General features: G+C 35.5%; 3 protein-coding genes across 6 annotated transcripts; 2 read left to right on the top strand and 1 right to left on the bottom strand.

Annotated features, from left to right (window-relative positions):
- The first annotated feature begins 28,954 nt into the window (after window positions 1–28,954).
- Window positions 28,955–32,684, top strand: LOC132611026 (uncharacterized). 4 transcript variants are annotated; one of them, XR_009571434.1, is made up of 2 exons: window positions 28,955–29,679; window positions 31,072–32,684. XR_009571434.1 is itself a non-coding variant. In XM_060325440.1 (2 exons), exons 1-2 carry the CDS (start codon window positions 30,424–30,426, stop codon window positions 31,262–31,264), a joined length of 615 nt encoding a protein of 204 aa, XP_060181423.1. In that variant the 5' UTR covers window positions 29,955–30,423; the 3' UTR covers window positions 31,265–32,684. The 4 variants fall into 4 exon arrangements, 1 of the variants encoding a protein (XP_060181423.1); XR_009571436.1 differs by having other exon boundaries at window positions 31,622–32,684; XR_009571435.1 differs by having other exon boundaries at window positions 28,955–29,558.
- Window positions 32,685–52,349: 19,665 nt separating this feature from the next.
- On the bottom strand, window positions 52,350–54,101 carry LOC132610662 (cytochrome P450 94A2-like). The gene has a single exon (XM_060324982.1). It carries the CDS (start codon window positions 54,039–54,041, stop codon window positions 52,527–52,529), a length of 1,515 nt encoding a protein of 504 aa, XP_060180965.1. The 5' UTR covers window positions 54,042–54,101; the 3' UTR covers window positions 52,350–52,526.
- A 5,312-nt stretch (window positions 54,102–59,413) lies between these two features.
- Window positions 59,414–62,006, top strand: LOC132611795 (uncharacterized). The gene is made up of 3 exons (XM_060326167.1): window positions 59,414–59,759; window positions 61,085–61,395; window positions 61,884–62,006. Exons 1-3 carry the CDS (start codon window positions 59,414–59,416, stop codon window positions 62,004–62,006), a joined length of 780 nt encoding a protein of 259 aa, XP_060182150.1.
- The last annotated feature ends 10,083 nt before the right edge of the window (window positions 62,007–72,089 follow it).

Consider the following 72,089-nt stretch of genomic DNA (forward strand, 5'->3'; position numbering starts at 1 on the left):
AGATGGAAAATAAACAGACATCTATTGTTACCATCCTTTTACAATCCTGTTCACACTCCTACTCCTGATCCTGGCACTGGAGGCAGAGGGTTCAGTGCCAGGACCGTCGAGCAAAAGAACTTTGCCGGTAGGGTAAAGAGGGTTGTTCTTCATCCTCCTTCCTATGGCAGAGCCTTCAGCCAAAAAGCCTCCAGTGTTTCTCTTTCTGTTGTCATGGCTACCTAAATATAAGCGCATTAAATTGTGAGCTTATATCTTGACCGGTTTAGTACTCTTAACTCACTAGACTTGAGTCTTGTACAGCAGAACAATCTTCTTTTATCTCTTTTATATCCTGATGATATCTAATTGATCGACCATGACATCAACAACAACGTACACAATGTGATCCCACGCAGACCTTACCCTACCTTTCTGAGATAGAGAGGTTGTTTTCGATAGACACTTTGACTCAAGAATAATATAGAAAGAGACACTCTTATAAGATAAATCAAAAAAAAAAAAAATAAGGCATTTAAATTGGGACGAAAGGAGAGTAAAAGATATCCCGATGTAGTCTCTCTCCGGGGACAGGTATTTATGTTATTGGGCTTGCGAGTTGGGATCATGTATTGAGGATTATCTGTGCATGTTACAATTAAGTCGAGAAAAGTCTCAAAATAGTCTTTTGTTTTTGGACTTAAGACTCAAAATCATTCTTGTTCTTTTACACGGATTATCAATAGTACTTACTGTTTATCAAATTGGTGCACTTTTGGTCCGCTGTCAAAGGTCAACGGCACTTATATCCCTATTGTGTGCTGGTCTTAAATCTATGCTCCTCATAACAAATAACGTTTTGCGAGGCTTAAGTTTATATCAAAGCCGGCTAGAGAAGGAAGCCGCTAAAGCAATAGCTTTAGGACCCCAACCCCCCCCCCCCCCCTCGCACCTACACACCCACCCAAATTGAAGGCCCCACTATTATTATGTATTATTTGTACATTATAAAATTATGAGTAAAAGGGGTTAGAATTTATATTATTTTTTAAAATGTGATAGGTGTTATTAAAATAAATAATTCAAAGTTTATACTCTTTTCGTTCATATTTGTGTGATATTCTTCCTTTTTTGTCAGTTTAAAAAAGAATGATGTTTTTTCATATTTAATAAAAATCTAATTTTAAACTTTTCATATTATCTTAATGAGATGATTTATAGCCACAAAAGTTTTCATTGCTTGGTTTAGACTACAAGTTTTAAAACCTTTCCTTTTCTTTTAAACTCCTTGCCCAGTTAAATACCCTCACATAAATTAGAAATAACATACATTATGAAATTAGTATATAAAAATGAACAAATTGATGAAGACTTTGATAATTTCAAAAAGACAAAATCTCTTGTATAGTTGATTATTTCTTATAAATAGTGGATTAAACCATTTTTCAACTTCAAGATAGACTTTAATTATTCTAAACGTATGAAGTTATTTTTGACATCTATTTTTGACCTTATAAAATTAAGGTTGTTAGATTATGACAATTTATAAAAATATTATCTTAATCGTCAATATATGTTTTATACAATATTTATTAAAATTTTAATGAATATAGTTATTAAATATCTCTAAAGGTAGAAACTAACATGTGATTAAGTGAATAATCAAGATGCATGCAATATGGTATGTATGCCATACAAAAAGATGAAGAATGAATTTGAATAAACGTGTATAAAAATTTCATTAGCAAAATTTAAGGCCTCTCGTAAAGGTTTGGCTTTAGACCACCGATTCTGTTGAGCCGCCCATGATTTAAATTTTTGCATCATATATTTCACAAGTTATGTCCCGCATGACTTTTGCCCTTAAAGAACTTATGTCTTATTAGACATATGTTCGATCTCTAAAAAACAAAAAATGAAAGACAAGCCCATTAGAAGGCAAAAATTAAAGAACAGTCCATTTGAAGGACAATTCGTGCATCCGCAATTGCTGCCGATAGCGGCACTAGGTTGACTAAGGGGTCATTTAGTAGATGGTTAGGGAGTGAATTATTCATGTATTAAATTTTGATAGTATTTTAGTTGCTATGTATAAAATTCAACACACCAAGTATAGTGTTTGGTTATCAATTTACAATCCCGCATAACTAATATATATATATATATATATATATATATATATATATATATATATATATATATATATATATATATATATAAGTTATGGGGAAATCTATACACATTATTTATGTAGAGTAGAAGATGGAATAGCTAATATATGAATAATTAACTCTCCATAACTATTTCCCTTCATTATTAATACCTTATACCATTGTTTTAAAAGGCTGTGTCAGGACTCGCCCCGGGGCTCGCCTCGGGGCAGGGCAGTGGCAAAACGCCCTGGGGCTAACGTGCGGGACTTAGTTCCTATGAGGCTTACGCCCTAAGCGCCCAACCGTTCTCCTTAAACACGCCCAACGCCCAGGGCTCGCCTAACAGTTCTTACACAAATTATATTTTAAATTCCTTAATTAAAATCATTCACCCTCATAATTGTTTAAGAAAATAATGATACTTAATAGTTTTTCATCTATAGAAATAGAAGATTGGGTGTAACTCATATAACAAGTCGTAGTATTGGATATTTACTATTTCAGAACGTCGTGAGGGTGAATATCACTTATTTTTTTAAAAAGAAAATACATAGAGGAATTGTATATTTTCACTTGTCATTGGTCATAAGTCCTATGTATCAGAATTATCATATAAAGTTATTTTTTGTTCATGAAGAAGTTATGTTTTAATTGGAATATTGATAAATTTTATTGATTATTTGCTTATAGGGAGATAAAATGAATAGTATGATAGTAATAGTGTTTTAAGAAACTGTGTTTTTTTCCATGTTTGAAAGTTAAAATGTTAGAATTGTTTTGCATTTCATAATAGCTTTTATTTCATTGTATTGTTTATACTTGTAAAATTATGTTATATATAATTATAAGTTATAAGCGGTGTATAATGGGCTTTGATCATTTTTTTTGTGAGGATCAAGCGCGCGTGCGCGCTCACACACACACACACACACACACACACATATATATATATATATATATATATATATATATATATATATATATATATATATATATATATATATTTCATTTATTTGCAGTTTTCTTTTATTTTTTTATGTAATTTTACCTATTTAAAAATATTTATTGTAATTATATTATTTTAAGAAATACTAAAAATTAAATACCCATGGGGCTTACGCCCCGTGCCTCGAGGCTTACACCTCGTCAAGACGTATGTAAAACGCCCCGCCTTACGCCCCCGCCTTTTAAAACACTACCTTATACCTGTATAACTAATACCCGCATAATTAGACTTATGGCATTCATTAGCCACCCACTGGAAGATGTACATACTATCACCAACTTTGACATACTTCCTAGAAAAGCCAAGGTTTACTAAATGTTGATCGATGGAAATTACCGACATTCCCAGTCAAGAAGAGAAGTCCAATTAACATAGTGTATAATCCACCATGACTGCTCAACCTTATTACCATTCCATAGATGCTTACTTTTTTGGCAGGGCACATACAGCAGCTTGTTGTTGTATGTGCCAGCTCTCTTTTAGTTCATCTACATAAGAAGGTTAGGATATACCCTCCTCCTTCAATGTACTTTTGCAAACCCAAATGGTAATAAGATCATTACTTGGAATTTAAAAAAAAAAAAGGGGTCCTTAAATGAATAGGAAACGTAGTACAAGTTTGTAGTAAACTTCAAAGCCTTTGTGTTAATGGCATGCCATGGGATATGGCACGTATAAATTGTTGTTAGACTTCCATTGCCTGCGGTCTTCCTCTTCCAGTCATGGTCTTCAATTCAATTCTTGGCTGCTGTATTGAATTCAGATCCTGCCTTCTTTTGAAAAAAAAAATTCAAATCCTGCCATTTTTCTTAATTGTCTAGTCTTGTCGTGTAAATACTAAATTGTTGTTTTGTTCAACTTACAAATGCTTCAAAAATTCCAATGGTCCAATTAATACTAGTCAGCAATTTCAATTACATCAAGGTCGTGAGAGCCGAAAGATCTCTTAATGTCTGGCAATTACTTGTATATAAATATAGCAATGTAGGTTTTTTTCCTAAGAACCAAAGTTGAGGTGCTTGCTCCCTTTGGACTCAGTTTTACTCATTTAGCTCTATAATTAGGTTAGCTCGAAATTTTTGGTGGATCAGATTTTAAAATTCGAGTTATGTAACGCAATACGGTAATTTGACTATTGAAGTAAAATTTCAAATTATAAGTGTGTGGTGTCAAATTGGCCCGCCTATCTTACCTCAAGCAAATTTTAAATCCGACTGTACTTATTCTAACTGTGTTAGATTTAACCCAAGCCACTCATTTTACATCCCTAGATAAGAGAGAGAATTTCAACTATTGAACGTAGCAGCAGTAAAAATATTCATGATGAGAAAAAATAATACTAAAAGATAAAAGTTCATTGCTCTGAGGAACAAGATTCGCGATTCATAACAACTTCTATACTCGAAAATACATTATATTAGTACAGTCAGACCTCTCTATAATGACACCCGCATATAACAATACCTCTCTATAACAATCAACTTTTTTTGAAACCGATTTTTTATGTTATATTTTACTTCTGCATAACAGCATTTCATTTATAACAACAACACCAACTTTATAACAGTACGCTCTTTGTAAAATTATCCCCCATATAACAGCTATCTTGTTTTTATGGTAATATAATAATTAACCATCTTTATAAAAATGGAATATCTATCATTACCACTAATAAGTGTAGAGATTTGACTAAATATTTGATCATTTAATAAACTATTACAATAAAAAATATTATATGAATATATATATTTTCATTGTTAAACAGTTTTCCTTCGTCATACAAAGTGTGATTAAGTTTAGAATTTGTCAATTAAAAATGAAAATTAAATTTTATGCGTCTTTTTTGCCTATAATAGTGAAATATTATTTAATTGTCAATGCTATTATAGGTGTATAACAGCCATCCTCTATAACAGTTGAAAATTTTCGGACTCAACGATGCTGTTATAGAGAAGTTTGAATGTATATTGCATGCGTTTTAACTCAGTGGTATCCAGATATTCTAACATTCGATATTGATTACGTAGTTTGCACGTCATACGTGTTCCATGAAGTCTCTAATTTCTCGCCTCGATAGGCCATGACCTATTCAATTTCCAACTTATTTTTATTAAGCCCTTCTAGTCAACAGTCAATAAAAATAAAATAAAGGGTCCTTCCAAGGACTTGAAAACTGGTCCATAAACAATTCAATCGGTGTTTCATGCATAGTGTTATAAATAGACCCCAATTTTGGGCACTCGATCATAAATCATAGTAGTAATTTCAATATAAACATGAGGTCTCAAGGCAGCGATATTATTCTAGCAACCATATGTATGGTTCTTGTCCTAAGCAGCATACCTCATGAAGCCACAGCTAGGATTCTAAAAGAAGAAGTAATTAGAAACAAACACCTTTTGTTACCATCTTTTTACAATCCTGTTCGAACACCTACTCCTAACCCTGGAACTGAAGGCAGAAAAAAGACTATCGAGCAGAAGAACTTTGCCGGTCAGCGAAAGAGAGTTGTTGTTCATCCTCCTCCAATTCCTCCTTCCCATGGCTACCTAACTATATAATATAAGCCCATTAAAATGAGCTTATATCTTAACGTCTGGACTCTTGTACAACAGAAGTACATCATTCTTTCATTGTTTCACTTTTTCTTGAATTTTGCCGCTTTATCAGATGCACTCTAATTTATTACAGCATTGTTTTGTATTTTGTATTTTATTTATCCTTCTTTTATTCTTTCGTTGTACTAAATTATTTTCCAAACGAATCCTGATGTAGTCCCTTTCCAGGATGTATAATTATGTTATTGAGCTATATATGGATCGTGTTTTGAGGATTATTTGTGCATGTGATCTAAGCATAGGTGGACTTAAATTTTGAAGTTTATGAGTTTCTATAAAGAATACTTTAAGCTAATATAAAATAATAATTGAGCTCACAGTCAAATATTTATAAATATCTTACCGATTTTTAATATAAATATAAAATCTGAACAAAAATTATTGAATTTAGATGAACACATGTGATGAAGGCTAGAGCTGTCTCCGGTTATAAGTCTATAGGTGTTGGTTGTGCTATTCGATGCGTTTTACTCGTCTGCTATGAATGATTGCTACCTATTGTGAAATATGGATTTATCCCACTAAGAGTATAGAAAGATTAATAATGAAAGAGATTAATTCCGTGATTATTCTCATTGATTGAGTTGGTAAATATACCATAGTTACAATGTCCTATTAGGATACAAACTATACTAACCTAAAATAGAAGATTTACAAAATATTCTTTTACTACATATTTACACTATTTATCACACCCCCGCAGTCAAAACAAGAGGTTTACGAACGCTGAGACTGTCCCAAAAATCTTCAAATAAGACCTGTGGCAGTCTTTTAGTGAAAATATCGGCGAGTTGATATCGGGACGGAACATGAAGGACACGGACGTGGCCGCGCGCCACCTTTTCACGAACAAAATGTATATCCATCTCAATGTGCTTGGTGCGCTGATGTTGGACTGGATTTCCTGACAGGTAAATGGCACTGACATTATCACAATAAACTAAAGTAGCCTTAGGGATCGGACAATGTAGTTCCAAGAGGAGGTTACGTATCCAGCATGATTCAGAGACAACATTAGCAACCCCCCTATATTCTGCTTCCGCACTAGAGTGGGAAAGAGTAGGTTGGCGCTTAGATGACCAGGATATCAAATTATCTCCCAAAAACACGCAATAACCCGACGTCGAGCGTCTGGTGTCTGGACATCCCCCCCAATCAGCATCAGTGTATGAAACCAAATCAGTAACTGAAGATGAGTAGAGATGCAAACCATGATCAAGAGTACCCTGAATATACCGAATAATCCGGTTAAGAGCAAGCATATGCGTATCTCGTGGAGCATGCATATGAAGACAAATCTGCTGTACGGCATAAGAAATATCCGGTCTGGTGAAGGTAAGATACTGAAGAGCACCTGCAAGGCTCCGGAAATGAGTGGGATCGTCACACAGATCGCCAGAAGAGGCACTAACCTTCGGTTTAGTGTCAACCGGAGTGGAAGAAGGCTTACACGAGGACATTCCTGCACGTTCAATAATGTCCGTAGCATAACTTCGTTGTGATAGAAACATACCACCCTTGTGACGGGTCACCGCAATGCCAAGAAAATAGTTCAAAGGACCTAAGTCCTTCATAGCAAATTCTGAGCCAAGAAGGCCCATAATAGAACAGCGGAGAGCATCTGAAGAAGCAGTAAGAATAATATCATCCACATATAGTAAAATGTAAGCCAAGTGGTGCCCTTTGCGATAGATGAACAAGGAGTGGTCAGACCTGCTATTAGCAAAACCAATGGAAGAAACAAAGTCAGCAAATCTTTTATACCAAGCTCTCGGTGCCTGTTTAAGCCCATATAAGGACTTGCGCAACAAATACACATAATCGGGACGAGATGGGTCTCTAAAACCCATAGGCTAATGCATATAAACCGTCTCCTTGAGCTCGCCATGAAGAAATGCATTTTTGACATCCAACTGATGAATGGGCCAATGTTTAGATAGAGCTAGACTGAAGACAGTGCGGATCGTTGCTGGCTTCACGACCGGACTGAAAGTCTCACCACAATCAATGCCAACCTACTGTGTTTTGCCATCACCTACAAGACGGGCTTTATGCCTCTCAAAATCACCATTAGACTTTTCTTTATGAGTAAAAATCCACATAGACCGAATAACATTCACATTAGGTGGACGGGGTACCAAATCCCACGTCTTATTTTTAATAAGAGCATCATATTCATCATCCATGGCCAATTTCCAATTCGGGTCACGTAGCGCATCCAACGGTTTACGAGATATAAGGGACTTGGTAACCGCCGCATGTAGATTAAATGGGTGCTTGGGTTTGAAAATCCCGCGCTGACTACGAGTGACCATGCGTGTGTGGGTATTGGGCTGGACAGGTGGAGAAATGTTCGAGTTTTGCGGGGTGGTGGGAAGCTGGTGGGGGAGAGGGGCGGACTGGTCCTGCGTAGAGGACGATGGAGGCTGCTGCCCAGGTGGGGAGGGTCGGCGTGGTCCTGAGTCACAGGCAGCGACGGAGGGGGACAGGGCAGCGGTGGAGGGCTGGCGGCTATATGATGGATCAAGTAAGGAGAAAGGCCATCATCAAGGAAGTCATAAGAGGTGGGAGCCGGAGTATGGATTTTGGAAAACGGAAATTGAGTCTCATCAAATAAAACGTGACGACAAATAATGATTTTATTTGAGGATAAATCAAAACATTTGTAGCCACGATGGTTTGGTGGATATCCCAAAAAGACACATGGAGTTGACCGAGGGTGCAACTTGTGAATAGTAGTAGACGAAAAAAGGGGATAACATAAACACCCAAAGACTCGGAGATGAGAATAAGATGGTTTCCGTTGGTAAAGGACCTCTAAAGGTGATTTGTGACCCAATAGCTTACTTGGTAAAATATTAATGAGATACGTCGCCATTTGCAATGCATGATGCTAAAAAGACGGAGGAATGAAGGCATGAGCAAGAAGAGTCCGGATGACATTATTTAGTGAACGAATTTTTCTTTCTGCTTTCCCATTTTGAAAGGATGAATGAGGACACGAAAGACGGAAAGACATCCCATTGGATGCACAAAATTTTCCGAATTGACTATTAGTATATTTCCTCCCATTATCACATTGGACATTCTTGATAGGACGTTCAAATTGAGTAAGAATATGGGTCTTAAAATCCATGAATTTTGAGTAAACATCAGATTTTCTAGCCAAAGGGAAAGTCCACAAATAGTTGGTAAAATCATCCAAAAACAGAACATAATAACGATGGCCCATAGAACTCAAAATTGGAGAAGTCCACAAATCACTATGAATAATGTCAAATGGAAACAAAGTTTCGAAAATAGAACTAGCAAATGGCAACTTAACATGTTTACCAAGAACGCAAGAATGATAAATACTAGATGAACTAGAACTATTACATTCAATGCTTTTATTACGCCTAAGAAAATCCAAAATAGAAGCTCCCGGGTGGCCCAAACGATCATGCCAACGGGTAGAAGACAAGGCAGCAAAAGTCGACGGTGAATTGGTGGAAAATTTGAAGGTGGACAATGGATAGAGAGCACCCCTACTATTACATCTCATGAGAGCCATCCCCGTCAGGAAATCCTTCACAGAAAACCCATAAGGATCAAATTCAACACTCACATAGTTATCAGTAGTAAATTTACGAACCGATATCAAATTCTTTATGAGTTTTGGCGCATGAAGGACATTGTTTAACAATAAAGGAGGGTTCGGGGGAGGCAATTTAGCATGACCACAACCTCGAATTGGAATTGAATTACCATTACCAACAACAATGCCAGTATTACGATTGCTCAAATTAAAATAAGACGAGAGAGTACCTTTTGTGGATGTCATATGGGACGTGGCGCCGGTATCCATATACCAATTCGAATCGGGTTGGTTCAACGTCATCGTGTGCATAGCCGATTCAATATCCGTCGGAGTCTATTGCGTCGGGGGGCCCGCGACTGCATATGCCTGCTGCTGTGGTCGCGAGCCCAAAATGCCAGGCTGGGCCAGCGACCTCGGGCCAGACGAAGAAGATGGCGGCTGCCACTGCTGTTGTGGCCGAGCCCACTGCGTGGTAGGATACGGGCAAGGGGGAGCCCACTGAGGCATCCAACCCCACTGCCACGGTGAGGAGGGTTGTTGCCACTGCTGCTGGTCACCTGAGGGGCGTCCTCCACGGCGTCGGCTGCCACTGCCGCCGCCCGAACCACGACCACCGCCGTTATTATTCCCGCCGCTAGAGCCGCGGTTTTTGTTGTTATTTTTGCCCCGATGATGGTGAGAACGACCAGAATTTTCCAGATGAGAAGAGTCATCAAAATCATGTTTGGAATTAGCCACCATAGCCGCGGGCGAGTCATCGTGCATTTCAGCCAACGCCTTTTCCTCAAGGCACAAACTTGACCGAGCTTCGGAGAATGGTGGAAGAGGCTTACTTTGGCGGATGTAGGTACCCAAATTCTTGTATGCCTCTGGGAGTCCAGCCACCAGTTGGAGAACGAGGCGGTTGTCGGTCACCGGAGCCCCCACACTCTTAAGTTGATCGGCCAAGGTCTTGAGACGTTGGCAATACGCCGAAGCGTTTGGAAAATCCCGCATCTTGACATGAGAGAAATCATGTTCCAAAGCAACGGCACGGGAGTTTTTGTTGTCTTGAAAAAGATTACGGAGGCGATCCCAGGCCTCCTTTGCCGATAGGTCTTCTTCGATGATTGTATGCAATGAGTCCGTGGAGATGGTTGCATATACCCATTGAAGTACCGTGGCATCCAAAGTGGACCACAACTCCTTTTCGTCGTTGGTGGTAGGAGCCTTCTTCTTTCCGGTTGGCAGAATGTGGGAAAGGACACGGTGAGACCGGGCATGAAGTTTGAATAATTCGGCCCAAGCCGAATAATGATCCGTTTCCATCTCAAGAATGATTGGGATGTGATTCTTGATGTTGGAGACAACCAAAGCAGGATGGAACTTGGTGTCTGCCATTGATGGAAGGCAAGAAAAATGGACGGAAATCGAAGAAGAAGAAGAAGAAGAAGAAGACGTCGGAAAAGTGGGTAGAGGACGTCGGAGAATTAGGGCAGCGGAAGAGAAGGAAAAAAAACCCTAGTATCTGATACCATGAAATAGATTAATTCCGTGATTATTCTCATTGATTGAGTTGGTAAATATACCATAGGTACAATGTCCTATTAGGATACAAACTATACTAACCTAAAATAGAAGATTTACAAAATATTCTTTTACTACATATTTACACTATTTATCAAATAATGTAGGGATTAATTATGCATAAATTATAATGCAATAACTATTTTGTAAATCAGACGTTTGGTTCATTATATTGAAAATTGGATACATAGTGTAATTTAAAATCTATGTTGTCAATTGTACCCTTGACTTCTTGCTAGCGTGGCGCCGTCTCTTCATATCAAATTATGTATAAGAAATACGGAGTACTACTTTACTTTGTTTATACTGGATAAAGTCTAACAAATGCAGTTCTTACAGGTATGACGTTAATATCCCAATCCTATCCTACATCTAAGTATTCCTATATAGCATCCTAAGTCACTGTACTTGCTAGATTTATGTCCATATATGTTCCCAAATTAAAATTGAAAATAGCAATCGACCTGATCTTTAGTTACACTACAACAAATGTGATATATAGCTACGAAATTACTAGCTACGACATGGAATTCGTCACCAATTATTCATTTTCCGTGATGAAAATTATATTTCGTCTTTAAATACATGAGGCACATACTTTTAATGACGAAACACAAAAAGTCGTAGCAAAGTTTTGTCCACTAAAATTTACCACCAAAAAATAAGTTGGCGCCATTTATTGAGTACTATTAGTCACGAATTTAAAATTATCAGTGACACACTATTTTGTCATAAATGATGTACCCAATTTGTGACGAACCATTTTTTGTCCTAAATTAGTTAAATTTTAGACAAGAAAACCTTTCGTCACAAAAAATACATTCATACAATAATGATGAATTAGTATTTGTAGTTAATCATTGTACATTGTAGCCAAAAATTTTGTATTTAATTGTAACCTTTATTTTTGTCACTAATAGTTGAAACAATTATTACGATCGTATTATTGTCTCTATTTAACCTAAAATTTAGTGACGACGAAATTTTGTCACAGAAAATACATATTTCAAACGGTTACGACATAAATTCATAAATTTCATAGTTGAGTAGTGAAATTATTGGCTACGAAAAACATTCGTAATTATAAATTGAAAGATCATCAATGATAGACATATCTTTAATCTGATAAAATAAAATTTAGAGTTTTATCCATCAATAAACATGCAACACACAAGCAGATTGTTGCATTGAATAGGGTCTAGACTGCCAAACGTTGGACAATTAGGCCAAATTTTGAACCTTGCATTTGTAATCAAATTCTATTTAACTCGTAGCCAAAATTATTTCAAGCATAGCAATTAATTGCCAGACTAGTCATTTTGTTTTAAAGTAAAATCAATTTCTTGCATAATTAAACCAAATTCAAATATAATATTAAAAATTGACCAAATTAGAGTGAAATTGAGATTGAATTATGTATTAAATTAATTAATTAAACTTTTAGGACTAAACAAAGATAAAACAAATACCGTACATAGCTTACATATATAGTAATAAGCCGTAAATAGTTATAAATTAGTAATTTTCTGATTGAATATGTATGTAATCAGACAATTATTATTTTTAACTGATTTGTAATTTCTAAATAACAAATACATTTTGTATAATATGTAATTTATTTGATATATATTATGTATGTATATTAGGGTATTTTGTCAAATGAAATGACAAAATAGCACAAAAATAATATGAAAATTATTTTGGACTTTTATAATAGGAGTAATAATAAGTAGATATTTCTAATCAGTTTAAATTCATGAAACTTAATAAATTAAATTAAAACGTGGAGATCCAAAATTGAATGTCAACACATATATGCATAATTAATTTTACATTCAATAAAATGTTTCAATTTTGTTACTGGATATAGATATTTTATATGGTCTAATTCTTACTTCATAACTCAAAAAATCATACTAAATATATATACAGTCAGACATTTCTATAACAACACCTCTCTATAACAGTTAAATTTTTCGGAATAGATATTTTATGTTACACTTTACTTCTCTATGACAGCATTTTACATATAACAGCAACAACTAACTTTATAACAGTACGCTCTTTGTAAACCCTCTTATAACAACTATATTCTTCTTTTGGTAATATAATAATTGACCATATTTAAAAAAAAAAAATAGAATATCTATGATTACTATAACAAGTGTAGAGATTTTAAATTAAACATATTTAATTTAATATATTATATTTGTGACAAAATATTACATATGAATATATATATTTGTAATCTAAAAATATCATTGTCTTCTATTTTTATTTATAAATATTTCAAGAAAGAAAACAAAGTGAATAAGGAGTATGAATCCTATTATTTAGAGCAAGCAAAGAAACAAATCTCTAATTACTTCTAATCTTTTTTAAACAAGCTATAATTATAAATTTCTTCCATCAATCTTCAAAGAATTTAATTTTCAAGTAGATTTAAAATGTGGGCCATAGAACTTAAAAACTTTATACATTCAATCATGAATTTATAGAAATTGTATTAACTTTTTCCAATGTTTAATTAGTGAAGTATCCATATCTTTGAGGTTAAATATTTAAATAATTTTATTATTTTTTATGACATTAAAAGATAAAAATTCGATTTTATGCATCTTTTTTGCTGTAACGACCAACTATTATTTAAATGTCAAATGTTGTTATGACTGTATAACAATTAAAAATAAATTCGAACAATATTATAGAGAGACTTGACTGTGCGAATGTGTGTGCGTGTGTGTCTATATATATATATATATATATATATATATATATATATATATATATATATATATATATATATATATATATATATTCAATACAATTTTTGTAATGACTAGCACACTGAACATCTCTAATGACCAGTTATATTAAAATCGCGATAGTAAATCTATCACTAATCCATTACAATACATAATATATTTATTATATGAGCAATTCTTTTTCTTTTGGTCGTAGTTCTATCACAAAATTTTGCATTATTATTATTTTTCAAATTATTTGGCCATCATTCTGTCACTGTATTGGTAAGACTTACTGTGAGAAACTGTTTATCTCAATCATTTTCAATTTCATTTATTTGAACCTTGCAATTGTAGCCAAATTCTATTTAATTCATAGGCAAAATTATTTCAATCATAGCCATTAAGTTGCCAGTAGTCAAATTAAAATATAATTTTAAATTGACCAAATTGGAGTAAAATTGAAATTGAGTTATGTATCAAATTAATTAATTAAACTTTTTGGACTAAACAAAGATAAAACTATAAATACTGTAAATAGACTAAATAAATAGTAATTGGCCGTAAATAGTTATAACTTAATAATTCTAAATGTGTATGTAACTAGGCAAGTTTTTATTTTGAAACGATTTGTAATTTTTAAACATCAAATACATTTTGTACTTTAGGAAATAATATGTAACTAATATACATACACAAAATTAATACTTCAAAACATCAAATACATTTTGTACTTTAGGAAATAATATGTAACTAATATACATAAACAAAATTAATATAAATTATATAAAATATATACATAATATAGATTAAGGTATTTGGCCAAATGAAATGGTAAATAGCACCAAAATAATATGAAAAATATTTTTGACTTTTATAATAGTAATCAATAGATATTTCTACTATGTTTAGAGGTCACGGAGCTTAATAAATTAACGTAAAATGTGGAGAGTTATAATATGATGTCTACACATATATGCATAATTAATTTTATGTTCAATAAAATAGTTTGAAAAATGTTTTACGTCATAGATTTTTATATTTCAAATTTCTACTTCATAACTCAAAAATCATTCTAATATATATATATATATATATATATATATATATATATATATATATATATATATATATTATAATTTTTGCAATGATTAGCACACTACAGTATAATTTTTGCAATGATTAGCACACTACAGTATAATTTTTGTAATGATTAGCACACTACACATCTCTAATGATCAATTGTATTAAAGTCGTGATAGTAAATCTATCGCTAATCCATTATAATAGATAATATATTTATTATAAGAAAGGTTTTTACGATACTCTATCACATAAATTTGCATTATTATTATTGTTGTTTTTCAAATAATTTGCCATGATTTTGTCACTGTATTGGTAAGAATTACTATGAGAAATAATTTATCTCAATAATTTTTTATTTCATTTATCTGAATCTTGCAATTGTAACCAAATTCATTTTAACTCGTAACCAAAATTATTTCAATCATAGCCATTAGTTTCCAGAATAGTCAATTTGTTTTAAATTAATATCAATTTCTTGCACAATTAAACCAAATTCAAATATAATTTTAAAAATTGACCAAATTTGAGTAAAAATGAGATTTAATTATGTATCAAATAAATTAAACAAACTTCTTGGACTAAACAAGGTAACATTAAATACCGTAAATAGACTAAATGAATAGTAATAAGCCGTAAATAGTTATAAGTTAGTAATTTTAACTACGTATGTAATTAGACAATTCTTTATTTTGAAATGATTTGTAATTTTCTAAAAATTAAATACATTTTGTACTTTAAGAAATAATATGTATTTAATTTACATAAATAAAATTAATACTCAAATTATATAAAGTATACATGTAATATATATTAAGGTATTTTGGCAAATGAAATGACAAAATAGCACCAAAATAATATGAAAAGTATTTTTAAATTTTATAATAATAATACATAGATATGTATGCTCTTTTTAAAATTCACAAAGCTTAGTGCCTGTTTGGTCATGAGAATTATTCACTTTTTTTCGGATTTTTTTTTCATTTTATTTGAAAATCACCGTTTGACCATGAAAATTTCAAATACAACTTGAAGTTGTATTTGGAAAAAGCCTAAAACCTTGTTTTCACTTTTTTTCACTTTTAGTACATTCAAATAATCAAATATTCGTTACAAAACTATAACCAAACACAACTCCATCTTCAACTTCAACTTCAGAAATTTCAAATAAAGTAAAAAAAATTTGGTTTCTATGGCCATATGCCCACTTAATAAGTTAACTTAAAATTTGGAGAGTCAAAATTGAAAAATGCATAATAAATTTTATGTTCAACAAAGTATTTTGAAAAATGTTTTACGTCGAATATGTTTTATATGTTCTAATTTCTACTTCATAACTCAAAAAACCATTCCAAAATATATATTCAATACAATTTTTGTAATGATTAGCGCACTGTGTATCTCTAATGATCAGATAAATTAAAATCGTGATAGTAAATCTATCACTAATCCATTACAATAGATAATATATTTATTATATGAAAAGTTTTTAAGATAATTTTTTTATCGTAGCTCTATCACATAATTTTGCATTATTATTATTTCTTAAATAAATTGGCCATGATTCTGTCGCTGTATTGGTAATAGTTACTTCGAGAAACAATTTATCTCAATCATTATTTATTTCATTTATTTGAGACTCTTCAGTATTAATGTCACCCCCAGATTAAAAGAGACGCGACCAGCACCCGATGCCTTAAACTTATCCCATACTCATGGTACCATATTCTACTTATTTTTGACGTTGTATGGGTCACACAAGCCCGGAATTACTTTAATTGTATTGTCATTAAACTTGTAATTAATCTATTTTAAATATACAAATTTGTGCTACCTTACCAATAATATGTACAAGTATCCTAACATTAAGCCTACTCATGTGCATATATGATATCGATCATATACAAAAGGCTTAAGTGACTAAAATGCCCCTGAACTTGGCATGTTTTGCAGCTTCAATCCCCAAACTATTGATGGACTTCAAGACACCCCTAAACTCGGCTAAATGGGTTTTATTACACCCCTGAGCTCATGACCTGGAGTGAGTGTAGTCACTCGCGGGTCCAGCGGTAAAATAAGGCTTATGTGGTCTTCACGTGTAAAATATTAATGCCACATGGCATTTTCATCCTATGTGTCCTCCACATAAATAAATTGTTTTGAAAAAAAATGTAAAACTGATTTTTTTTTATATAAAAAATCTGGAACAATGAAATATTTATTTTAAATCTGGAAAATTTGATTAAAAAAAAAACTGAAAAACTACAGTTTTAATTAAAATATCTGTGAAAAATGGATTTTTTTTTAAATGAAAACTTGATATTTTTTTAAAAGTGTCCTAAAAAATCTAGATTTTCATGATTCTTTTAAGACACTTCTTTAAAAAAAAAAAAAAAAAAAAAAAAAAAAAAAAAAAAAAAAAAACTGGAAAAACTGATTTTTTTTAAAATGTAGAAAACCCATTTTTTAAAAAAAAAAAATCCCGGAAAATTAGATTAGTTTTTAAATCTAGAAAACAATTATCAGTTTTCCACTTTATTCTTAAAAAAATCAGTATCCCAAATTTTAAAAAAGTCGAGGTTTTTAATCAAAAATTCAATTTTTCAAATTCTTTTTTAGAAAAATGGGTTTATTTAGTTTTCCAGGTTTTTTAATTAAAAAAAATAAAATTTCCAGATTTAAAAAAAAAAATAACAGGTTTCTCAGTTTTCAAGATTTAAAAAGTTCTAGATTTTTTAATAAAAAATTCAGTCCAGATTTATTTTTAAAAAATGGGTTTTCCACATTTAAAAAAAATAGTTTTTTCTGATTTTTAAAATTTATACTTTTTTATGAATTTCCAAAATTGATTTTTATTTTCTTTAAAAAAAAAAACTGACGTGGCACCCTCACGCGCCTGTTGGCGTGTGACTACACTTGCTGTGCCACGTGGCAGCTCGGGGATGAATTAAAACCCATTTTGCCAAGTTTAGGAGTTTCTTGAAGTGGAGCAATAGTTTGGGGACTAAAGTTTCAATTCGTGCCAAGTTTGGGGGTGTTTTAATCACTTAAGCTTATACAAAATTGTTTTCAAAGTGACTTTGTGAGGTAAAAAGTGTTGAAACCATTCATAATACAAAAATCAAAGATAGGAATATAATTTTAATATTTAATGGTAAGTCGTTTAAGCTCTTTTTTATTTTTTTAAGTATGGGAATTTGACATGAAATATTGGAGGGAAAGTAAAATAACAAAAGTTGACTTTCAATTATTTTGACTTCCCTCTAATATTTTGGTGTAAAATTCCCTATGTCACCCATTCCCCATATTCCCTCCCTGTAACCCACGACCAACCCCACTCAGATAAACTTGAAGTATCCAATTCAAATGCTACTACATACACTCCAAAGAAAAAAGAATTCCCTGCGTGTATTTCTGTTTTTTTCTCTCTCAATGTCTTGCTATTTCCCCACCTGATGGTCATCCAACAGTCGTTGTAAATTAACCCCTCTCTTGTGTAGTTTTTACTCATCAATATCTCTACCTAATAAAAGTTCCTATTATAATTTTTATTTGAATATTTATTTCAGTTAGCACAAGGAACAGTTATTCTATAGAGTTTTCAACTCCAGCACATAATTTGTCTTAATGGAGGAATTCTTAACATCCTTTTAATAAGGAGGTAGGTTTTTATTGACCCTTATAATCGAATAGTTAACTATTTTATATAGAAGTTACTATTTCTTTCTCATTCTTTTGTTTTCTTCACTAATTAATATTAGTTTTATGATTAAAGATTGAAGATGTACTTTGCTTAAATCATGATATCAAAAAAGTATATACTAAATTATGATTTTTTTTCTTTTCACACAGGCACATGAAGGTGCAAAAAGTGTCTCAAGAGTGAAGTTTTTAGTTTAAAGATGTTGCATTAGCACATGAGGAAGCAACATACTTTTTCTTTTTCAAGTTATCATTATTCATGTATTTCAATTAGATTTTTTATGATTAGTGATTTCACTCTATTTACTCAATTTTGGACCAATATGTTATCGCATAATTATAGATGTAATTAGCAGTTGGTTTTGTATGACTTTTGTGATGTCTTTTATTTAAAGATTTAAATACTCCCTAGTACGCTTTTGATCACAAAGTATCTATTTACGGAAAGTAGATTGTATTGCACATTTTCATCCTGCATCAAATTTTAAATTCAGTGAAAAAAGTAATTTATTCCATAATGGCCTTTATATTAATAACATAATTATATTTTTAATAAAAAAATTAACTTTATTTGATGACAATTGAAATTTTCACAAATTAACGTAATGTATAGTGACGAATTAGTCTTGACAAAAAAAAAAAAAAAAAAAAAAGATTCAACGATGAAATTGGTGCCTTTCCTAGAAAGACAAATTTGTCACTAATTTGATTATTTAGAGATGAAAATTTCCTTTCGTACACAAAGCATATAGCGTTTAGTGACGTAATCACATTCTTTTAACTACAAATTATGCATAGCTTTAAAGACAATCTGTATCATCACTAATTAAAATTATAGTTAGTGACAAATTAGATTTCTCGGTAATAACCACATTTTTAGTGACGTACAATATTTTTAGCTACAAAACTTTTACGCTATGCATGACAAATAGGTTTGTCATAAATACTACTCATTTGGGACGAAATTTTATTTTGTAGTTAATATAACTTTATTCAGCGACGAAACACTAAGTTGTCTCCATATACTTTTAGCGACCCACTTTTACAGACGAAAGATTGACGAACTTTTTTTTGTCACGAAAGATCTTTTGTGATGAAATATGACTTTTAAGTGACAAAATAATTCATCACAAATAATGAAATTTGTTGTAGTGTTAGGTAAAGCTACTCAAGTCATGTTCCTCCATCCTCTTTTTTTAGGTAATCATCTCACTATACACTGGCACACATGACAAGGTATAGAGATACAACTAAACATGACAATCATAAAGTGAACTTAGAAATACCATTGCAGTTTGCAACATGAGGGACAATAAATTTCCACAACATGAGAAAGAAGGAACTCAATTTTCAGTGGCATTAGGGGTGTACATGGACCGGGTTGGTTTGAATTTTTTAAACATCAAATCAAACCAATTGCGTCGGGTTTTAAAATTTATACACCAAACCAAACCAATAAAATTCGGGCTTTTCAACCTCGGGTTTTCTCGGGTTGTTCGGTTTTCTCGAATTTTTCGGGTTTTGTTTTTCGGAATAGTCTTGATACAAAACATATAACTTTTACTTTAAATATTTCTTTAGTCCTAGTAAGATACAATTATATAATTAAGGCATTTCTTAAGAAAATAACACCAAATGTGAGAAGAGTGATGACATTGTATTCAAATATTCAACAAAAGCTAATATAATCGGTTAAAATAAATATTGCTAATTAACAAGTCATAAAATAAAATGACCATAATCTAAAAATACTAAGTCATGCTAAAATAAGTATTTATTATATGACAAAGAAAAAAACTTAAGTTATGTATTTTTACTCTCTAAATCAATTATGCAAAACTAAAGAATAGATATCCAACATTATTGTCATTTCTAGTGGTAAATTGAATTTCTTTTGTTAGGATTAGTGTTGAGTTGGTTTTGGTTTGGACTTTATTTGAGTTACTAACATCCATAGGATATAAAACTTATTGACATTCAAAATTCTAAGTTCAAGCTTGAATAATATGATAATAGATAAAAAATTTAAGAAATATTTATAAATTACTTTACAAATAAATATTTTTATGTATAAAATATTGTAAAAATTGAATACATGTAATGTCGGGTTGGTTTGGTTCGGTTTGACTTTTTTTAGTTAAAACCAACACCAAACCAAGTCAAACCAAACCACTGTCTCCTCTCTCCTCTCTCCTCCATGACTTTTGAAAAACCCTAGAGCAGCCATGGCTGCAACGCCCTCTCCCCGGCCTTTGGCTGTGGGAGAGACAAATCCAACCTCTAATACATCCATTTTTTATGCAAATCTCCTAAATCCTAAACAATTTGCCCAAGTTACCACAAAAACCATACTAAAACCCATCAAAACAGTTCATGGAGAACCTACTATCACGTTTTCAATAGAGGAAAGACAAGATTTTGCCATCGAAGAAGGATTGCATCAAGCAGTGGTGGTTAAATTATCTCATGGAGCGCCAGATTTAAAGGACTTAAGGTCACTTCTGCCAAAACATCTTGGTACCAAGGCCAATTGCTTAATTGGCTTACTTGCTCCAAGGCAAATCTTGTTGAGGTTTGACCAATATGAAGATTTTGTACTAGCTCTATCTCGCTCAGTTAACTATCTGCTCTACAATGGACAAGAACATCAATATAGGGTATTTCCATGGTCCATTGGATTTAATCCTAAGGAGGAAACGACTAAGGCTGTGGTATGGATTTCTTTACCTGATTTATCTCCTGATTTGTTTGCAAAGAAGTCTTTATTGTCTATAGCGTCTGCTGTTGGGAAACCAATAGCTATAGATAAAGCAACTCAAATTAAATCAAGACCTAGCACAGCTAGGGTAAAGGTCATACTCGATCTATTAGATAAGCTTCCAAATCGTATAAGGCCGCAGTTCGTGGATGGAAAATCTGGTAAAGTTGTCGAGATTTTCCAGGAGATTGTCTATGATAATTTGCCTTTGTATTGCAACAATTGTAAGCACCAAGGTCATGATGAAGGTAGTTGTCGTCTGTTATTGAAAAGACATAAAAATAACAATCAAGCTAATGGGGAAGATGATGGAAGTGTTGAAAAATTTCAAGGCGATTTGCGTACAATTTTAGATGTGAAAAAATTTAAAAAAGGGACTAATCAGGCAGTAAAAGGAGTAGATCTTTCGAGTCCCACTGTTAGTAATGCATTATTTGAAATTCAAAATAATGATGCGAATTTGAATGGTGTGTCGATTAGCAAAGCAGGGCAGCAACAACTTGGAAACGGAGGAACTAGTGCACTGGTTGCTTCCACTTATGAGCAAAATCGTGCATCAGGTGAAAATTATGGAAATAGAGGTGTCTCGGAGGTGCTTTCGCAAAATTCTGGGCAGCAGTTGACGACAGTTAGGGAAGCGGCGAAAGCGCAATCTGAAGTCGCAAACGTCGATCGAATTGAGGTAGTGGGTGCTGCCAATTCTGAGCAAAATCGTGCAGTCACAATGGAGGTTGATACAAGTAATATTGTTCATGAAATAGCTTCTGGAAAAGGAGGTGTATCAGAGAGTCCATTGCAAAATCGTGCAGCCACAATGGAGGCGGACTTGGATACTGGTTTAGTGTCAAAACCAGTTGGTGCTACAGTAGATAAATCGCCATTAATGGCTCTTAATATTGGTGCTACTGATATGGAAGAATTTGGTCAGCAATTAAATAGCAATGCAATTGAAAAAGCAGGGGCAACACCAAGAGTTGTGGTCGATGCGTCACGACTTGATTCGGGGCAAAAACTGATTGATACAGGTGATGTTAAAATTGCTGAAAAATCTGGGCAGCATGTTTTGCAAGTTGAAAACGAGAATGGAATTAAAAATTGGACATTGGTTGCACACAAAAATTCAGGCGGAAGTCGTATTGGCTCCTCAGCTAGTTCTCCAAGTCGGGGAAAGGGTGCGACAGGAAATGTTCAGTCGTGCATCGATCCTAATTTAATTCTACCAACTCAAAATGTTTTTGAACCATTGTCCAGTACTGAAAAATTTCAACTGGAGCAGTGTGTGGAGAAAAATAATACTTTTATGCAAGCTACAAACAATTTAATTGTTTCGGAGGAAAAAACAGGGGAAACGAGCCCTCATAGGTGGGCAGATTCAGTTGAGGAAGAGGAGCATATTACTTCTCCTCCTAGGAGTAAGTTAAGTCCTCAAGCACCCGTATTTGTGCCTTCAAGTAAGGCAAATCCATCTATGACAATTAGAGATACATTAAAGGTAATTGATAACTCTACCAAGAGCTTGTCCATTACCAACAAGGATATGGGAGTATTGGCAAAGAGCCCTGAGCTAAGAACTGTAGTTTCAGGAGTTAATTCAACTACAACTTATGATATTGACTTGGGCTATGACATGTTCGATGGGGATGATGAGGAGGATATGCTGGATATATGTTTTAATAAGGTGGCTAAGGATGGGGATCTCTCACCTAGGCAACAAAGAAGTGAAAGCAACAAAAGCAAAAAGAAGCCACATGGAAGACAACATAGTTGGGATGGTAAGGTGAACGAGGAATTTGTTCCAAGGCACCTACCAATGCGACTGGCAAAGAAGAATCATATGATAGTGTCAACAACTTTAACAAGATCCAATAAATCTCAGAAGAAGTGATGAACTATCAAGTGTTGTTAGACAGATTTGAAGAAGAAAACAAAAAGAAAATACTTCAAGTTACTTTAGACGGGCAAGCTATCTTTTTTAGGTCATACATATATAACATAAAGTTTGAGGTTGGTAACTCAACTTTATTCTTAATTTTTTTGTTTTTGCATTTCTTAAGCATCCTCATTCGCAATATCATTATAGAGTTCATTATAAACTCTGTGATGATCAGAGAATACCTAGTTGTCTCTAGCTCTTATTTTCTTCATGCTTGTTAATTAATAGAGTTTCATTACCTCATTAGGATTAGTAAGGTAAGGCCTAGCCCCCCTTGCTTGTACTTTTGTTTTTGAGGTTTTGCTTTTAGTGATTAATAAAAATTACCCCTAGGCACTGCCTAGTGGATTGAAAAAAAAAAAAAAAAACCAAACCACTAGTCGGGTTTTTTTCTCGGTTTGACTCGATTTATCGGTTTGGTGTGGTTTGTCGGTTTACTTTGTACACCCCTAAGTGGCATAAAACCTGCAGAGAGAGTTCTAAAAAGGGTGCGTCAATAAAATTTTAACTTTAAGGGTAAACTTTGTCTTCTTGAATGTTTTAACGTTTATCCACCAATTTCCTAAAATCAGTAGCATCAACAAACTTACGAGTGATGTTTAGTCAATTTTGATTTCTCTTAATACGGCTCAGTTTAAACTTCTTCAAACTATCACAATGCATTGTTCTGTGTGTATCATTTAATAATGACTAGTCTTTAGCGAGCTACCTTTTTAATTGGTTTGTACTTGGTCTTGTACACCCATTTGACTCTGATTAGACCTTTTGTAGGTGGCAATGTAATCAGCTTATTCGTTGACGAAAAATTTGCCATGCTCTTCAAAACATGGTCTCAAGCAATGACCTGAAATCAAATTGCATTTTCAATATCCATGATCATGTATATGCTCAATGGCTCTAGAGACTTGATTGTTTCTATCTCAGTTTTGGGTTGATCATTGAAACAATCTCTTGATGACGATTAACCGGCCTCTTGTTTCTTTCACTACTAAGTTCATGTTGAGTTGTTGACCTTCAATTAATTGTTTTTTTTTTTTTTTTTGTTGTGAAATGCCAACTTTTCCCGAAGATTACGCCGATATCAACCAAATCATCCCTTTAATCCATTTCAGGAATTAGTTGAAAATCATGATTAGATTAAGGATCAAGCCATCAAGCCCTTGGGCCAATGGTTAAAAAGAAGTATCAGAGAATTATAGAGATTGAACATTCAATATATATATATATATATATATATAATACCACACTTGTTACAATATTTGTGTAGCCTTGATTATGTTCTTGATGCAAAATTAATTGTTGTAGATCGTACATTTTTTAGAGGTTCTGAAAGAGGACTCCTCGAACGAAAAGTTGAGGGGAACATTATATTCTGAAATTAGAAATTAAAACAACAATATCAATATTTACTTGCACTGGGTGTTACACCAAATCAATTTTACATTAATTAATCATGATTAAGTGATAAAAATATATACGCCAACACATGTCTTGCATTTATTTGTTTGATATAAACAGTCGATATGAGTAAATTTTTACTTTCTGTTCTGTAAGTGCCAAGTAAGTCTTTTTTTTTTTTCCCCTCAAAAGTTAAACATAAGGTGCGATTGAGTTGTTGCATGTGGTGTTATCACATAATAATTTTCACCTTTTCCCTTCCCGTCATATCTTTTGTTTTCTGGTCCTTTTTATTTATTGCAATATCTTCGTCTTCCTATGACTCATTCAATTCAAAAATTCTTAGTGAACCCAAACAGTCAACAGTCAAAATTCTTGCATAAACTTAAAAAGAAAAGTATCAGGTCTTACTAACACGTTATTGCATGAGTTTAAATAGCCCTTACATATTCTCTTCGTAACCATATTAACCAAATTCTCATCATCCCTCTGAAACAAAACATATCTTTCATAGTACTCTTGTTCCGCCAAAATCAAACATGAAATCTCAAAGTAATAGAATGATATTAATGCTACTGCTTATACTTCTAAGTAGCATCACATCAAATGTGGCTTCTCGAATTCTTAGCGATAACAATGTAAAAGAAGTAGTAGATTTTTTGACGGGAAACAAATATCTTTTGTTACAATCTCTACAATGGCGTCCTGTTCGTCCACCAACTCCAAACCCAGGCACCAATGCTCGTACTAAAATGACAAGCCAAGTTGCTCAAAGGAACTTTGCAGGTCGCAAAGAGTTTGCTCATGCTCCTCCTCCTCCTAATGAATACCCGCAGACTAAAATTGCATTTGGCGTGGCTACGGATTGAGTATATATATAATAAGTCTTTGCAGAGCCATTATATTAACAATCTGACGATACGTCCTTAAATTAAACAATGAAATTAAGAAACTTTTAAATGTATCAATAGCAATCTAGGATATATGTACTCAGGAAAATAGAGGAGATATTTGTTCATCCTTTTAGGGAAAGTTTAATTAGTTTGACATAAAAATTATTTGGTTTCCATTGTAATCTCGTGTTTTTGCTCATATCTGGCATTACATGCCGGAAGAGTTGGGATGGGGTGACTTGGAGTGATAGAAATATTTTAAATATACTCTTTCTGTAATTATGTATTGATCAAGGTTGAAATTTATGTTAAATTTTGATTATTCTTGATTATTTATATGAATGTCAAGGGAAGCGTTTGCAAATGTATTTGACATGAATATGTCAAAGCACAATCTTTTCATACCTTGACGTCTAGTATATATATAATGTGCCATCCATAAGTAGGTGTTAATTAGCTAGTATTTGAAAATGTTTTTTAAAAAAAAAAAATCAAAACAAAAAAACAATCTAATTGGGAATCGTGAAAAACTTGGTATAACAGCCAGATTAAGTGTGTTCTAGAAAATTATGGGTCGTGTTTATTTTTTTATTTTTTTTAAAATCAATTTCCCAGTTGCTGGGTTTTCATATCAATTTGGTTTATTGCTACTGTATCCTTCCACCGAGTTTAAGCCGTGAACGATATTCTTTTTTATTTCGTCTGAATGGCACACTTATATTTTTATTTTCTTTTGTTCTCTTTTATATTTTCTATTTAATTTAATTTCTTCATTTAATCATGTAAAAGAATTTTTTTTTGACTAAGCAATAAACCAAACTGAAATCACACAACCATTAAAGAATAAAAGGAAAAGGGTCAAAAGTTAAATGTGCCATCGAAATTAAGTAATTTTGCCCCCTGTTATACTTTGAACATAACTAATTTTACTCTGGTATTAGAGAGAAGTTTTGTATTTTTCCTCGACGCCAAATAGAGTTTGCCATAGTTAAAATTAGAGGGATAAATTTGGACATTTTTTCTCCAAGTATTTTGCAAAGTGGAATCACCATATCAAGTTGTAGCTCCGTCAATTAATAATACAAGATGATTTGCTAACTGCAAAATATAAACGGAACCAAAATATAACATATGGTAAAATTGAGCAACTTCAAATAGCATAAGGGCAAATTAGACCTTTTCAAGAAAAATCCAAATTTATTGTTCTTTTTTTGTATGTTATGTGTGGATCATGCTAATCTTCTTTGTATCGTTCCAATTTCATATGAATGTTCCCGAATGGTCTTCGATTTGGTTTGGCTTTTTAATTTGAAAAAATTAAATTAAATTGAAATAGTAAAAAATCAAATCATATTGATCAATGCCTATGCCTACTTATGATGTCCGTGCATAAATCTTAAATTCATAATAAATCATAAGGCTATCAGTTGAGGAAATAAGATCTCTTACCCTCTTGCAATTTAAATAGAATAAAATGACCCAATCAGACCTAGCTTAGCTAGTTTAGTGAAAAAAAACCGTCTTCGTTTAATTTCTTTCTTCCGCGGGAAATATAGACAAAATGATTACAGGACTGGGACAAACCTGGAAAAAGCTTCAAACTCACCATATTATAGTACGTAGTAATAATAAATTCAAAGGGACCAGTTCAAAGCAAGCAATATTAGAATCCAAAGTAAACGCATTCCTATTAGCCCCAATACTTACCACGATGTGACTCGAGGTCACTACTTAATTAGTGTTTATCCCCTTCTTTTATAAGTCTTACATCAAGTTTTAAAATTTGTTTATTTTGAAAAGTGATTTTATCAAAATGCTTCTTTTAATTTATTTTTGGAGAGCTAATCAATTTGAAAAATATTTTTGTCAATATTAAATTAGTACTTTTACTTGGCAAAGGTTTCAAAGGTAAACGTTTCAAAAGTGCTTCTGGGAAAAAATCTCTTCTTTTTTTTTTTTAAATTTATGACCGAAGTAAGTCATTATTTAAACCAATTCACCAAAATAATACGTTTTTCTTAAAATTTACAAAACTAGAATAACGTATTCCTCAGTAACGTGTTAGGCAATATTTTATTCAAAAAATGTAACGGGCAAAAATGTTAGCGGTTGACGGTGTTAAAGGATAATGCGTACTTGTGAGTAACATTTTATCCTTAATACGTAACTGAGAGTAACGACTCTAATAATTCATGCACGAACAACTTTTGTACGAAATCTGACAATGATTGATTTAAAAGTTGTAACCCAAAGTTACGAATTCAGGCTAAAACGTAACTGACAGTAACGTTTCTACAATGATCCAGTGAGCTGAGTTTAATATTTTGATTTCAAAAGAATGAGATAGATTATGCTATCGAGTGAACTTATGGCCGTGCAGGCTAAAAGTTATAAAAAAGATAAATACGTCATATTTCATTTTATTTGTATTCATTTAATTAGATGCGAAATTTTAAGAAAATATATTTTTTTTAATTTTGTGGTTTTAATAAATATATTATAATATATCTTATATAACTTTAAACCTATTATATGTTATATGTCGGAATAAAAAAATAGTATTAAATATAAAAAGTGAATTTAAAGAAAATACATAAATTGAATCGGAGTGAATCTTAAAAGACCTACATTATAATGTTCATAAGTATTGATTAGCTGTGTTTCAAGGCTTAAACATGACATATCAATTGTCATCATAATTATAACATGAATTACAATTCAACAATAAAATATGTACTGTTAATGTACATGTAGTTTTCTGTGACGTATATAAGCGAGATATCATACGTATAAAACCAATAAAAATTCTTATGCAAACACTTGAGTTTTTTGTCTACATCTATAATTGATTGGACAAATTTTCTTAAATATCTATAACTAAGACCAAATTCACTGTAAATTTTTTCTAAAGTGTATAAACTTTCCAAATAAAGGAACACTCTCAAACACCATATACATAATATGTTCTAAATATAGGCGGAGCTATGATTTAAAATTTTGGCGTTATGAACTCATCATCAAATGGTCAGCTCGTTTTACTAATTGGTTTGCAATTAAAATAGCTATAATAAAAGTGATTTATCTCATTCTTTCGAAACCAAATGATTAAACTCGCTCACTGGATCATTGTAGAAACGTTACTGTCAGTTACGTTTTAGCCTGAAATCGTTACTCTGGGATACGACTTTAAAATCAATCAATGTCAGATTTCGTACAAAAGTTGTTCGTGCTTGGATTCTTAGAGTCGTTACTCTCAGTTACATATGAAGTATATAACGTTACTCACAAGTACGTATTATCCTTTAACACCGTCAACCACTAACTTTTTTTCCCATTAAATTTTTGAAATAAAATAATGTCTAATACATTACTGCAGAATACGTTTATTCTAGTTCTGTAATTTTTTTTTAAAAAAAATATTATTTTGGTAAATTGGTTTAAATAATGGATTACTTCGGTCAAAAATTCCTTTTTTTTCTTTTAGTTTATAAAAAACAACTTGTTGAAGATAAGGGGCAGCAAAGGGCAGATGCATATCAGATTATTGAGTTCCGTATTGAAGAATCCAATGCACTTGATGTGGCTTTGTTTCAAAATGAAAAGGATAAGAAGGCTAGTGATACCAAATGGATAGCTGAAAGGAAAAAGAGGGTCAGACCAAAACATCAGATCTCTACCACTGAGGTTGAAAGTTTAACTAAAAACAGGTTTGAGAATCTTGAAGATAAGGGTGAAACTCAATCTCAACAAGAGACGAATTCCACTGCTTTTAAAGGGGATGGGAACAAAGAGTTTTCTCAGAATAAAAATCCTCATGAAGATGAGTGGGCTGATAACTCCTCTATTGAATATGAAGAATCTGAAGTCTCTTCTAATGAAGAAGCAGAAATGCTTATTAAAGCCAGTGGAGGCAAAGGAAGAGATGTAGATGAGAAGCAGAAAGCGTTGGATGAGATGTGTCAGAAAGAAGGTCTATTTCCAAGAAGCCAACAAGACTAATGAAAAGGCGGGAAAAACCAAAAACAAATTATCTACAAGTTCACAAAAGGGCATCCCACAAAAAACCTCTAATATCCCTTTTATTGATTAAGATCCTTAATTGGAATATTAGCGGGATGAACTCCCAAGCAGCAAGTGAAAGATTGGTATGCCTAGTCAAAATTCATAAAGTATCCTTTATTGCTTTACAAGAACCTTTTTTGCAGGATACTTCTATTGAGCATTACAAAAATATGTTAGGAATGGATGAATGTTTCTCTAACATCGGTAATAAGATCTGGATCTTTTGGAGTTCTGTTGTGAACTGTAATGTATATGCTAACCATGCCCAAATGATTACTTGTTTAGTCCATTCTAATGTCTCTAATACTAATTTATTTGTCTCATCTGTTTATGCAAAGTCTAAACTAGCAGATAGGGAAGAATTATGGGATTATATGAGGGCCTTTTCCTCTACATTCTCGGACCCATGGATTATATGTGGTGATTATAATAGCATCCTAAATGCAGAAGAAAAGATATTGGGGGGGGGGGGGGGGGAGGGGTAATCCTCATAGATTGAGGAAAAGCCTGCCTTTTATAGACTGCACAAATGATTGTGGTTTATCTGATATGGGTTACTTAGGTCATGATTTTACTTGGTGCAATGAAAGGAAGAACAAAGATATCATTGGGACGAGGTTGGATAGGGTCTTGGCTAATGAAGAATGGTCTAACTTTTTGCCTAACACTACTATCCACCATCTCACTAGGATTAGTTCTGATCATTGCCCTTTTACTTATATCTGCTACTAATGAAGATTCTAGCTATATTAAGTATTTCAGGTTTTTAAACTTTTGGGAGGAATAACCTGAATTCTATGTTACTGTTAAGATGAGTTGGAATACTGAAGTTAATGGCCACATCTTCTGGATAGTACATCAAAAATTAAAAAGGCTAAGTAAGGATCTCACTGTTTAGTCAAAAGCTCAAATTAGAGACATTTCACCAAAACAAAACAATTAGATTTGATGGTGAATGATTGTGAAGAAAGGTGGATGTTGTCTCTAGACCAGAATGATAGAATGGCTCTAAACAACACCAAAGCAGAGGTTATTACACATCACAAAGTGGTGGACAAGTACTGGAGACAAAAAGCCAATTTAGATTGGTATTTGGAAGGCGATGAGAATACTAAATACTTCCATAGCATTGTGAAGGGGAGAAGAAAGAGGTTGAACATTCTCAGAGCACAAGTAAAGGATCAATCGGTGGAAGGTGATAAGGAAGTAGATATGGAAATGATCAACCTAGTACCTACAATGATCACAGAGGATGATAATTCTATGCTCACAGATGAACCATCTCAAGAGGAGATTAAAAGTGCAGTTTTTGATATTGATCCCAATAGCTCAGCGGGACCTGATAGGTTCAAGACGGATTTCGAATTAGAGTAAGGGCACGCTAAGACATTCCTTTTCGTGCTTTCGATCTGCTTACTTTGAATAAAGAGAAAAAAAAAAGAATGGTTTTTTCTTTCAGAAAGCTTGGGATATTATTAAAGAGGATATAGTTTAAATGGTTAAGGCTGTCTTAAGGGGCCAACAATTTCCTAATTTTTTTACTAATACTTGCCTTGTTCCTAAAACTGATAATCCTCAATCTTTTTTCGATTTCAGGCCAATCAGTTTGAGCAATGTAACTCAGAAGATAGTTTCTAAGGTCCTCAATGAGAGACTTTCAAGAGTCATCCCTAGAATCATTTCTCAAAACCAGAGTGGCTTTGTCAAAGATAGATCAATTGGGGAAAATGTCTGCTTGCCCAAGAAATTATTCACAATATTAAAAAGCCTACCAAGGGTGGGAATGTGATTATCAAGCTGGACATGAACAAAGCCTATGATAGGCTTTCATGGAACTTTCTGTGTACTGTCATGAGAAGAATGGGATTTGTTGATAAATAGATCCAAATCATATGGAATCTTCTCTCCAATATGTGGTATTCGGTTATCATTAATGGAAGAAGACATGGATTTTTTCAATCCCATAGGGAAGTGAAACAGGGAGAACCTATTTCTCCTTATCCTTTCATTATTGCAGCTGGAGTTTTGACTAGGCTTCTGAATAGTTTATTTCATAATCCTAGATTTATTGGCTTTAATATGCATCCAAATGGTCCTAAAATTAACCATCTATCTTATGCTGATGACATAATTATTTTTTGTGTAGGGAAGACTTATACCATATAGTTGATTATGGATGTGCTGAACAAATATTTACAGAACTCTGGACAACTCATTAACAAGTCCAAAAGCTGTTTTCTGATGGCTAATGATACTCCAAGGAAGAGAAGAAATATTGTGGCTAAACTCTTGAATTTCCAGGAGAAGGAATTCCCTATAACCTATCTAGGGTGCCCTCTGTTTGCTGGATAGGGTGCCCTCTGTTTGTTGGAAGGAAAATGGTTCATTTCTTCACTGACATGGTTACTAGAATTGTCCAGAGAATTGAAAGCTGACAGAACAGGCTGCTATCTACTGGGGGAAGGATCATTCTGATTAAACATGTGCTAAATGCAATGCCTATGCATCTTATTTCAATTCGCCAACCCCAAAGTCTACTTTACAACAAATAGAAAAAGCTTTTGCTAATTTCTTGTGGGGGTCTTCTGAGGGCAAAAATAAATATCATTGGTCTTCATGGGAGAAAATGTGCTACCCCACTTCTGAGTGTGGTATTGGAGTAAGAGCTTTGCAAGATGTTTCTGATGCTTTTGCTGCTAAATTGTGGTGGATTTTCAGAACCAATTCTGCCCTTTGGATAGAATTTATGAAGGCCAAAGACTCTCAGAGAGTTCATCCTATGGCCAGGAAATGGAACTATTCTCAATCTCATTCTTAGAGAAGAATGATCCATATCAGGCACATAGTTGATCACTTAATTGCTTGGAAAATTCATTCCGGTTCCTCAAGTTTTTGGTGGGATAACTGATTGGGTGATGGAAAGCTTGTTGACTTTGGAAATGCTTCTACCTATATTAAAATTCATGTGTTTGATTACATTGTGAATGGAAGTTGTAACTCTGCTAAACTTCTTGATATTCTTCCCCTTGAGAAGGTACAACAAATCCTGAGAGTTATAATTAGCTCGCCACATCTTGAAGATCAACCAATTTGGGCTGCTTCTTCAGATGGGAGATTTAGTTGTAACTCCTCTTGGAATAACATTAGACAATTCCATAATTCTTGTTTTGTCAATACTATGATATGGCATAAGAAATGTCCTTTTAAAATCTCTTTCTTCTTATGGAGACTTTTAAAACACAAAGTGGCTGTGGATGATAATTTGAAAAGATTTGGTTGTCATAGTCCCTCTAAATGTGATTGTTGTGTGTTGCCTGCTATTGAAGATGAAGAACACCTATTTTGCAAAGGAAAAATCAGTAGAACAGTGTGGAAGCATTTCAACCAGATGATGGGTATAAGATCTGGACAAGAGGAACGTAGACAGTTGATTCTGATGTAGTGGATGACAAAGGCATTTAATTCTATCCAAAAATTAGTCCTTGAAGTTGCTCCTGGCATTATTATTTGGAAAATATGGAAAGCAAGGTGCAAGAGTATATTTGAGAATACTAGGATGTCTTCCAATGGCATTATCTTACAAATCAATCAACAACTAACCCTTCTGGCTCACAAACAGTTCCCCAGAATACCTCCATTCGTGAGATGGTTCCATTTTTATGATTTATTGGACAAAGCGAGGCCTGACTTTGAAGTCATCGCAGTAAAGTGGCAACCTCCTATATAGAACTGATTGGATTAAGTTGAATACGGATGGTTTCTCTAAAGGGAATCCAGGTCTCAGTGGTGGTGGAGGTGTGACCAGAAATTGTCAAGGAAAATTTGTTGGTGCTTTCTCCATTAATTTGGGATTTATCTCTAGTAATCTTTCTGAAGCTCATGCTCTAAACACTGGCCTCAAATAGTGTAGGGATAATAGTTTCAACAGAATTGAGATTGAGACTGACTATTGTCTGACTCTCTAATGCTTAGTAAATGGATCCAAAACATTACCTCTGTTCCTTGGAGATTACAACCAGTGATTGTGGATATTAGATCAAATATGGAATTTCTTGAAGATTTTAAGATACAACACTGTTTTCGTGAGGCAAATAGAGTTGCTGATTCTTTGGCTAATTATGGTCTGAGTTGCACTTCTCCTACTTGGTTCTCAAAATTCTCACAGTTGCCTAGGAGGTTAAAGGTGATTTCAACATGGATAAACTTGGCCTTCCATCATTTCGTACCAAACAAAAAAAGGAACTCTTTTAGCATAGATAGACAATTGCAAAGAACTTATCTTTTTGATGTCCCCAAAATATTGTATAGCTGCACCTGAGGAGTGTATATGCTAACACCTTCTCCTCTACGATTTATTTTTGTGAGCTTGATTACTAACCTACTCTCATGGAAATGTTGGAGCCTGTTCCAACTTCTGTAGGCTTTGGAATATAGGAGTTCCTATATTCCCTCTTTTGTAATGCATTCTTATATATATATATATATGCAAGTCCATACTCAATGAGCAACGATGGACAAGATTTAAATTTAAAAAAAAACTTGTGCTACTATTACTACTCCAAAACACTTTTTCCTAAAAACTTAGTCAAACACCTCAACTTTCTAATATAAGCACTTTTTAAATAAATTAAAAAAAAAAATCCCAAAAGCTCGATCAAACAGGTTAGAAGTCCAGTAATTAGTGGACTGAAATAAACTGCTGAAATAACGTTCAATTAGACTGGAAGTGGTGAAATGTCTCTTTTTCGCTTTTCAATTCGATGCTTTCAAGAATATAGCACTTTCCCTTTCTTTGTTCCTTTTCCATTAAGAGAGACAAGAGTTCTGTATGACAAGTTAAACTAAGAGTTCTGTATGGCAAGATGAAATATCCGAAAATATTGTTGTGGGTATTTCTTTCCGGAAAAAGATTGGAAAATTTTGTTGTACTCTTAGTTTAACTATTGGATTAGATTGTTTTAAAATTAAAATTTATATATTCAAAAACTATACTTAACTTAGTAAAAAATAAAATAAGTCTTGTTTAACCATGATTTATGAGGTAATTTAGTTAAGCATATTTTGACCCTTAGATTTAATTATGTACAGGTGTAAGTAGATTAGGACAGCACTGAACAAACTGGACACAAAGCCTACTGGAGGGGAGCCTCTTCCAAATAAGAGGGGGGTACATTATACATTTAATTAGCTCATCATTCCTGGCCAAGTAGGCAAGGCAAAACATGTAAACATGAGTTCACAAATTAAAAGAGGAGACATTTCAGAAAAGATGTACACAAGGGTTTGATGAATATTGAATTTACTCTCTCTTCCAATCTTTTGTTAATTATCTCGACACTAGCTTTCTTCTGGTTTTGGTAGATAACAACATTTTAAAAGTTCAAACACGTGTGGAATATTTGGTAAACCCCCAAAACATGTATAATCCAAGTAGTTATAAGCCCAAATTAAAAATGACATTGTTAGCTTCTTTTATTATGGGGTTTAAATGATGAGTTTCTTGGATGGGAAATATATATTGAATTACCTGCTTCTTTAATTTTGAGTTACAAGACAAACTACAGATATATAGCAGTAAATTTTGAGTACCCTGGATGTGAGATACAAAGAAGCATTAGAAAACGACCTTGATAGGTTCTATTATTTTCTTTCCTTCTGTTTTACCTGCTTCTTTAATAAGATTCTTCTGATATTCTTTGAGCCTATATGGAAAGTGCTATACAGCTTATGTGACAACATTAAGGAGAAGGAAAGAACATATAAGAAAAGGAATGTTATTTATTAAGTTGTGGTTTGAACAAGAAATGGTAATAAATTGATTCCAAACACATCTTCGATGAGAACATCGAGCTTGTATGGCTTCTTGATTCGAAAAAGAAGCGTTTTTTATTGTTATTATAGTCGTATAGTGGAGGTGTTATAAAATAATAAAAGAGAAGAAGAATATTATAGGAAAAGAGAGAAGAGAGGAGATTTTCTTTATTTCTCTTGAGGGATGAATTTATATTGAAGGAGAACTCTTATAATTATAGGGGAAGACTAACTTGAGTCCAAAGTTATTAATCCTAACTTTTCTCCTAAAGATAGACATCCACAATACTAATAAGTAAATTATCAAATTTTTATTTACTTATTGAAAAGTAGTTCAGTTGCCTTTTAAATACTTATTAGATAGAGGCTTATTTTTAAACCTTGGCTTGGTTGAGATGTGGCTATCTCCCACTTCATCTTTAAATTCTAGGCTTCTTGGCTTGGGCTAAAATGATTGCTTTAAATGATGAAAGTGCTTTACCATATCAATAATTAATATATTTCAATATCTTTTAGGGAAAACAAATTTGGAAAATGAGAAAATACATAAAATTCCCTCTAAACTTATCCTCAAAACTCACTGTAGTAATTTAACTTTACGGGTGCTTATGTACCCCTTTTACTTATTTGGAATGAAAACTCACTTTAGCAATTTAACTTTACGGGTGCTTATGTACCCCTTTTACTTATTTGAAATGAAATAAATACCACCCCAAATGCTAATGTGGCAAAAAAGGAAATAAAAGCGCATAAATTAAAAAAAGGTGGGCTCAATGTGATATGTGTGTTATCCAATAAATTGTTTGGTTTTCATTTTTCTCTCATCTTTTTCCTCAAAGCCGATGGGCTTCCCCCCCCCCCCCCCCCCCCCCCCCACCCCTCTCTTCGTTCTTTTCTGCTCCGGTGAGCTCCCTCTCTTGCTCCCCTTCCTTGTTGCCACTCTGTGCTCTTCCTCTCTCCACGGACCAAAAGAAAAGGGCAAATGTTGTCTCCCTCTCTCAGATCATTCACGCTGGAAAATAGGGTCGGAAATTCTAGACTTCGGATTACCGCCACTACAACACATGGCATCTATTGCTACAGAATACGTTGTAGCTAAAGATAAAATTTTCTGTGGCTAAACACTTTAGCCACGTTTTTTTTTTCCGTAGCATTCGTAGCAAAATTAAGCGTAGCTAAAAGTTAGGTACTAACTTTACATGGTCCGTGGCTAAGCATTTGTACTAATTGCTACGATTTTTTTTTGTGTTGTAGCTGCAAAGATAGAAAATTCCTGCCACGGAAAATAGACTCATAGCAAGTGACTTTAATCTTTTGCCACGACAAACAAATTTTGCAGTTGTCTTCATATTGTAGCCACAAGGTATTTTATTGTAGCAAAAGATTTAATTTGTTTGCCACGCAAACTCAAATTTTATGGCTACTTCTATAGCTTAGTTTCGTGGCAATAACAGTCATATTTAGTTACGAACTAAACAATTCATAGCTATGAGTTAAAGTATTTGCCACAAATATTTTCATATTGTAGCTATGAAGCCGTACCTTTAGCTATGAAATAAATAGCATTATAGCTAAAAAGAACCTTCATTTGCTACGAAAATTGTAAATTTGTAGCGATGTTTTGATACGTGGCAATTATAGAAGTATATGTCTAGCTACGAACTCAAAAGTTCATAGCTAAAAGTGTATACTTTTTGTCACGAGAGACAAAATTGTAGCAAAAGAATTTTTTTTCATTTGCTACGGAAATAAAAATGTGTATCCATATTCTCATTTGCGTGGCAATTATATGTACGTTTAGCTACAAATACAAAAATTTCATAGCTACTAATTGAAATATTTGCCACCGACATTGTTAGCCATATAATGTAGTTGAGAATTCATTTTTGACATGAAATTTATAGACAATATGGTAGCAATATAACTTCAATTGTGTAATAAATGCAATATATTAGAAAAAAGATGTAACAAAGGTTCAACAGTGTCATCCAAAATAGTGAAACATCACTTTATTCAAATATATCAATATACTTTTGCAAGAGAAAAAATAATTCTTCATGTCCCCATCGATTTTGATGCTTCCATCACTACTCCACAAGCTACAATAACAATTAAGAAAACAAATAAGAAAATGATACAATAAAGTATTCGTTTAAAAATTAAGCTTTGTTTCTTAATATGAATACTTTATAAAGAGATCACATATTTATTGGATTAGTAATATTAAAATATAAAAATAAGCTACTTACGGTTAGATTTGCATCATTTGATTGTCAGCCTTGAGCTGCAACCAACATTTGAAATTGTGCTGCCCATTGTTTCTCCAACTTTGCTATCTTATTATCCGTTTCTTTCTTCATTTCTTCAATTTGCTCCTTAGCTTCCCTTTTAACTGCTTCCACACGCTCATTCGATTCTTTTCTTGTCGGTTCTAATTGCTTTATGAGTTGTACCTTCGTTGGTCTACCCCCAAAATATTCACTATTATTTTTTCCTGGGCCATATGCACGAAGATATCCATTTTTTTCTGCCCCAAGTACTTTTTCGAAGATATCATCATCATTTAAATAAATTTCTCCTTTTTCTTGCTGCTTTTTAAATTGGCCAAATTGATCTTACAATCAAAAAAATCAATCAAACATGTATGCAAATATATATTTTAAGGAGATAAAGAGGAAAGCCAACACGTTGAAATTACACTAGCATCTTGTTGAAAAGCATCAACTTATTTTCCTGTTTTGCTCTTGCGAGATTCCATGAAAACTTCAACACAAGAAGGAGTTTTTCCATCTTTTTCTCCGCCTGTAAAAATAATAATCATTACCATTAGTTAAATTTCGATAATGAAATATAATTTTTCTAACTCTGTTCTAAATATTATATGTGTACCGTTTTGTGTCTAAGTCTCGCATAACTTTTAGTTCAGATATATGGAGGCAATGAACGTTTCGATCTATTTGTATTGTTCTGCGTGCTTTTTTTTTTTTTTTTTTCTGAACAAAAGTTGATAAACAAACAATTATTAATATTAGTTTCTATAATACAAAATAATTTAAAAAAATAGTAAACTAATTAATTTAAATACCTGAAAGTCAGCATCACTCCAAAGGCTGACCAAATATTTCCATTCATCTGCGTTAACAAGTTTAGGCTTGTTTTGCAAGTGAAGTTGATAAGTTGTCTTTGAATCAAATACGTGTTTTTCATCTTGTGCCTATAGCCTCTGTAGATTTCACTCATATGACCAAGAATTGCGCATTTTCTTCCCTCAGGAACATCAAAATTAAATTTTTCCTATAAAACAAATACAATTTTAGTAATCTCTGGGAACACCATAGACTAAAGCAGACAGAATAGTTATCTGAAGAACAGTTGCTATGTTCTAATAACTAGCAACCATAAAAAATTAAAGAAGAAATATAAATTTTATTTCTTACCAAAATGATGTCCCACATATGGTCGAGCTTTTCTTCCTCAATCACTTTCCAACCACTTACTTTTAAGGGGCAACAAGTTCGATTTCTAACTGTTTGCCCCCAAAACCAAGTAAATTGAGTTGCATTCTTGCCAATAGCTTGATCATCATCAACATCATCAAATTCTACAGGTGACTTTTCACCCTCTTGTAAGTTGATTATTTTTATGCAACGGGTAGGCCCTCTAGTTTTTCTTTTCACAACGTTTGAGCCTAAAATTGAAGATTAAATAGACAACGTCAAGTAAAAATATTGATAGAAGTAAAAAAGATCAATAAAAAATAAAAGGCACCTGTTGAATTTGCTGATTCGAGCTCTTCCACAACTGATTCATTTACCTCTTCTGACGCATTTTCTCTAGAACTATTTTCTCCGGTACTCATAAAAATATCACAATCTTTTGGCAGCGCATAAATCTCAATAGACTTCGCCCTATGCCTTTTATAACTAACAAGCATGTTCCTAACATCCGAATCATCACGACATTCGACTAACCCATCGTAATCACTAACAACTCTATCACCTCTCAGATAAAAGAACTTATCTCCCTCAAAAACATCGAAGTTACAATTCTTTTTTAAATCAGCCAATAAATCAAAGTAACTAAGAAAATCAATGTCCGTGTTTGTTTTTATCAAATTCCCGTTTACATATTTTCTAGAAGGCGAGAATACAAAATAACCACCATAATGGTAGCTAATTTCAATCTCACTTAGCGTGTCCACACTTCCTACAAAATTATTGAACATGAGTTAGCTATATATGATTAAACAAAACGCAAATTTATCTAATTGAAAAGAATAATAATAATAATAATAATAATAATAATAATAATAATAATAATAATAATAATAATGAATTCAATTTGTACCCGGATAAACAAGTTCTTCCACATGTTGTGTTGGCAAATTTTCTTTAACCGGCGTCGTTTGAGCACTCTTAGGAGGTTCCATATTACCATTATCAGTCAACGGACTAATTTTTTTTCGAAGACCATTCCTACCCATGTCTGATTGTAAACAAACTTTTGTTAGGCGCAAAAACACTTTGAAGTTTCAGCAAATAAAACTGAAAATGCACACAAAACAAGACAGACAAACACATAGACGAAAAAATGCCTCTGATTTGAGAAAATGGCTATTAACAACTCCATTCTACTAATTGGATTCTTTTGTTTGGCTCTTCTTTTGATTTCAAGTCAAACAGCTTATGTAGCGCTTTTAGGACCATGTGATCAATTCCCAGACAATGTATTATTTTCTTCCTTGTGTAATGTGAAGGTATACTTTTTTTGAAAATGGTAACAGAATGTGCATGTATATTTGGTTATAATTTGTTTCAAAATAGTAAATAAAGCTAGTACTTTTTCATAGATGGCAGTTTGGAAATAGTTATAACCCTCCCTCGTATTATATCTGTAACTTCTGAAGAATGGTGAATGAAAAAGCTAATAGAAACATTGAAAATTTTGAGCTACAACTATATTTCTGCAGCCATTTAATTTAATGTGTTTATTATGATTATATTCATACTATTTTTATGGTAACTACAAGTATAGGAAATCAAATTATTTAATTTGGCTAAAAGATTAGTATTGCTACAACAAATTTCAATTCGTACTAAATAATACTAATTATTAGCTATGAAATTTTATCATAACAATAAATCTGTGGCTATATGATTTCGTCATGACAAGTAACTATATCTATTAAGCCAATTATTGCCACGAATTTTTAGTACTCTAAGTAAAAATATTTATCTAGCTGTAATATTTTATTTTAATAACTTTTTATGGCTAAAAGGTTACTATTGCTATAATAAATTTCAACACGGGGCAAAAATTAATAATTAGCTACAAAATTTCACTATAGTAACAATTCTATAGCTATATTATGTAACTATTGCCACGGTCTTTTATAACTTGAAGCAAATATATTTATTTAGCTACAACATTTTGTTTCAAATATTTATTGTGGCTAAAAGGTTACTATTACTACAGTAAGTTTCAATCCGTGGCAAAAATTAATAATTAGCTACGAAATTTCTTTTTAGCAAAACATTTGTGGCTATATCATTTAGCTATTGCCACAAATTTTATAACCTGAAGCAAAATTATTGATTTAGCTACAATATTTATTTTTCAAATAATTTATTGTGGCTAAAAGGTTACTATTGCTACAGTAACTTTTATCGCGTGGCAAAAACTTATGATTAGTTATAAGAGTTTATCGTAGCAATAAAGTTATAGCTATTTCGGTAAGTATTGCCACGATTGTTAGCAATTATAGCAAAAATGAGAAATTAGCTTTGTCAATTTGATTTTCGTGACAAAGAAATTTTACGAATATGTAAATAGCTACGTAATTCAAATTTTTGTGGCTATTAATAGGCAATAGCTACGCTTTTAAAATTCGTAGCTTAGATTTCGTAGCTATAGATACACTGTGTTGTGGTGCACATCGATTCTCACTGTTGAAACAGTCGCCAGCCTCTCAATTAGTGTCGGTCCTATTCATGTTTTCCGGCTGATTGAGAAAACAAGATGAAAAAATATGCGAATTAAATTGTCATGATTTTAGGGATCGTCCATATCTCAGGCCTCTTTAATCTCCCTCTCAATTTAAAATGAGATTTCATAGACAGCAAGCAACGAGGTTGAGCTTTGATTCATAATTGATGAATTTAATATCTAAGGAAAGAGACCAATTAGCATCATATAGGTCATCAAAGGGGGTTGGGGGAAGGAGGAATATTTCAAGGAACAACAAGCTGTTATTAGCCGAAACAAAGAAGATATAGTTTCTTAGCTACCTTTTCCCATCCAAGCTGTGAAATTGTCATGATTTTAATGATAAATTAGTGTATAAAAATATAATTAAAGGAAAAGGAAAAACCACGAAATAATAAAAAGAAATGAAGAAGAATAAAAAATTAAAATTTAGATAGTTTTTTACGTGGCTCTGACATGTTGCTGACATGTCAATGATGTGGCGCGCGTGTACTGCACCTCACATTATGATATTGGTATTATAATCTCAGGGTGGTATTTATTTCATTTCAAAAAAGTATAGGAAGTTAAATCAATGCCCGTAAAGTTAAATTGCTAAGTGAATTTTGTGAACAAGTTTAGAGGAATATTTTATGTATTTCTCTTGAACAAAGATAGCATGCATGTAATAATCACTAAATTGATCGACAATATTATTCTTTTATTTGACGTGCCACATCAGAATAAATATGAAATTAGGACAAAGAAAACAAAATAATACAAATAGTGGCGCACATGGATAAGCTTCTTTTCTTTTCTTCAATTCTAAGCGAAAAACAATCCAAAAGCGACAAGGTGCTTAGAGTAGCCAAGCATTAGTCGGAAGAGGAATAATAGAAGCATCATGAGCAAATTCTTTGCGACCAACAAAGTTTCTTTCAGTGACCACATTTATCATAAAATTGTTACTATTTGTGTGTGTGTGTGGAATAGGTATCCCGGTGCCTGGATTGGGTGCGGGCGGCCGGAAGGGTAGATATTCTAAAGAAAGTAATAATCGATGAATATTTTCAAGAGATATTGTGGCTTCACTAGAGATGATGGTACTTGTAAGAACAAGTAGAAGAATTAATATAATTATGTTATACTACTGGAGCTACTTCTTTCAATAGAGAAACTCACATTGATCTTGTCCGGGACAATTGAAATCAATGAAGGATATGACAATTAAAAGAGATTTGTTGAAAGGCTTGTATTTCTGTGATGTACATCTCTCTCTCTCAGAGACTGAGAGAGAGATGTATACATGACAATATGAAAGGAAATAAAGAATCAGCGGAGAAAAAAATTCTACAAATAAGGAAAATTGGTAATCTATATGCATTGAGAGGGAGATATGACTGAAAAGTGAGTAAATAACAATAAAGATTAACTAAGGAGAACTAGTAATGTACATGCATTAAGAGGGAGATACAACATACACAAAATACGGAAATGGCCACTACTGAAAAAAACACCGAAAATCGACCGCAAAAGAGGTCCAAAAAAAAGAGAGACCTAATGAGGTTTAGGCCTCCCTTTTTTTATTTTATTTCTATAGAAGGGGAAATAATCTATATATACGGCTCATGCATTTAGTTTGCAGTCTATGTGGCCAACGGTGTTTAGATAATGTATCTGTTTTGCATAGCTATATATAAGTTGCTCGACTTCTTTTGTAACTTTACATATACATCCTCATACACTATTATACATTACATATATGTTCTTATACACTATATATAATGTAACGACCCGTTTGGCCGTTACGGTACTTTTTACCCTATTGACTTTTCCTCGAGATTTGTTGGCATATATTTGACTTGCGGTGACGGATGGTACGATTTCCGAGGCCATCGGATGAGTATTAGATAGGTTTTTGTGAAAATAAGCTTTAAAGTGAAAAATGTTTGACTCAAAGTTGACTTTTGGGTAAACGGACCTTTTTCAAAAATCATTCAATTTCGAGAGGTCCGAATGGTCATTTGTAACTTGCTGGTATGTTCGGTTCGATTCCCAAGGCGCTCGGGTGCGTTTTGAGACTTGGGTTAGAAAGTTGGTTTTAGGCTATTGGGGTTGACTTGGTCAATGAGACTCCCGTTGGGAATTCTGAGGCCACAAGTGTGTTCGTAGCGTGCTTTTATGTACGTCTACATATCTGGTTTTTGTGTGTGGGGCCTCGGGTGATAGTCGAATTTCGGGTTGAGACTTATGAAAGTTAGGAAATTTCTGGTGTCTAGTGTACCGCTATGGCGATAGCAGAACCACGGCAGCAGTACCGCCATAGCGGTGGCCCTGCCGCTATAGCGGCTTAGTGTATTGGGGGTGACCGTCATAGCAGCTATGTCACCACTGCAGCGGGTGACGAGGCAATCTAGTATTTAATGAGATGATAAAACCCTTAAGTGCCTCATTCTTTTCCATTCGGTTCTAAGCTTCTAGAAGGGCATTTCAAGAGACTTTGGGGGTGATTCTTCATTTGGTAAGTCCATCTATCATCATTCTTCATTTATGATTCATAATCCACCTTAGAAACTCCCTAATCCATGCTAGAGTCTTCCAATAACATGAGTATTAAAGAGGGTTTTGGGTTTCTTTCTTGAATGAGTTTTTGGTTTTCAAGCCTTGATTTGTGGATAGATTAAGCTTTATTAAGTATGGAATTGATGGGTAGTGGCTATATAACATGAATCTCCATTATTAGTGACCAATTTGTGAAATTGAAAGTTAGGGTTTATACTCAAATTTGGGGGTTTCACCTAGAATTCGAATTGGACTAATCCATGAGTTAATCTAGCCATTGTTTGATGGGAATTGATCACCGAGAGTATGAATTTCATATTTATCCTTCGAATTGACCATTTTACCCTTAAGGGTTCGTTTTTCCCATTTCATGAGTTAGGATTTGGACTTGAATAGAAGTAAGGCTTATGGGTGTTGTCCTTCTTGATTCTGATACCGTATTCGGATATGACTAGACTTCCATTACTCTGAGGCACAAAGGAAGGTCAAGGCTCAAGTTTGACGATTCAAGATTGTTGTTCGGCTTTTCAGGTAGGTTACGGCTTAATTTATGGTTAGACTTCGGTTAGTAAAGCATATGTATATTTAGTGATTGTCAGAGACAACATGTACGTTCTCGGGTGTGGAGTTGGGATGGAATTCTACTACGTTGGTTGCTGATTTGTTGTGGCTTGTCGCCTTGTTACGTTCTATTTGTATTGTGGCTTTATGTGTTCAGGCTTGTGGCCTGTTAGAAACTCTAGGAATCATGCTTAACATTTCATATATGATTTGGAGGATTCTTTGTATCATGGGAGACTAGCTGGATGGAAACTTGACTTATGACTTACTGTTGATGATGACTTCATGCATAGTATGCATCTTCATTTCATATGTTATTAATATTGAACCATAACTTGGTACCGATGATGTTATAAGAGAATGGAACATTGAATGACTCTAGATTGGATGCCTAGTGGTTGACCATCTAGGCAGCAAACTTTGCTGCCTCTGTAGCATGCATCACTAGAAATATCTTCTGAGCATCATCAATGAAGTTTTGCGAATCCTCATCCTTTTTGGACCCCTTGAAAACTGGAGGTTTCATGTTGAGATATTCCTTGGACCTGGAACTACCTGTCCCATCAATAGTGTTTGTTCCCTGCCATTGAGCCTGAGAAGCAACAATCTGGGTGAGCAACTGGATAGCCCCCTGACATCCATGTCTGAAGCACTGGGCTGCGGAGTAATTGGGACCTCCATAGGCCCTTTGGTAACAGGTGGGGTACTGAGCCTGATGCAACTCTTTGGGTCGGAGTGTCCTCCTCCTGAGCAGCATTAGCCATAGCCCTCTGGCTAGTAGCTAAAGTCCTCTTGGTGTACTTTCTTTTCGCAGTCATTTTCTAAAATACGTAATTCGCACGATTTAGAAGGATTCCTGAAAGCATAGCTCTAACTGCACAATCTAGAGTATGAAAGAAATAAGACAATCCTAGATGTCTTGGTGGTCAACTGTTTACATGTGTGGCGCGTACACACACGTAAGAGTGACCCCACTGAACACGGCTTCATAGACTCCCTAGGACTCTTGAACATAGGCTTTGATAACAAGCTTTGTCACCTCCGAACCATAGCCTGGGCGTATTACGACACTCGATGCCTAACTGCATATGACCGAGAGAACCAACTGGCTGGCTGAATCAATATGTGATATCAAAACATTCTAAATACGGAAATAACATTAACACATGTTGATCTACTAAAAGTCTAACTGAAATATCATAAAAGCAGAAATACTGAATAAGTAGCCTAACAAGGCTAACACATAAGCCTGCTAAACATCTAACTGACTGTAACTATAGTCTATGAAGCCTCTAAAGAATACTGAAAATGTTAACTGTTTACTGGGACAAGGCCCCCGGCATACCTTGCTAACTGAAATACTATAAAGACCGAAAAGAAGGATAATTTTCCGAAAGACATAGGCTCACCAATACCTGGTACAAGATGTCCTAGCACGCAGAGTCGTCAACCAATAAATTCCCTGCCAGGCAAAAAGGGACGTCATTACATTTGAATTGCACTGGTATGTAAAGCAACTAAAAGAAAGAACTGTAAGTACTGAAACTCAAATTGATCTGATAACTGAAGTGAACAAAAGAAGAAAATATAAGAATACGTCATGTTCTGAATGAAGAATCACCTACTTACTGAAATCATAATATGTGGCCTCAGGCCAAATATAAGTGCGTAAGTATGTGGCCTCAGAGCCAAGTATACATATACATAACTGTGGGCTTAGGCCCAAAAACACAGGTGTTAAACATTAAACAATTTATATAAAAGAACTGAGAATCATACTGAAAGGTACAACACTGACATACTGATCAATGATTCACTGAGACATGTATTCATGAACTGATTATGAGAACTGAAGCTTTAACTAGTTTATAAACATGCTAAGTATTCTAGATTGAGACTCATGGGTATCCAACACAAGTCTATATTTATTACGTACTGAGCTCACAACGTTCAGAATGAAAGTCATGAATGAATTATGAAACTAGAGAATAGAAGTTTTGCAGCTATAAAAGGAACTAAGCTTAACTATATTTTTGAGGCAATTAGTTACGTTGTAAAAGAACGTGGCGTAGGGAGAATCATTAACATTCCCAAACGTAGAGAGTTAGTCTCATATCCCTTAATTCTGGCCTTTGAGCATAATACATCATTCATCAACCCCTTTCAACTTTAATCTATAGCAATACAAGTCAGAGGGATTCCATATTATCAATAATATCCATGCTTTGATCATCTAAGCATTTCATCAAGTACTCGGTGGGCATAAAGTTCCACAACCTTCATTAATGGTATTTTCTTCACCTAATTTTCATTCTCTTGCTTCTGGGTGATTCTGCCATCCCAAATAGATATAACTAACATCGTTTTTCATCACCCATATGATTACATCAATCTCAAGTCAACAATCCAAAACCCTAGCATATTTCATATGATATTTTTTATCAAACCCATTTACTATTCTCCCAAGAACTCATAAATTCCCAACTATAAGTGATTAGAGAGTATAAGCATTAGCTTTTTGAAGTTCAATCATCTTGAATTCAAGTTCTAGGGTTTTAACGTCCAACAACAATGTTCCAATCACAACTCTATTGATTAGAAGGATTTACCAACCTAGGATCATCATAGAACTTACCTTGGAGGATTCTTGGGGCTTGGGACTTGTTCTCTCTTGCCTTAAGATGATTTTTTGTGAATAGGGGTGTTAGGGAATGAACCCCAAGCTTAAATATAAGTTAAAATGCAAAAACCCGACCCTCGCGCGTTGGGCCCACAATGCGGGCTTGTTATGCAGGCGAGACTTTGTAGCTTATTTTTCCCGCTCTGGGCCAGCGACACGTGGCCAACGTGCAAGGACCATTCCCCCTTCGCGTGGCTAACTTGGGTGCACTACACCTCTGAGCATTTTTGTGACACTCATAACTTCTTGCTCCGATCTCTGTTTCGCCTGATCTTTATATAGACGAAAAGGTATTTTTACGAACTACAAATTTCATTACGAGACCTTTTCCAATTTCCCAACTAATCAAGGGGTTATGGCTGCCGGAAGTAGGTCTGTCAACCATTTTTGTAAAACATTCATACCTTCAAATTTTTCACTAAAACTCTAACGATACGAGTCTAATATTAGTTCTAAGATACGGGGTGTAACATCAGTGTTGTCATTTACAAACGTCATAAATTCACCATGCATAACACATGTAAAATCAACATTATATAAATGTGTCATATAAAATTGTCAAACGCGTGCATTGTGTTGTCAAGCAGAGTTTTCATTCAAAAACATCATAAATCACCATGCATAACACATGTAAAATAGCGTTATATAGAAATAAGTTGTATAACGTAATTGACGAATAACTAGCAACCACATAAAATTGAGTTATTATGTCATTTTTTAACCAATTTCAAAACATTAGTCGTATTACATCGTTCTGTACAAGAGACATATTCGAAGCAATGGGTAGGACATGGGAATTGGGTGAAGATTTTGAATACTAGAATAACCCGAACGAGAGATACAATCAATGTTACAACAATACAATGACAGATGAGTGAAATTGGAGTGTTAGGGAAGCTGTAGCACTGGAACAAAACTTTAGGGCATTTGGACTTAAACGCTCAAAAAGTTGTGCTACGTCAATGCCTAGAGTTGAATTTTTCTCTTAATCGTTTCTGCGAAGAGAACAACTGAATGCAAGTATGTTGCATTAGGGATGGATATAGTCGAAATTGTTAAGTCACATCCAAGTGGGACTCAGACTATGAGATGTCCGATGACGATGATTCCCCATGATATTATTAATATTTATTTTAAATAAAGTAGGTGGGGTCATAGTCATGATCCCACAACCTATTGAGTTTGATACCTACATAAGTAGCCTTTCGCTACGTAGAAAACTACTAAAAATTCAATGTCGAATAATAGAAATGTAGATTGGTTGGTGTTTTTTCCAAAGGAACTGAATAGCAGTGGTGATAATAGCTTGGATCATAGCAGTTATATTCCGGCGATTCCTCAACCGATAACAGTGAATTCGTGCTAGACGATTTCAAACCCCACCTTTTAATAGAGCGTAATGACGATTTTCGCAAGCTAAAATATTCAGATCCACGTGAATATTATTGTGATTTACGTCGCGAATGGGCATATCGGTATGTCGAATCACAATGTCTTGTTTGTGACTTAGAAAATCTCAACGCTCCAATCCCAACAAGATTCTCAATGAGCATGCCTCGAACTGATCAAGATTCTTGCGAGGTTGTTGTAAAGAGGATTAGGAAAGAGAACAACTGAATGATAGCACGACGTTGTAGATTTTACTTGTTCAAGTTGGCTGAAGAACAAGCATCATTAACCGGTAGGGAACTAACATCTACAGAAAGAAGTTTTGTCTTAAGAAACCCCAAATATTTATCTAAGCATGATATCGACAACTTTAATTCTGATGATTAAGAATATTGTGATTTTAATTATATTTTTAATTTATGATGATGTCATTAATTAGAAGAATATTAGTATGTTTAGTATTGCATTTATTCTTATATTTATTATTTACTTACTTAAGCATGTTAGAATTGACAAACATTATATACATAAATACAAAGTGCAACGATTCAATTTTTTATAGAAAACACAAATAAACTACTACATAAAAAGTGGCGATTACATAATACATTAGAAAACCCATAGAAAATACATAATACATAAAAAGTCAAACTACTAAAAATAAAAACAAACTACATAGGAAATAATAAACCTAGCCGACAATGCAACATGTCAAAATTACAAACAACAACAAGAGACCACAAATCATCCTCCAAAATTTCACTCTCTCTTCCAAGGCTTTTGTCTCGCATTAAGAGTCTTTAAGATTATCCTTGAAAAAACTCCTTTTTTCTTCTGATTCTTTACGCAACATCTCCAGAAGTTCAATTTTTTCCAGAGCTTCCCTAAGTTGACACTACAAATCAAACTTCATGGTATCTACATTGCTTCGTGAAATCGTGGTATCTCCATCAACCGGTGCCTTTTTAAACTTCGACGCCACCGTCTTATCCACGGGAACCCACTGAAAATATGAGCACCCACCAATTACCTAATATAATAACAAATAAAAAAATAATTTTTGTAAAGTAGAAAACGTAGACAATGTGACAAAAACTCTATAAAAAGTTGCAAAATAAACTTACTTCAGGCACTTTACAACGCCAAAAATGACTGCCCAGATTTTCTTGGGTCCTTGATATTTTGAGCCGGCAATATACACCACAATAACATATGTGGGGTTCTATAGCATGAAATGATGATTCAGAATTTTGAGACATGATTTATGGTGGGGGGTAAAGTATGGCAAAAGAGTGAAAAATGGAGGAGAATAGAGAAGTGTTGGAAGATGGAGGTTCTACCCTAATTTTATTGACTTGTATAACGCAGAAAATTCCTGCATTATACAAGTCAGTATAGCGCAGTAATTTACTGCGCTAAAGGACTTAACTGCGTTGTTACAGTTAAGTCCTTTAACGCTGTAATTTACTGCGTTAAGGATACTTTGGTACTAGTGGTTTTTCGTGGGGTGTTTTGATTCATTTCTTCCTTTTTTGGGTCATTTTGGTTCCGGACTCGTTGTTGTATTCATTTTTTTAATATTCTTATTTTTTTAATATGAAAGGTTGGCTAACTAGCCAGCAAGGTGTTCAAACTATAGTCACAATAACAGCCACAATACAATCACAACGTATTTACTTAAGTTAAACATTTTGAGACAGAGAATAGATGTCACCAGTTAATTATGTTTCAAATCTAGAAAGTCAAACGCTCGGTAGTTATCGTTAAACTCCATACTTCTCGGTAAAATATTTCAAAAGGTAACAGTTAACAATAAATCAAGATTAGGTAGGCAATTACCCACAATACAGTCAAACCTCTCTATAAGGGCAGCGTTTGTCTGAAAATTTCATGACTGCTATAGTGAGGTGTTGTTATATATGTATACTGTCACTTGTTGTTAAGATCTCATTTACCTGTTATAAACAAAAGTATGCAAATAATTATTTTTCTGTACATTTAGCTTTTTATGTTCTAAACGAAAACAATACACTTGTTAATTTTGAAATTTCAATTGATTCAATATTCTCATTAATTAAAAATTGAAAGGACTAATAAATTACTAACAAATCCAATAACTAGTAGTACCATACCGATAAAAAGTTTAAATCTAAGGAACATATGCATTTAAAATTATTTGAGAATTTAAATATTTCAAGTTCGACGTAAAAATTCTACAATTGTAGGTTATTTCGTAGATTTCAGCCTCTTCGTGATAATATAACGCTTGAATTGACCAATAATTTTGTCCAAACTTTTAGCAAAAGGGAATTTAATAGTTTTCCCTTGAAGGCTATGTAAGGGCTTAGCAGTTGAACTCTTCTACTATGTCCGTGACAGTAATGATGATTACCATAAATATTTTAATATTTTTTTATACATAATATATTTCTTAGAAAATATAATTACACAATATTTGAATATGATTGTTATAGAGAAGTAATTTTACAAAGAGTGTACCGCTATAATGAATGTTACTGTTGTCATAGGTAGAATGTTGTTATAGAGAAGTAAAATATAACATGGAAAAAAAGTTCCAGAAAAAATAGGTCGTTATGGTGAAATGTTGTTACAAAATATAATTACACAATATTTGAGTATGACTGTTATGGAGAAGTAATTTTACAAAGAGTGTACCGCTATAATTAATGTCACTGTTGTCATAGGTAGAATGTTGTTATAAACAAGTAACATATAACATGGAAAAAAAAAAGTTCCAGAAAAAATAGGTCGTGAAATGTTGTTACAAAATATAATTACACAATATTTGAGTATAACTGTTATAGAAGTAATTTTACAAAGAGTGTACCGCTATAATGAATGTCAATGTTGTTATAGGTAGAATGTTGTTATAAAGAAGTAACATATAACATGGAAAAAAAAAAAGTTCCAGAAAAAATAGGTCATTATGGTGAAATATTGTTATAGCTAATGACAATTATAGAGAGGTTTGACTATACTAGAACCAGAGAATTTTTCCTACCGACATTCAGCAAAAAATTTGCATTATAAAACTTAATTTTTTCACCTCATTCCCGCCAAACTAGCTCATCGATGTAGTAAAATTTGTATTATAAAACGTTGAAATTAATTGCGTATTAGTGTAGTATTTGATTTTAGCCGTAGAGTTATTCTTTGAGCTAACCACTTCTATTTTCGTGGTGACGTTTCCCACTTTGTCATATATGAATTTTTCTTATAAGTTAAATCATCCTTTTGTGAGTTAAAAATAAATTATCTTCGTGACGAACAGGCTATAAAATGACAAATAAAACAATATTGTGTACATTTAAATATAGTGTTGGTTGTCAGCACTGTGTAGTTTAAATCACTTACACTCGGGATGCATAATTTACTGCTCCTTAGATAATAGAAGTGAAAAACTTACGTAGAAATAAAAACAAAATCACTTAATACGAAGTATCTAGAAATGTTTGGTTTTCTCCTTATAAAAATGACATTTCAAATCTCCATAATTTCATGTCATTAAGTAAAGACATAAAACTGGTAAGTAAAACAAAAGTCATGTAAACATTTCAAGGATGAAGCGCATTCAAATATATTTAAAAAATGAAGCTTTATGTCAAATGAACTAATTAAGTTAAAAAAATGCTCTATGTTGACTTGGGCTCGTGTTGGCATGGGTTTCAATTTCTAGTTTCATTACAAAATGATAAAATGATGCATAACACTAATTAAAGAATTAGAAGAAATTGCACGGTTTGCCCTTCAACAGAAACTTATGTATTCTTTAAAAAATCTGACACAACTTGTTTTAGATCCCTTACAACTTCTTTCCCGTTAGACATAAGTTCCGTCTGCGGGACAAAAATTAGAGACAAGCACAAAATAGGGACAAAAGTGCAGATGACCCAAACAATTACGCACTTACAGCTAAGCTTTATATTATACGTAATAAAGACATAAATAAATGTCACAAAATCCAAAGCAGTTTTAAGGCAAGTGGAAGAAGCAATAGGAGTGTATAAAACACTATGAATATTTTAAATAATTCTTTTTTGGCCATGATATCTGAAAGATCAAATTAAAAATCCTTACTTTCCCTATCTTCAATTGTCACATGGAAACCACCTTTCATTTTCGCAGTGAGATATGACACAAAGATTGGTTCAACGCCTTTTTCTATCACTGGAACCACCTTAAACCGTCTTAATACACCGGCCACAACTCTCTTCATTTGCAAAAATGCCATTTCTTTACCTAAACAAATTCTTGGCCCTGCTTGAAATACAGGATATGTATACGTGTCCCTAGCCACAAAAGTCCAATTTCTTGACATTTCATCGTTATCTAACCACCTTTCTGGTCTAAACTTTGCCCAATCTTTACCCCATAATTTCTCCACTCTACCCATAGCATAAGGATGATAAGTTACCCTTGTACCCTTTTTCACAAATGTACCATCTGGTAAAATATCATCCTCTATTGCTGCTTTAGTATCCACTGGAACTGGTGGATAAAATCTCATGCTTTCACAAAGTGAAGCATGTGTGTATATCATGTCCTTCACTTCATCATACACTGGACTTTCAGACTTCGTATTAATTTCACGCAAGATTTCGTCTTCTACTTTAGGGTTTTCAGAAATTAACCAGAAAAACCATGTTAAAGCAGCAGATGTTGTGTCACGACCAGCTAATATAAAACTTATCACAATATCTGTAACAAAATCTTCGTCTTTATGTCCCACGCTCAAAAATCTTGATAATAAATCCACTGAATCAAGTGATGATTTTTCATTCAATTCTCTTTGTTTTTCTTTGACGAGTTGTTTTGCAAATTGACGAACTTCATCCACAGCAACCCTAAATTTCTTCTCAGTTCCAATGTTCAATTTTCTTTTAATTTTCCATAGAAAAGGAAAAATAGCATTGAATCTTTCACTGCTTAATCTAACAGCTTCTTCAAAAGCAACTGCGAATTTTGCTTGTGGAAGAGATGGTAATAAATAAGCAGGATCATAACCAAAAGCAATTTTACAAATATTATCAAAAGCAAACCTTTGTAATATATCTTGAAAATCAAGAACTTTTTTTTCAGCAACGGCATTAGCAAGAACTGGAATCAACCGTTCGTTTAGTTCTGCATCAACAACGTTTTCGACGAATTTGCGTAGTGATTTTGTGTTGAATTCATGGCTAGCAACTTGTCTTTGGTCTTTCCAAATTTCACCATCCACGTTAAATATACCATCACCAAGAAAATCTGACATGGTTGTTTTAAATACATCACCTTTTTGGTAAATATGAAATTTTGTTTTGAGGATATGTTGAACATTCGAGGGGTTAGCAGTAAATATTTGACGAAAACCAAAAGGACGAATTAGAGTGAAAGTGAGATTAGAAGTGGTTTGAATAACATCAGAAGTCCATTGAATTCGACGTTCTTTATTTGCTAAGATTGAGAAATAGGAACCAATAATTGGATAAGATTTTGGGATTTTGGTTGATTTGGATGGGAAAAGATTGATGAAGAAGAGGAAGAGGAAAGGAACAAGGCAAAGGAGTAAAGAAGTTGAAAGGTCCAAGCCTATCATCATTTCTAATATCTTGGAGTTTGCTTATTTTGGATGATAAATAGAAGAGTGAAGATTAGAACACTACGTGGAGCTATTTATAGACCTTTTTGGACTCATTAGTTTTTAATTTGTGGAATCTTCCTGCCTCCCAAGTACCGATTGATTCTCTAAATCTCAATTATCACTGTATTCCTTCGTCCAATCTAATTGAATATTATGTTCCAACAATTCACGTGTTTCCCATAAAAAAATAGTTCTGGAGCGAAAATTTTCATATCTTTTCATTTGATACAAAGTGTTGGAAAAGGAAATTAGAAAATCTTTTCATATTTTCTAAGTGTTGGAAAAGGAAATTGAAAAATCTAATTTATTAATATTAGGGGTATAATAGGAATAAAATGGTAAACTATCTCTTGATTGTTTAAACTAGACAAGTAAAAATGAAAAATTATTTTTAGTATTCAAGACAAGTAAAATTAGATGGCGGTAGTAATATTTTGAACCAACTTGTTTGGATGGTTGTTACATATTATATTTGTATCGTGTAGTACTGTTGTTTTACATATTATGTTTATTTTAATTGTTGTTTGAATTTGTTATATTGTATTATTAGATTAAAGTATTACTATATCTTATGTAATACGATTTAATGTGATCTCATTATTACTTTATTTTATTACTTCTGGAAAATGATACAGTCATACCAAATATACCCATCAGTCATTTCTGATTTTGACCATGGGAAGTTTCGATTTTGCCATGAACTGGTAAGACAAATCAATTTTACCTCAACCTCTCTTTTTTTATATAAAATAAAACTCAGGAAACTAAGTATTGTATCCATCCTTTTTTAATATTTTTATTTTTTTCACTATGTAAAAGCTGAGCTTTTAGTCGTCCTTTGTGCATTTGTATTCCTACGAAAGCCAAAACACAGTCACAAGCAGAACGTGTTCACTGTAGTCACAAATATCTATAATTTGGCATTTCTTACTCAAGTTAAAACATTTTGAGGCAGAGAAATAGACGTCATCAGTTACCTCATCTGTTTTGTCTCAAATCTAGAAAGTCAACACTCGGTGGTTATGTTTAAATTTCATACTCGATGGAAATGGAAAATTTCAAAAGGAAAAAACAGTTAATAAATAAAGATTAGGTAGGAAATAAGGCATATCATTAAACCTCGGAAACCTTAGGATTTGTTTAAAAAGAATTCAAAGTTTTGACGACTAAAACACCAAAACGTTTTTATTCTTTCATACTTATAGATTAAGGTAGCATGAGGCATAGAGGGAAGCTAGAGAGAGAGCTGCGTGATCGACAAAATCTAGTAGCTTTAGTTAAAACTCTGTATTTGTATTAAAATATAGAATAATTTCAGAGTGAGATCCGATTGAAGCGGAATGAATATATATAAGTGAGATCCGATTGAAGTTGGTCAAGTTGATCGATGTTCAATATATATAAGTGAGATCCGATTGAAGCGGAATGAATATAAAAGAAGATATTTGAATTAATTTGTTATATTGTACTTGTATACGGGTAAAACCGAGGACAAGGATATCCTCGGCTTCCCACATAGGAATTGATCTCGGTCGTTGAGTTCGGTTGGAGTCAGACACCGAGGTACGATGAGAAGACAGTTGATCGCCATAATGGGAAGACCGAAGTATCCACCACCAGCCGGATATTTCGGCACCGATCTTGCCCCTCAGTTACAAAAACATTATGTGCCTTATTTAGACTTATACTAGGGTTAGGACTTCTCTACTATATAAAGAGGAGACCCCCTTTAATTTGGGCAGTTATTTTCATACGCACAAATCCAAAAGGCAGTACAATTAGCGAAGTGTTCATTCATCTTTCCAAGTGTTCCATTACTGTTCATTGCCCAGCCATTGTAGCTCGATCTCGGCTCCCAGAACCCGAGGCCGACCATTACTTACCGCGATTAGATCTTTTACATTTGCATTTGCTTCATTGTTCATCATATAATACTCAATCGTGTTAAATCAAACCGCATATCCTTTGCACCGCGTACAAATTTAATTATTAAATACTTTTAGGTTAAACAATTTGGCGCCCACCGTGGGGCCTAGGATAATAGTGGTGGTTTAATACGGATCTTTTATAACACTCGATATTTTACACTTGCTCTTTGAAGTTTTGATTTCAGATCCAACATGTCTGACTCTCACTCAGTCAATTTCCACGCTGAGCCTAGCCACCACGAGGAAAACGACAATGGGGTACCTAACAACAACGTTCCCCCAGTCGATCCTAATCAAACCGGGTCGTCAGTCGGGGACGTACCAGTAGATGCGGATAACAGAGTCACGCTGCAACAACTCAGGAACCAATTGGAGATGGCTATGGCACAATTACAAGCCCAACAAGCGGTCATAGCACAGCTGCAAAACCAGGATCAGGCACCCAATGCTGCCCGATCTGAATAGACCAAGGAAATTGCCCCCAGGGAGGAAAGGCACAATGTTGGGAACAACGGGAACGACCTCGGACAAAATGTCGAACTGATAAGAATGCTCGAAGAACTGACAAAACGAGTAGAGTCCGGGGAAAAGAAGATAGAGACAAGAAGGTGGAGAATTATAACGCGAAGGTCGACCAAATTCCCGGAGCCCCCCCCCCCCCCCCCCCCCTCCCCCTCAATATTGAAAGGACCGGACTCCCAAAAGTTCATTCAAATGCCTTTCCCACCGAGTGCAACACCAAAGCCGATCCCAAAGATGTTTCACATGCCCAATATCCCAAAGCATAACGGGACCACTGGCCCAAACGAGCATGTGACAGCGTGCACATGTGCTATCAAAGGCAACGACCTCGCAGAGGACGAGCGGGAGTCGGTGCTACTTAAGAAGTTCGGGGAAACCCTATCCAAGGGAGCAATGATACGGTATCACAATTTGCCCGAGGATTCAATTGACTCATTTGTTGTGCTTGCAGATGCCTTCGTCAAAGCTCATGCTGGAGCCATCAAAGTTGAAACGAGGAAATCGAACTTGTTCAACATCAAACAACAAGATGATGAAACCCTCCGTGAATTTGTGGCCCGATTTCAAATAGAACGTATGGATCTACCACCAGTTCAAGATGATTGGGCCATTCAAGCTTTCACTTAGGGTCTCAACCCAAGAAGCTCGATTACATCTTTGGAATTAAAGCAAAACCTAGTAGTGTACCCGGCAATCGCTTGTGCCGATGTGCACAACAAGTATCAATCGAAAATCAGGGTCGAGGACGATAAGATTTTGAGAATTGCATCAGGATCGTGGCGTCCCAATAAAGGGAAAGATCGATAGAGAAGAACGACGGATCGAGAACCGAGACCATGACATGACAGGTATCAGCCCTATCCACCTGATCAAAGGGGTAATATGCGCAACGGTGATTCAGGCAAAAATGATAGAAGGAATGATCGCGGCCCAAGTAACCGAGGACTAATGAACAGAAATATGACCGACAGACCATCGGGAAACAAAGAAGCCCCCAGATTGTCCGAGTATAATTTTTGTGTCAATATGGCGACCATAGAAGCTGTTGTCTTCCGCAACAGAGAAACGAGACACCCAAGGCCTATCCAATCCGACCCGAAAAAATGATATAAGAACCTGATTTGCAAGTACCATCACACCTACGGTCATCGAACCGAAGACTGTCAATAATTAAGAGAGGAGGTCGCTCTTTTGTTCAATCTAAGTAACCTTCTAGAATTTCTAAGTGAACGGGCCAAAGCTCATTTCAAGAACGTGGATGCCAACAAGCAAGATAGACAGAAGGAGCCTCACCAGGTGATCCATATGATTATGGGGGGAGCGGACATCCCCCAAGGGCCGGTAATGAAGCGTACCAAAGTTTCCATCACAAGAGAAAAGCGTTTTCGGAGTTATAACCCCGAGAGTCCCATCTCATTCAATGATGAGGATATAGAAGGCATTGTTCATCCCCACAATGATGCATTGGTAATATCTGTCCTTGTTAATAAATTTAGAGTTAAACGTGTGTTGATTGATCTAGGTAGCTCGGCTAATATCATCCGATGGGGAGTCGTCGAGCAGCTGGGGCTACTAGACCAGATCGTGGCAGCAGTCCGAGTCCTCAACGGGTTCAACATGGCCTGCGAAACAATAAAAGGTGAAATCACGTTAATAATCAACACAACAGGAACCACGCAACAGACCAAATTTTACGTGATAGAGAGAGACATGCGATACAATGCATTATTTGGAAAATCATGGATTCATAACATGAGAGCGGTGCCCTTAACTTTGCATCAAGCGTTAAAGTTCCCGGACCCCAGAAGGAATCAAAATCGTTCATGCTGAGCAACAAACCGCAAAGGAAATGTTCGCGATCGAGAAAGCGGTTTCAGCGGCTAAGGCTCCGATATTGAAGGACGGCAAGCCGAACAATGGAGAAGACGCCAAATAGCAATCACAGGTTCTGATCCCCGTGTCCTCGGAAGACCGGGATAGGAATACGCCAGATGAAAAGATCGACTTTGGAGTCTCGAGGTCCTTCGTGGTACCCGATAATTCAGATGCCACTAAGTCCACGGTCGAAGAACTTGAGCAAATCATACTATTCGTTCATCTACCAGACAAGAATGTATACTTGGGCACGGGGTTAACCCTCGAGCTCAGGACAAAATTTATTGGATTTCTTAAAAATAACTCTGATTGCTTTGCCTGGTCCCATTTAGACATAACAGGTATCCCGTCAGAGGTGATAACGCACAAACTGAGTCTGGACCCAAGTTTCCCTCCAGTTAAACAAAAGAGAAGGCCGCAGCCCGAGGTCAAGCATGCGTTCTTCAAGGACGAGGTATCTAAACTCCTTAAAATATGATCCATTCGAGAGGTTAAATACCCGGACTAGTTAGCTAATGTTGTAGTAGTACCTAAAAAGGGAAAAAAAATTAGAATGTGTATAGACTACAAAGATTTAAATAAGGCATGCCCGAAGGATTCATTTCCTTTTCCTAGCATCGATCGTATGATCGACGCTATAGCGGGATACGAGACACTAAGCTTCCTCGATGCCTACTCCGGGTACAATCAAATATAGATGGACCTAGAGGACCGAGAAAAAACCTCTTTTGTGACTAGGTTTGGCACATATTGCTATAATGTAATGCCCTTTGGCTTAAAAAATGTCAGTGCCACCTATTAGCGACTAGTCAACCGCATGTTCGAACACCAAATAGTAAAATCAATGGAAGTTTATATAGATGACATGGTTTTTAAGTCTCTGCGAGCAGAGGACCATTTAAAGTATTTGCAGGAAACGTTCAACATATTAAAGAAGTACAACATGAAGCTGAACACAAAAAAAAATATGCCTTCGATGTCGGCTCGGGTAAGTTTCTCAGATTCATGGTATCGAATCGAGGGATCAAGATCAACCTGGACAAGATAAAGGAAATTGAAGATATCACCATGATAAACGACATCAAATGGGTGCAAAGGTTGACTGGACGGATAGCTGCCCTGAGCCGATTCATCTCCAAATCCTCGGAAAAAAGTCATCGATTTTTCTCATTGCTGAAGAAGAAGACCGACTTTGCCTGGACCCCCGAGTGTCAGAAGGCCTTAGCAGAACTCAAGAAGTACTTATCGAGCCCACCTTTGCTACACACACCAAAGGAAAATGAGCAGTTGTATCTATACTTGGCGGTGTCCGAGATAGCGGTAAGTGGTGTCTTAGTTCAAGAAGAAGAAGGTACACAATACCCAGTTTATTGTGTGAGCAAGACCTTAGGTGACGCTGAAATCCGGTACCCACACTTAGAAAAACTCGCATTGGCTTTATTGAGTGCATCTAGAAAGTTAAAGCCTTACTTTCAATGTCATCCTATATGTGCCGTAACATCATACCCATTAAGGAATGTCATGCATAAATCCGAACTCTCAGGCCGGTTAGTAAAATGGATTGTCTAGATTAGCCGGTACGATATTGAGTATAGGCCCCGAACTGCTATCAAATCCCAAATACTAGCGGACTTCGTGGCTAACTTTACACCGGCCATGATCCCCGAGGTCACCTAGGTAAGAATTACTCCTTACCTCGGGAACTAGTTTAGGGGTCTGGACCTTATTCACGGACGGTGCTTCCAATGTGAAGGGGTCCGAGTTAGGGATCGTTCTCAAATCACCCACTGGTGATGTGATAAGACAATCTATTAGAACTGTTAACTTGACTAACAATGAAGCCGAGTATGAGGCTGTGATTGCAGGTTTAGAACTAGCTAAAGGCTTGGGAGCCGAAATCATCGAGGCAAAGTACGACTCTCTCCTGGTGGTCAATCAAGTGAACGGCACATTCAAAGTCAAGAACGACCGGATGTGGAGTTATTTAGAAACACTACAGGTGGTCCTTCATCGATTCAAGGAATACAAATTGGAGCACGTGCCTCGGGCTAAAATAATGAGGCTGATGCCCTGGCAAACTTGGGATCAACGGTAGAATCGGAAAGATTCAATTCCGGAGCAGTGGTACAATTGATGAGTCCGGCAATTGAGAGCGGCCACACTGAGATAAATTCAACCAGCCTCACTTGGGATTGGAGAAACAAATATATAGACTACCTTGAAACAGGGAAATTTCCATCCGATCTCAAAGGATCGAGGGCCCTTAGAGCCAAAGCAGCTAGATTTTGTGTGGTCGATGGCCAGTTGTACCGAAGATCATTTTACTGTCCCTTGGCGAGATGTTTGGGGCCAGGGGAAATCGACTATGCTATGAGGGAAATTCACGAGGGGACTTGTGGAAATCATTCAGGAGCCAATTCACTGGTACGCAAGCTGATCAGGGCGGTTACTTCTGGAACGAGATGGAGAAGGACACAAAAGCCTTCGTTCAAAAATGCAACGAATGCCAAAGGCACGCTCCATCGATTCATCAACCGGGAGAGGAACTTCATCCGGTCCTTTCCCCGTGGCCATTCATGAAATGGGGAATGGACATAGTAGGGCCTTTGCCTTGGGCTCAGGGTAAGGCGTATTTTATTTTACTTATGACTGATTATTTCTCTAAATGGGTTGAAGCACAGGCACTCCAGAAGGTCAGGGAAAAAGAAGTCATCGACTTCATATACGATCATATAATCTATCGATTCGGGATTCCCGCGAAAATTGCATGTGATAACGGGAAGCAGTTCATAGGCAGCAAAGTCAGTAAATTCTTCGAAGAATACAATATCAAAAAGATCTTGTCCACCCCGTATCATCCGAGCGCGAATGGTCAGGCTGAATCGACAAACAAGATTATACTGCAGAACTTAAAGGAAAGGTTGACTAGGTCCAAGCACAGGTGGAAAGAGATTCTACCTGAGGTCTTATGGGCCTACCGCACAACGGTAAGATCGAGCACCAAGGAAACCCCGTTCTCTTTGGTATATGAAACCGAGGCACTGATACTCGTTGAGGTCGGTGAACCAAGTTTAAGATTTCAACATACTACCGCTCGAACCGCGAAGTAATGACTACTAGTCTGAATCTGGTGGATGAGAAGAGGGAAGCTGCCTACATCCGGTTAGCAGCTCAAAAACAAAGGATGCAAAGATACTATTACCGAAGGGCCAACCTTAGGCACTTTCAGATTGGGGACTTGGTCCTGAGAAAAGTCACATTCCACACAAAGAACCCTAATGAAGGGAAATTGGGCTCGAACTAGAAGGGGCCATACAGAGTCACTGGTATTACCGGGAAAGGCTCCTATCAGCTCGAGAGTGAAAATGGAAAACAACTTCCAAACAACTGGAATGTGGCGCACCTAAAATGGTACTATTGTTAAAGGTACGAGTAACCTTTTATTTTTTCTGTTCTTTTTGTTCTAACCATGCAGGCATACATCGAAATGGACATCGGAAGTCGAGAAACCATAGACTTAGGACTGAAAGCACGTGCTGCACTATTTTTTCCTTCGATCGGTTTTATCCCGAAGTGGGCTTTCCAGCAAGAGTTTTAATGAGGTTGCACCGTACAGCGTGCTATTAAAATAAAGAAGACCGATCTAGAACCGGAGACTGGGGATTGCCCATATCGGATCAATAGAACCTGAGCCCTCACACTTTGGGCTCACATACTAAGGGACTATCATACCCTGGGCTAATTGACACCTATTTAAAGCCAAGGCTTGAACGATAGTATTTTATGTAAAGGCCAAACAATCGATTGAATCGTGCCCAATTAGCTTATTCTTGCCACGACAACGATTGTAACTTTGTCTCCTGTTATATCAAGAAAATTCCTCAAAGTATCGTCTTGGCTGAAACTGTCCTTTGCATTAATATTACATTTTCATCGGACCCTCCAAGTATCTGAAACGAGCAAACTAAAGGACTCCGGTCTAAATAGTTAAAGACTACAGTCCCCAAGTATCCGAAACGAGCAAACTAAAGGACTACGGTCTAAATAGTTAAAGACTACAGTCCTCAAGTATCCGAAATGTGTAAACTAACTATGGTCTAAATAGTTAAAGACTACAGTCTAAAAACCCGAAAACGACAACCCAGATTGCCTAGCCAATTACGGGCAAAACGAGGACCGAAGTCATTTAGGATTTCGACCCGATCACATTATACGACTCAGAGACGTCTAAGTTCACAAACAAGGCCTTTGGTATGCCACATATTCATTAACTTATTAACGTTTAACGAACAACCTCGGTATCATCTCTAAAATTCGGTACCAGGATGATATCATAACGGTAACACTCGAGATCGAGTCATCGCCACTCTAAATTTTATTTTTGATAAGGCGATGATACATGCTAAGGCAATAGCGTGTATCGGACAAACATTAAACCAAGCCAATGAGTGTTCTAAATTCTTAAACATAGAATACAAGGCAATGAAAAATAGTGAGCAAACTGGGCAAAAATCTTCTTATATATATATATATATGTCAAAAGATTTACAAAGGCTCAAATAACGACCTTGAGTTTCAAAAGACAAAAAGAAACCTAAGAATCCTAAGCCATATATATATATATATATATATATATATATATATATATATATATATATATATATATATGTCAAAAGATTTACAAAGGCTCAAATAACGGCCTTGAGTTTCAAAAGACAAAAAGAAACCTAAGAATCCTAAGCCTGATCTTCGCCCAAGCTCTCGGTGTCACCCTCCGCTGATTCGAGGTCACTGTCCGACACGTTAGGATCATACATGGCCATTACCTCTGCCTCGAGCCTCTTGGCTTCCTCGATCGAACCCGAAAATCCACCCCGATGGCATGAATCTCTTCGAGGGTCTCCCTCCGAGATAAGCACCGTATATACTGAGCTCGGGTGTTGCTAACCCTCTCGGCCGCGATCACGTCGGCTTTATACTGAGCCAACGTCCCATCATAACTCGAGATTTTTCCCAGGACTTCTTTATGTTTGGCTCGCAGATCGGCAATATCCTGGCCAAGGCTGTCACGCTCAGACTCGACCAAAGCAAGTTTCGATCGAAGTTCATCAGCCTGCTCCATCATCGCATGAAGCTGATCCTTGAGAGCGTCCGGTTCGGTGGAAACTCCAATTATTTCATCCTTGAAGGCCTCAAGCTCGGGCTTGATCTCGTTAAGCTCCGATCGAAGTTGGTCAATCTGGGTCATATAATCCCGAGCTTAAGAAGGAATAGAATTAGCATCGGCTATTAACCGCTTATTATGAACTTCGAAAGCCCTTACTTTCTTAGCTAGGAGGTCATGTTCCTGTCTGGCCTCGATACCCTCATTCCGGGCCCTTTCCAGATCCGACTAAAGAGTGGAGGGGTCGGGAAAGCTCGAGATATACTCCAGGTTCTGCTTGTAGAGCTTCCTGAGCGATTCCGCCCCTTGAGTCTTCTTCTCGAGCTGATCTTTCAGATGGTCCACCCCCAACCTCAGTCGGTGGAAGCTTTCATAATGAAGCACGGAGGCCTGGAACAAGAATGGAGCAATTGTTAGAGCAAGAAGGAAAAATAAAGTTAAGTATAAAAACAAAAAAAGGAAAACGGCATAACCGGTTCAAAGCTTGCTGAGCCTCGTTTAAAAGGCAGGATTCACCGACCTCCTTCATTTTCTTCCGATCCTCTGTGGTCACCAAAGGGTACAGATAACTGGCCACCCTGACATGCCCAGATAAAATGTTCATATCGGCCGGCACCGTAAACGAGACCCGCCTTCTTCAGTTCAGGTCTATGCTTGGGGCCAGAAAATTTTTCTCCCATTGGGGACTAGAATTAACCCCCGAAATGATCGGCTATGGGGATGGGTAGATGTTCGAACCCTGAATAGCTCTCGATCGGGATATCATCTTTCTCGAGCAAATGATCGATCGCATCTTCTGGTGTTATGGATCCCTCGGTCATCTTGCCTTTGGCCTTAGAGATCCCAAACTGAACGACCATTAGTTGAGGCGGTTAGTCCTGCATACAAATAATGGTCTCAGACGAAGCCACGGCTTGTATCTGAAGGACGGAACCTATACCATATAAGGGTGGAATATAAGGTACCTTCGATCCTGAGGAAGTAGGCGCCGCCCTCGATCTAGCCACTGCGGCTATCTCTCTCCCCGATCCTTGGACGAGTGAAGACTCGGTGGTGGCATCTTTATTTTTCTAGCGTGCCGGCTTTTGACTTGAACTTTCCATCAATAGTGGAATGGTTTCTGTAGAGCTTCTCAGCTCTTGGTTGGTTTTTTCCTCAGAGGGCCAGTGCCGGACTAACACAGTGCCCTCGTCATCAGAATGGTTCTTGAGCAAGTCGATGGCCTCGGAACCCAGAACTCGTGCCCTGGCATCTTATTTAGAGGCCTCCTTGAGGGAAGGCCTCGATCTCTTCCTAATTTCGGAAGGGGCACCAAAAGATTCGGAGGATTGTCTTTTCCTCCTATCGATCTTATCTTCCTCAGAGGCCTCGACCCCAGCTCGCAAATTGGTGGGGGCTTGGGAGGGTGTCCCTGGCCGGGAGCCTTGATGTCGGCTTCATCATCCAAGGCCTCTACTTCATCTTGCCCCCGAATTTTGGTGGCCTTTGAAAGGCCTGAAAGACGGAAGAACAAAATGAGCAAATAAGCTATGGCGTAATACAAGGGAAGGTAGAACAAAACCTCGGTCAGAGACTCACCATGATTCTCGGCCTCCCATCTGCCTCTGGATAATAGACTCCAATTGTGTTCGGCGTAGGTGAGTTGAGAACAGATCTTCCCAATCCATTCCTCCAAGTTAGCAACCACATTAAGGATTCAGGAAATTGCTGCAAACACGTAAACAGAGTTAAAAATTATTGCAAAAAAAGCATCAAAAATACATCCGGGCTGCTTGAAACATAAGTTGCTTACGAGTCGGGTTCCACTTCTTGGGGAATGGAATCTTTTCAGCGGGAATCAGATCCTCGGTCCTGATCTGGACAAATCTTCCCTGCCAGCCTCGGTCCCTACCCTCATCGAGGCTAGAGAAGGGAGCTTTCCTTGCTTGTTTCGTGAGCTTGATTATGCATCACCGGGTCGAGTGGACTAAATGTGAAAGGGTATGTATAAACACTCAGATACCCCTCCACATGGGTAGTTATACCTTCAGCATGCTCGGGAATAATGACCTCCTTATCTTTCTAACCGCATTCCTCTTTGACCTGCTCGAGTTTATCTAAGGGAATCATGCATAGGTAATCTGATATTTCAGCACCCCGATCCCCTTGCTGGAAGGCTTCTCGACCTTGAAATCCCTGGTAGTTACGTAATCAGATGGGATAAAATTTGACGATTTCGGCTCCGGTTTTGAAGTCGAGAAAGTCTCACCGGTTTTGGCTTTCGAAAGCTTGGTCATTTTTCTGGAAACAGCAAGATATGAAGGATGGTATGAAGGTTTGAAGGTCTGTTGAAGATATGATGTTGGAGGTATGAATTTATGAACGTATGACTGTATGAAGGTATGTGCATTCAAAGGTACAAGGGTAAATTTTGAGAGTGAAATTTCTGAAAGTAAAAAGTGAAAGGAAAAGTTTGGCTTATATAGAGAGAGGTCGAGACGGTTGACATTCCGTAACCGACTTCTCACCCAACCAAGTCATGACGCGTGGCTAGTGTCAGAGTGACGTGACGGATGGGACTCTAATCTTATCCATTTATATGAAACTTACAGGGGGAAGAACCGGACATGCTTCCGCTTCCCATCGCCTCGTGCTATCTAGCCATGTCGATAGTGATTCAGCCGTGACCAAGGGTGATCAAGTATCAACCGTAGCCAATTATGGCATGAACGAACCGGGAACACCGCGACGGAACGAGAAACAACTGAACATGAGGATCGTCAGCGAGACGTTTTGATTTTTTCCCGCGTTACTCCAAAACTTACAAGTCAAAATAACCATAGATCTAACATTGCAAAAGCATAAATAAGGAGTCGAATGCATTCAATAAAGCCCGGTATAGGACCAGTCAACGAAGTTCTATTAATTTGCTTCATATAACGAGTTCCCGATTCTCTCGGATACATCAGTCCAACAAAAGAAAAGGACAAAAAGTCCTAACTTACGGCCCTAGACTAAGAACAAAAGGGAATCCCGAGCCGATATAGTAGGCCAAAGGTTAGGAACTTCGGCTTATACCTTAGGGCGCTAAAATAGTATAAAGCATCGGCTAGACGATTCCGGGATTGTCCCCGGGAGCAGCCGAACCGGGGATATTTGGGTCTGGTATGTCTTCCTCATCAAGAACTATCGTCGAGGGCGGTCCACCACGGGGTATCTCCCGCCGAGTCTCTATGATATGGCGTGTCCTGACTCGAGAACCAATCCCTGAAGGGATGGCTGAGGTGCTTGTAGTGATTCATCGGCTAGGCGTCTTCACTGACGCAGGCGACGTCTTTCTTCCCCAAACGGCATCCTTGACGCCCTCTTCGACAATGGTTGTTCCTTTTGAAGACCTTTTTGTCGAGAGTCCTAAACATTGAATAATCGGGGTTAGAATACAATATGGAAGGATAAAAAAATCCCACAAACAGATTGAAAATTACCATGGTTTTTGCCCTTCCACCCAAAAGCGCAACTACCCATTCAAAGATAGTGACGACAAGCTCAGGTTCGATGGGATTCGGGGTAGGGTTCCACATCTTCGGGAAATCTGCTGATAAAGAGCGGTGAAGTTGGGTCGTGTGAAACATTACGAATCGATGTAGCCATCCTCGGTCATAATCATCTTCCGAGTCTATGAGGCCTCGAGTCCCTCGAGGAAGCAAATGAACTATCCCCCCTCAGATTACCCGGGGTACGTATATGTGTAACAAATGATCGAGGGTGAAGAGAACCCCGGCCAGGTTAGCCAATATTTCGAAGCAGTACACAAACCTTCAAATTTGTGGGGCGATTTGGCTAATGCAAACAAGATATCTGCGACAAAAATGTTCGATCACTTGAGGAATAGGAAGAGAAAACCCGATGGCGAAAGGATGGGTATAGATCATCGAATAGCCAGCCACTTGATGATTGATCCTCATCCCTCTTTCAATAGGGCGGACATTGACATCCGCACCAAGGTTGCCATCCTCCCTAATCACGGGGATGGTAGCGTCGTCATTGAAAGATTCAAATTTTTCCACAGAGTCGAGGTGAGAAGATATTTTTCAGTCATTCTCGCACCTGAAGCCGACTAGAAGGATATCCGCAGCAAGAAATTCTAGTTCCTCTTCAGGACAGGTGGCCTCCGTCACGAACAGGGGCGGGGAATGAGGTGGAGATGCAGAATGATCCTCGCCTTGGGTTAACAGCGGTAGAGAAGCCACGGTCAAGATTAACGCGCAATGTCGAACGGAGGAAGGTAATGTCTAAGGGAAAAAGATTCAGAACTAAGAAGATACGGAACTTGGCAGAAGCAAACAAAGGATTTTCAAGAAAAAATAAGGTTTAGGGTTTAGAGTCAAAAGTGCATCGCAAGAAGGATACTTATGGCTTTATATAGAGGAGAGTGCAAAAGTTTTTGAGGGATTCAAGAATTCTGACGAGGGGAGGATTCCCAAGAATGATTAGGCGGGTGAAATAATGATGAAGCGGATTCCTAAGAATGATTAGGCGGCTGAAATAATGATGAAGCGGATTCCCAAGAAAGATTAGGCGACTGAAATAATGATGAAGTTGACGTCGGGCAGAATGGAAGGATTTGATGGGAACGTCTTTTCCCGAGCAGATAGGCAAGGCCTACTTGGCTCTATTCAGATCCATTTCCCGCAGTCAATACTTCCCCTCAGGAAATGGGGGGACTATCTGTATACGGGTAAAACCGAGGACAAGGATATCCTCAGTTTCCCGACATAGGAATTGATCTCGGTCGTTGAGTTCGGTTGGAGTCAGACACCGAGGTACGATGAGAAGACAGTTGATCACCATAATGGGAAGACCGAAATATCAGCCACCAACCGGATATTTCGGCACCAATCTCGTCCCTCAGTTACAAAAAGATTATGTGCCTTATTTAGACTTGTTAACTTTAGTCAAATAACGTCACAGTAAAATAAAGCAGATGGAGCATCGTTTTCGCTGATCACACTTGAGTTTAAACTTTAAACAACTCCTCTAGACAACTTAAGCTTCACCGTGATCTAAAGTACTTGTAAAGCACTTAACAAGCTTTTACTATAATTTAGCTTGCCGTTACATAAATCACATCTAATTCTTGCGCATTCCTTTTTTCTTAACCAAAAAATATCTCAGCGGGATCATTGACTTTCATTATAAAAAGATAACTTAATTAAATAATTATCCACTTGCAACTGAAGCTTTATACAAACATAAATGTCTCAAAATCCAAAACAATTTAATTAAGGCAAGTGAAAGAAGCAATAAGAACACTATCATTTTTTTCTTTTAAATAATTACAAGAGGAAAAGGAATGGAACAAGGCAAAGGAGTAAAGAAGTTGAAAGGTTCAAGTCTATCATGATCATTTCTAATTTCTTGCAGTTTGCTTAAGAGTGAAGATTTCTGAACACTACACATGAAGCTATTTATAGAACTTTTTGGAAACATTAGTTTTTAATTTGTGGAATCTTCCTGAGATTCTCTAACATGCACATAAAGTTCAAATACTAATTACTGTAATATTTTGGACCAGCTTGTTGGATGGTTGTTACATGTTATATATTGCATAGTAATTGTATTCGATGTTGCCATTCTCTTTGCCAATTGCCAAACAAGATTATTTCTTCCTTTTATTCCAATGAGAAGAAATATTTGCTATTTGTTGAAAATCAAGCTAAAAGAGCAACAAGCTGAAACAAGAAATGTAGAAAGCAAGAGAGAACTTTATTCATCCTTTCAAGTGTTGTTCAAGTGTCTACAAGTGTGTAACCATTACATCCAATCCTACTATTTTATAGGAATACATTGAGAACATCGAAGGGTGTGTCATAAACATGAGTAATAACATTTGGGGGTTATAAAAATAAAGTATCGGAGTAGTGGTCGTGAAGTAATTGGAGTTACTTCTACAAGAGTTATGAACATGGAGGAGGTGAGACATAATGGTGAAGAGTAGTTGGGGAGGGGGGGACTACACGGACATCCACATGGGGAGGGGGGGGGGGGGGGGGAGGGGGGGACTACACGGACATCCACATTAATATATTTCATAACACTCCCCCTTGGATGTCCATAGCTGATGTGCCTCGCCAGTGGGAAAAAATCCTAGTGAAGGAAAAAGAGTACACATGTAATACGCATTGCTTGCTGCCTCATTAAAATCCTTGCAAGAAAAACCCAGTGGGACTAAACCTCGGCTAAAGAAAAAATAGTACAGCCCGTATTGTACTCCCCCTGATTAAAATATTACCTACTTCTTGGAGACGATGCACCCAAATCTTGTATACCGGCTTCTCAAATGTCGAGGTTGATAATGCTTTAGTGTACACATCTGTCAAATTAACAATTCAGCGTATCTGTTGAATAGCCACTTCATCTTTCTGTTGAAGATCATGTCTCGAAAAAAAAATTGACAAAATGTGTTGTATTGTGTCTTCTTTGTTATATACTTCTTTCAATTGAGCTATGCAAGCTTCGTACAATATTGTTGAAATATTCATTTTCAAATAAACATCATACTATGCAAAATGCACTGAATTATTGATCTCAGCCAGACAAGCATTGCTAACATGCTTTGTAGCTATCACCTTGGCATGACTTGAATAAGCATCAATAATTGATTGCCATATAGAACGTCATAATGTGGTAGTATCACTTACATGCAGATCGGTAACTTGCTTGAAGAACAAACTTCATGTAATAATAAAAATAATGTCCATTATCATGAGGTCAAAATGATGTTTATTTATATTTAGCGATATCACAACCATTGGGGCACTCAATGGAATCGCTTTAACCTATATAAAGACTTGTTGAAGCTTTATTTTCGTAAACCTTAAATACTTCAAACCAATTTAAATCCTTACGGATTTTCTTTCGTTGTCTATATAGACATATTGACAACACTTAATTATACGCAATCAAAATTTTCATATATTTCCAGACTGATAAGAAACCTCATTGCATCCACCACAGAAGAATACATAAATCTTCATAGAATAATGTTAGGACTTTTGCGAAAAACCTTTATACCACAAGGCACAAGCCGTACTTTATATATAAGGTTTTTATTTATCATTTTACTTTTTGCACAAGAACCCATTTGTACCCCACTGACATTATACCTTGAGATCCTTGGACTATAGGTCCAAAACATCACTTTTCCAAGTGAAACAAAATATACTTGAACTGCATATTTTATTTGGCCAATCATTATAGTTGTCAACGTTCTTTGACAGATTTGACTTCAAGATCTTTATCACCATTTATAATGTTGAGCTACATTATATCAAAGATACTGTCGACGGGCATCTGATATCGGTTCCAATACGACATAACTTATGAAGATCTCTTTATTTTTCATCAATTTTAGGTACCTGAACCTAACCAAAGGTTGTATGAAATATTATGTCGTGGTGCTATTTTAAAGCACTTGCCTCATTAGTATGACCATCTTGATCATTTGCTCTTCACCTTCTTCAAGGAATTTTATCTTTGGAACCGATCGGCCTATCGCCATAGACTCTGTCCTTCAAGGACTTTAATTCTAATTGAAATTGGAGAATTTGCAGCTGGAATATAATACACTTTTGGGTCAGTAAATGCGTCTGGCAGTTAACTTGAATAATCCTTTCAACGAGGATCATACCAATGATAATTCATTAAATATACCTTATTTTCTAGCCGCTTATCATCCCTCCCCCTAATGTTAGGAAATCTAACATTTACCTCCCAACACTATTGGGGACCCATCTTTATGCGTTGTGGTAAAGCAATTAAATCATATACCGCACATTCAAATTTTAGATGGGAATTATTCGGTACCTAGCCCTGAACAAATTATGATAGGGGAACTTATTATAACTTGTTGGCTTGATGCGTACAAGTGTTGCTACATATTAAATAACATTTTTCATCCTAAATTTCATTTTGGGAGTTTGTTCTCATAACCAATTGTTTAGCTATAATTGGAGGCATACAATTTCTGCTAAACCAACTTGGATATAAACCAGCATTATCAACATCATTTCATAATTTGGAATCGTGCTCTTAATTTAAAAATTTGAGCAAACAACCTTGCAAAAACCAAATTGCAAGTTGATACCAAATGCACATGTGACCATAACATAGATGAATCTGTTAAAACCTTATAATAGTAAACCAGTCCACACGGCAGGTGACTGGGCCCATATATATATATATTACATTTTCTACGTTCCAAACCTAGGAGATACAATCCCAACCTTGGCTGGTACAATAATTAATTTTGCATGAGAACAAGCAACACAAGAGAATTCGTGAAGAATTTTCTATTTCTTCAATATATAACCACATGAATTCTCAATTATTTTTGCATCATCTTTGGACTAGGATGGCCAATCGGTCAATCCAACCTCCATAGCTTGTGATTCCATCATGCTTGTATTTATGTTGTACAAATTCAGAGGAAAAACCGGAAACATGTCATATACATTTTGTTTACCCGCTATAGTTGTA

This window comes from Lycium barbarum, chromosome 9, assembly GCF_019175385.1.
Source record: "Lycium barbarum isolate Lr01 chromosome 9, ASM1917538v2, whole genome shotgun sequence".
NCBI classification, from domain to species: domain Eukaryota; kingdom Viridiplantae; phylum Streptophyta; class Magnoliopsida; order Solanales; family Solanaceae; genus Lycium; species Lycium barbarum.

Coding starts and splice junctions, on each gene's coding strand:
- LOC132611795 (XM_060326167.1), top strand. CDS start 59,414: ATGGTATCGAATCGAGGGATCAAGATCAACCTGGACAAGATAAAGGAA. Junction 59,760..61,084: donor CTTAGTTCAAGAAGAAGAAG/GTACACAATACC, acceptor AATGGGTTGAAG/CACAGGCACTCCAGAAGGTC. Junction 61,396..61,883: donor TATGGGCCTACCGCACAACG/GTAAGATCGAGC, acceptor CTAACCATGCAG/GCATACATCGAAATGGACAT.
- LOC132611026 (XM_060325440.1), top strand. CDS start 30,424: ATGGTGAATGATTGTGAAGAAAGGTGGATGTTGTCTCTAGACCAGAAT. Junction 30,846..31,071: donor AAGACGGATTTCGAATTAGA/GTAAGGGCACGC, acceptor TTTCGATTTCAG/GCCAATCAGTTTGAGCAATG.
- LOC132610662 (XM_060324982.1), bottom strand. CDS start 54,041: ATGATGATAGGCTTGGACCTTTCAACTTCTTTACTCCTTTGCCTTGTT.